Below are 72089 nucleotides of genomic sequence, written 5' to 3' on the forward strand. Positions count from 1 at the left end.
AGTAAGGTCAAAACTGATTTGCATATGGCTGGTTCTGAACTGGGGTGACAAAGTGAGCAGAAGAACGATGATGGATGTAACCCAGATCTAATAGTGACTGGGGGTGACTGTCTGAAAAGTTTCAGCACTCTTGCCATCATCTTAATTTGTTTTCTTTATTTACCTTAAGTTGGCAGGGTATGCCCAGACGTGGGTGCCTGGCTCACTTTGCCACTGGATTCAAGCTAGCCTGGCTGAGGAGGGGTGTAACCACGAAACCGGTCCTAGGATGCTGGTTTCCGGTCCAGGGAGGACCTGGCCTGGCAGTTCGGGTTGCACTGTTACCATGAGTAGCAGGGTCAAGACCCATTTGCATATGGCTGGGTTTGAACTGGGGTGGCGAAGTGAGCAGAACGATGATGGAGTTAACCCAGATCTAACAGTGACTGGTGGGGAGTGTTGGAAACGTTTCAGCACTCTGTCCATCTTATTGTGTTTGCTCGAGACAGCTTTAGCTATCACTTTGGTCTCCTGTTTACCAAAATCAATTCTTAATGAAATTGTTTTAAATACATACAAAGAGGGACTTTCAGTGAGCCTTCTTCATCCATTGGTTTGTTCCAGTGTCATACACATTTTGATTCCATTCACACTGAATGCAGGAATTCTCATGTTTTGCTTTGAGAAGCACCCTCAGGGAAGTCCTTACCCACCATGCAAAATTACAGTTCTCCAACTCTTTTGTTTTATTTTTCAAGAATATTTGGAGGATTTGTTACGTTTGCTAAATATTCCCAGGACTGGAGTTAAAAGAATAAATAAGTCTCAAACTATTTTGAGTACACTGTTGCCCTGAGGGTGCATGTGAGGAAATGGGGTGTATTATATGTTGAGGTTGTAGGACCTCACTGTGTGGTACACTTACATCCTCCTCCTTTAGGACCAGTAGGTTTCCTTTGTTAAACCCACTAGCTCAACCTTGGGTAGCTGTGGCTCTGAGCAGCACAGCTTATACAATGTAACAAGGTTAAACATTCAACCAGCAGCAAAACAATTGAAAAAATACCCATGACCGGGGCGGCTCCTCTGCAATGGCGGAGGAGCGTAGCTCCATTGGCAAAGAGCCAGCAGGTGAAAAATAAAACGATATACTATCATTGTTTTTTTTTCATTTGCCGGCTCGGATCCATCGTGTGCAGGGAAGGGCGGGGTCGGGCCACGGGAGGGGGAGGACTGGTTTGTGCACTTATAAGTGCACATGTGTGTTTGGTTGGCCGTCTCAGGCTGGTCAAACACACATGCCCACTTAGGTTTCTCCAACCGGGCTGTATTGTACAGCCAGTTTGAAGAAACTGCACAGACTCCCTGTCCTGAGCAGAGCGTCAAACCAGCCTCCTCAGGCCAATCCCTGAGCTGCGCTCATAGAATGAGAGCAGCGTGGGGATTGCACAGGGAGTCTCTTCTAATGTCCCAGTGTCTGCTTGAACCAGGAAGCTGTAGAACACAAGGAGCGAGGAGGGATGAGGCCGGCAGTTTCAGGTAAATGTTTTTTGTTTTTAACTATTAAACCCCCCCATGCGCTCCCTCTCTCCCGTGCTTCCTCTCCCACGGTCCCTGAACCCCCTCCACCTGCCCTAAAACCTCTTCAATGTGTCGGCCGCAACTGCACAAGACACTCAAGAAATCAAACACCAATAAAATAGGCTGTATTTTTAGACACCACAATGAAAAAGATCCACCGGAGGGTTCGGGGGATATAGATTTCACAAGGTACAGTAATTATGCACTTTTTACTTAACGGCGAAAAAGCAATAGCAAATTCAATGAATTTGACACTGAATTTTTGGAGCAGAAACTTTTGGATAGCTGTATTGTGGTCAGTTAGAATGATTTTGGGCAATCAACTCCAACAGGAAGCCAGTCACGGAGACCAGCAACGGCCTCAGAAACAAATACCTTACCAGGCGAAGCAGTCATCAGTTAGTTCCAGGCACTTTTTTCCTTTGCTGTGGTTCCCTTTGGAAATGGTGCTGATGCAAGGGATACAGGATGCTGAAGATGCGGAAGCGATGTAGTCAAGGGGGGTCCTCCGGTGGCTATTCCTCAGTCCACAAAGGTGGTGAGGTGCTCCTGGTCACAGGGTTGACCTCTCTCAAAGTCCTCCTGGTCCTGGTAGAAGTCCTGTCTCCACTGGGCTACCAGTCACCAGTATCACAGTCACAGCCAAATCCTTCCTTGGGCAATAACTCTCCTTCTGGGTGACCAAGGTACACTCCAACGAGACTCCCAGGCTCAGCAAACTTGTGTGCAACTTTGAGTGTTGGAGCTGGTCTCTAGTGCTGCACAACAGCTGTTGGTGGCAATGTGAAGAATCTAGGCTACCAATTGGCTCTAGAAGGCTTCTTAGCTGCTGTGGGCCTGTGGTGCGTGCGAACAGATCAGCCAACTGCCCCTTGGAGCTCTGGACACGACTTCTACATGAACAGAACACAGCAGACCCTTCTTCTTTCTTTGCCACCAGGTCCAGCAGCTGCAGTCCAAATCAGTGCAGCCTCTCTTTGCCGGTTCCTTGGTCCAGCAGGGAAGTCCTTCCTCCAGTCCAGGCGAAATATGAGTTCTGGGTGCCAGGGTGCCATTTTATGCTCAGAGAATGACCTCAGGGTGGGTTGCGGTTGGTTGCCAGTGGGCTACCAGGTTCCCACCCTCCGGATGACCACTTCCTGTGAAGTATGGCATCTGGCTATCCCACGATGCACCATTCTGCCCACTTCCAACATGGCAGACCCCCTCTCTCGGCATCCAGGGCTCCATTGACATCGCCATAGCCATCCCGGACGGATACAAGATCACCCGGAAGGACCGCGTCAACCAGACTGGAGGAGGCATCGCCAGCGTACACAAGAACACCATCCACATCACGACCAACCCCGACGACACCTTCACCACCGCCGAACACCTCCACTTCGAGATACACACCGATCCCAAGACCACCCTTAGAGGAACCCTCATCTACAGACCCCTGGGACCACGCACACAATTCAGCGAAGACATCGCAGACTTCATCAGCCCGTACGCACTCCCCTCCGCTAACTACATCCTCCTAGGGGACCTCAACTTCCACCTGGAGAACAACAAGGACAGCAACACCACCACCCTACTGGACAACCTCGCCAACCTCGGACTCAAGCAACTGGTGAACACCCTCACCCACTACGCCAGCCACACGCTTGACCCCATCTTCTCCTCCAGCGAGCACATCTCCTTCAGCCACTCCACCGGACTCCACTGGACTGACCACAGCTGCATCCACTTCAGCTTCAGAAGAACAACGACCCACCACCACCCGCAACAGATTCCTCGCAGAAGCTGGAGTAAGATCACCACCGAGCAGCTCACCACCTCCCTGCGCCAGAACCCTCCCGCCAGCACAACGGACCCCAACGAAGCAGCCAGCAACCTCACACAGTGGCTCACCAACTGCGCAAATGACCTCGCACCACTGAAGAACCCTCCCAGCAGACTCGGCAGCAGGAAAGCCTCCTGGTTCACCGACAAACTCAAGAACTCCAAGAAGAACTGCCGCACCCTCGAGAAAGCCTGGCGCCACAACCAGACCACAGACAACATGACTGCCCTCAAGCACGCCACCCGCAAACACCAGCAGCTGATCCGCACCACCAAGAAGACAGCATTCACAGAACGACTGGAAAACAACGCCCACAACAGCAAGGAACTGTTCAGCATCGTCTAAGAGTTCTCCAACCCCAGCGCCGGAAACAACGACATCACCTCATCGCAAGACCTCTGCGACTCACTCGCCTCGTTCTTCCACCGCAAGATCGCCGATATACACAACAGCTTTGGCGCACCTACCACGCACCCAACACCGAACCAACGCCCCCCACCAACACCCTCTGCGCCTGGACCCCGGTCCGCACCGAAGACATCACGCACAATGAACACCATCCACTCCGGATCACCAACCGACCCCTGCCCCCACCACGTCTTCAACAAGGCCGACTCCATCATCGCACCCCAACTCCGGGAAGTCATCAACACCTCCTTCTACACCGCCACCTTTCCGGAGACCTGGAAGCACGCCGAGCTCAGCGCCCTCCTGAAGAAACCAACTGCAGACCCCACTGACCTCGCTCCTCCCTTTTCATGCCAAAGTCATCGAGAAGACCGTCAACAGACAGCTCGCCGCCTTCCTCGAGATGAACGGAGCCCTCTACCCCTCGCAGTCAGGTTTGCGAGCCAACCACAGCACCGAGACCGCCCTCATCGCAGCCACTGACAACATCAGATCCCTGCTCGACAACGGGGAAACAGCGGCCCTCATCCTCCTGGACCTCTCTGCAGCGTTCAACACCGTCTGCCACCGCACCCTAGTGCAGCGCCTCAACAGCATCGGAGTCCAGGAGAAGGCACTGGAGTGGATCATCTCGTTCCTCGCCGGTAGAACCCAGAGAGTCCGCCTCCCCCCGTTCAGATCCGAGGCCATCGAAGTAATCTGCGACGTACCACAAGGATCATCACTCAGCCCAACCCTCTTCAACGTCTACATGAGCCCTCTCGCAGCCATCGCACGCAAACACAACCTCAACATCATCTCCTACACCGACGACACCCAGCTGATCCTCTCCCTCACCAACGACCCCGCCACCGCCAGAACCAGCCTGCACGAAGGGATGAAAGACGTCGCAGAGTGGATGAAGAACAGCCGCCTGAAACTGAACTCAGACAAGACGGAAGTCCTCATCCTGGGATCATCGCCCTCCACCTGGTACGACTCCTGGTGGCCCCCTGCCCTGGGCACCACTCCCAAACCAACGGACCACGCACGCAACCTGGGCTTCATCCTGGACTCCTCCCTCTCGATGACCAGACAAGTCAACGCCGTCTCATCATCATGCTTCAACACCCTGCGCATGCTCCGCAAGATCTTCTGATGGATCCCCACTGAAACCAGGAAGACGGTCACACAGGCACTCGTCACCAGCCGGCTGGACTACGGAAACACCCTCTACGCCGGAACCACAGCCAAACTTCAGAAAAGACTCCAGCGCATCCAGAATACCTCTGCACGACTCGTCCTGGACATCCCCCGACACAGCCACATCTCCGGCCACCTAAGAGACCTGCACTGGCTCCCCGTTAGCAAGAGGATCACATTCAGGCTCCTCACCCATGCACACAAGGCCCTCCACGACCTGGGCCCCAAGTACCTCAACACCGCTACACCTTCTACGCGCCCACTGATCCAGCGGGCTATAGAAAATATATCATAAACAACGCTACCCAATTTCATAACCTATAAACAAAATTCTATACTAAATATGGACCCATTTATAAACCTGATATATTTTAGGCCTACTGAATCAGGTGGTCAGAATAAATCTATATACACATTATCTACAAACTATATACAAATTTATACATTTGCAGAAAGAATATTGTCATTAGAATAAAACCCAACCATTTAAACGACCACCATAGGCGACGTGATCTAGCTAATAGTAACCTACACTTCTGAATAACCAAGACCAGCTTGTTTGTCAAAAGTAAGATTTTATTTTCTAAATTATGGTATGTAAATTGATAGTTTTATAAATGAATTTTATTTGCAATAAAGCAAGCATGATTATAAAGAAATATGAGAAAATTACTATTTAAGCAATTGAAACAATTTTAAAGAAAATATATAAAGTTTAACATTTCTAAAACCTAATTCCCTAACTAAGCTAAATAGATAGAAATTAAAGTAAAGTTCTTTGAGGATTCTTACGTGCTCCACGCAAAGTCCAGCAGCACTTCACCCTCATCAGAAAGTCAGAAAGCAGCAGCCAGCCCAACCCTAAGGGCATGACTTTTTATACCTTTCTACGCTAACTAAACTAGCAAAGGAAAGTTTTCAGAAATCCTCGACGTCCCATTGGCTGAGAGTGACAAGTGACATGTCACCCGTTTCTCAAAAAGTTCCACTAAATCATATTTGTTAGAGACCATTGTCTTTTCCACGTGAAGCCAGAAGCTTCCTCATATTGCAACAAATGTATTAAGTCATCCTCGCAACTTCCATAGACTTTCATTACACTTCCGCGGATGCCAAGTTAAGCGACCTTGGCCATGTCCGACAGAATGATGTTAGCTCATCAGTTTTTGCTTTGTGAATGCAGCTTCAATAAACGCTTTAATTCAGAATGGGCGTCTCGTGACTTCTGCAGAATTACAATTCAGCTCTTTTCTCTGCGACTCAATTGACTAGGCCCAAAAGCAGGCAACTTATGCTTTCTAGTATAAAACAAACACAAGAAAAGTATTAATGTAAGAAATAATGTAGATTCTGTATCCACCCCTTGTTTCACTAATTAATTAACCCACCCGATTAATCAAAATGTTACCTAGCCATTGCAAACAAATAAAGCAGCGTTTATATTTACCAGTCTCCGTTTTTCTATGAGACCCATATGCACCTAGAATAGTAGAAATGACATCATACAGACAAGGACGAAAACAATATTTTATTTTATTATTTTGCACGAACAAAAGATGCAACAAATATGCACGTTTATGAGCACACGTGTTAGTCCCCCCACGTGTAAAGTTTAATCTAAGTTGTATTAGCACAACATATCACAAATCATTAATATTATTATTCATGTTATAAAAATGTGACTTTGCGAGTTTAAACAAAATTTTGTTTTCTATCTCGCTCCATCAACTCCCTCATCTGGTGATTAACAAATCACCACACCAGCACTCAAAATTTTGGTAAATTAAATTTTTAAGAAATCGATTCAAATTCATTTGTGTTAGTAAACCTAAAAGTCTGTTTCTGCATAATCTTTGCAATTAACATGACGCTCTCTATGTAACTCTTGTAACTCGATCTCCCTTTCTTCTTCTTTTCTGAGTTTATAGATTCTCTTCTTTTCTCTCAACTGTTTCTTTCTCTTATGTAACAAACAACCTACTTTAGTCAAAATAAAAATGAATACTATTATAATCAAAGGTGCCAGAATCTTGCCAAGAATTGAACTTCCGATATTATGAAACCAGTTTTTAATTGCTTGAAACCTTTTTGAAAGTTTCCCTGTAAAATCTTCTTCTTCTAAAGGAATTATCTCTGAATGCATTTGTGTAATATTCTTAATATACATTTCAATATTCTTACTTTCATCAGGTATATATGTACAGCAATGTTGAACATGTAAGATGCCACAGACTCCTCCCTCTTTTGCTAGGAGTATGTCTAAAGCAAGACGGTCTTGTATTACCATAGATCTAATTGCAATAACTTCAACATTCACTAATTGAAATCCATCAGCAGTGTCAGTTGATAATCTATCAACTATAGTGGACAATTTTCTGATTCTCCCTGCATTTAGGGTTATACCAACAAAAGGTATTACAGCTTGAAAAATATCTCCCAGAACTTCAGTAAAAGTTTCTCTTTTAGCTCTATTTACATAATTATGAATTTTAAACAATCCTTCTGAATCTCTGTCAACATGAAACACTTTAGGAAAAACAATTCCCACATAACAAGTTCCATACCAATGGTCTGGAAGGTTGTGGTAGGCTTTGTTACCACAAACAAAATAAATCCCAGGAAAGATAGGATCTTTTCCACCTTTAAATCCCCAACCTCCCATAATCTGATAAGTATCTTCACAGTTACTTGCACCTACAAAATAATTATCAAAAAGTGTATTATCTCTTCTAATGCAAAGTTTTCCACTAACTGGTTTGTCTATGTGAATTGCAATATTTTCAAGCATTTTGCCATTTAATTTCTCGTCCTCTTTCTGCCAGAAGGCTGACTTAGTCTGTTTGACTAATTCATTCCTCTTATAAATTGCTCTTCTCTCTTCAACCATGTTCAAGAATTTCTTTCCTTCAGCACTTAATTTACATGTTAGATTATTCTTATAAGCATACTCATATGTGAGTTCATTAGTAACAAGGAAATATTCTCTCATTTGTTTTGCTTTCTTATGCTTATTTAAAGCATTATCAATCTTAACATTAGCAAAAATCTCATCATAATTTGAATAGTAATATTCCAAACGTCCAGTTTGATCAAATAAACTAGTTAATACACTACATGTTACAGCATAAGTGAGAGGAAGCATATTATATGTTACTCCCTCAGAAACAGAAGCAGGTAACTTAACACAGACATAGCAGTCTTTTGCATCCATTACCTTAACATATTCACTCAAAAGCTTTGTAAATGTATTGCTTGAAAAATCACCTATTGATTTATCTTGATGAATGTTAGGCTGATGATCAATAACTTTTGCAGATGCACTATGTTTAGTTTGGCTAACCAGAGCTTTGCTTGTTAAGTTAACTTTGTGTAATTCTCTATTCATTTCTAAAGGTATAATCACAGCTAGTACCAACCAGAGCAGAACTAAAATGAGCAGACATACCAGAGTCATCTTACAGCATCTTTTAAAAACAGAACATTTTGAAGTGTTCTCCTTAACATATGGCATTTTTGGTTAGTTTTAGCCTCAAAAATAAAAATAAATTTTAAAATTCTAAATTTATTTACACCCCCCTTTTAAAATATTTTTATTTTAAAACCCTAAACAAGATTTCTTCGACCTTATGTCATACATAAGTTTTCTTCAACTAAACAGTTTTTCTTCGACCTTGTGTCAACTAACAAGATTTCTTCTGCCTTATGCCAATTTAATAATTTTGTACTTCAATCATTGTCACTAATTTCTTGGATTTCGTTTTCTTCTTCACTACTATCATATATGTCAATAACAGGTGGAATTACTAAGTAAGTCCACTCAGGAGACTTGTATTTTTGATTTGGTCTTATTATTCTCTTTCCTTTTCTCGATATCACTTCTATTTTTCTTCCAACTCCAACTTCTTTTCCAGGACTCTTTTGACTACTAATTTCTTCAACTTGTTCTTTTGGCTTTTTGATCAATCTGACTCTCAATCTTCCACCTGGCCAGTAGTCTGCTTTTCTCACGTACTTCTTCTTTGGTTCAGAATTATTTGATTCTGACTTCCAAGTCCTTTTTTTTTCCGTTTTCACTTCCACCTTCCACGTCACTTTCTTCAGTTTCGTAGTCTGAAATTTCAATTGACTCAGGAACTTCTCTATTCGGCAATTTCACTCCTTCAGGAACTTCACTTAGTCTTCCATCACTGGTACTCGGTAATTCGTTTTCCTCTTCTTCCTCAATTACCTCTAACTTCCCAGATTTCGGATTTCTGTTCCTTACTTCAGAGCTTGTTCTCTGCCTTTCGATACTCTCCTGGTCTGAAACTTCTTTTGGTTCAGCTTCTTTGTCTTCAATAGAGACAACCGAATCCTCAGTTATCTTTCCTTTTAACAGATTCTCTTCACCTTCAGAATCTATTTCAATTATTTCTAAGTCTTTTCTTGTCAGATTTCCATTCACAGGCACAGTTTCCAGATGTCGACTTTCTTGTCGATCTTCAGAATCTGGAATTACTTCACCTTCTGTTCTGTCTTCTGCTTCAGAATCAGAATCATCTGTGGTATCACTTTCAACATCAGAACTTTCAGGAGTTGGTACTGGAATAGTATGACTAGGATGAATCCAACGTTTCAATCCTCTGCACTTTACAGCATTAGTAGTGATCAGGATTATCTGCCTAGGTTTCTGCCATCTAGGAGCTAGACAATTCCTCCTCCGATGTACCTTTGTTCTGACCCAATCGCCTGGTCTCAGATCATGTGTTAAAACTTTTTCATTTGATTGAGCTTCAGTTCCCACCTGATTAGACACAGAAGTTACCATATCAGATAACCTTTTACAGTAATCCAAAGTTGCACTGTCATTTATGCTCAACAGTTTACCTACAGGTACAAAAGCTTGCCTCATAACTCTTCCCATTAAAATTTCATGAGGACTCAAACCTGTCTTTTTATCTGGTGTACTTCTTATTGACATCAAAACAAGTGGAAGAGCATCAGTCCACTTAATACCTGTTTCAAGACACATTTTTCCAATTCTGTTTTTGATTGTCCCATTTATTTGTTCAACTACACCTGATGCCTCTGGTCTGTATGCACAGTGTATTTTCTGCTCAATGCTCAAAGCTTCACAAATTAATTTCATCAGTTTGTTATCAAAATGGCTTCCTCCATCACTCTCAATAGTGACTGGAAAACCGTACCTTGGGATGATTTCTCTGAGCATTAGTTTTGCCACAGTAATTGAATCACAATGTCGTGTAGGGAAAGCTTCTACCCATCTTGAGAACAAGCATACAATTACAAGTACATATTTCAAACAGTTGTGTAAGGGCATTTCAATGAAATCCATTTGTAACCTGGTAAAGGGACCACCCTCTCGACCAATTATTCCTGTCCCCACCACTGATTTTCTGTTTGGATTCATTTGTTGGCATGACAAACACCTTTGACAAAAAGATTCAGCAATGGTTCTGAATTTGGTATTGAACCATGTTTCTCTAAAAAGTCTGACCATAGAATCTCTTCCTAGATGTGCAGGACCATGATATAATCTGGCCATGTCAGCAATCAAGCAATTTGGTAAGACTACTCTGCCATCTTTGTAAACCCACACTCCATCTTCTTCACGTGGTCTACAATCTGATCTTAACCATAGGTCTTTTTCTTCATCATCTGCTTCGTTTTGTAAATCTCTAATCTCATGCCATGTTTCTACAACAGTTGTTAGCATTAATGAATTTGAATCAGTTTCTTTACTCCTCTCCCGATTGTATGAATAATTTTTCCTTGCGCAGTACTTTGCTGTTTCGTCTGCGAAGGCATTTCCTTTGGAAATATAATCAGTTCCTCTAGTGTGTGCTGCACATTTGACTATGGCGATTTCTTTTGGCAATTGTATTGCTTCAATTAATCTTCTAATGAAAACTGCATTTTTAATTGGTGATCCTGCTGATGTCATGTATCCTCTCTGTGACCAGAGTTGTCCATAATCATGTACAACTCCGTACCCATACTGACTATCAGTAATGATGGTAACTCTTATATCCTTTGATATTTCACATGCACGAATTAAAGCAATCAATTCAGCCACTTGTGCTGAACGAACTCCTTCAAGACATGATGCTTCTTCAACATCTACCACTGTACAAACTGAATATGCAGATTTTAAGACACCTCCTTCGGATCTTAAGCATGACCCATCTACAAAGTAGACAAAATCCGATTCAGACAAAGGTCTGTCTTTGATGTCTTTTCTTGGTTTTGTGCAGAATTCCATGACATCTAAACATTCATGTTCTGTTTCAATGTCATCAACAATTTCAGAATCAGGCAGTAATGTCGAAGGATTCAGATTCAAACATCTTGAAATCGAAACATTATCTGCTCCCAGTATGATTTTCTCATACTTTGTCAATCTGCTACTTGTTAAATGTTGAGTCTTACCTCTTGTCAGTAATATTTCAACTGAATGAGGCACAAAAACTTTCACTGGAAATCCCATTATAATCCCTTCACTTTGTTCAAGGCTGATACTTGTAGCTGCAACTGCTTTTAAACAACCTGGTAATGCTTTTGCAATTGGATCAAGAACTGCAGAGAAGTATGCAATAGGTTTCTTTAGATTTCCATGTCTCTGAATTAACACAGATAATGCACATCCTTCTCTCTCACTGCAATACAGTTCAAAATCTTTCTCATAATTTGGCATACCTAAAGCAGGAGCTTGGCATAAGCTCTTTTTCAGGTTTTCAAAAGATTCCATCTCAGCATCATTGAGAATAATTGGATCTTTTACATCTGATTTGGTCAGTCTTTGTAGTGGTTTTGCAATTACTGAAAATCCACTTATCCATTGTCGACAGTAACCTACCATTCCCAAGAACATTCTGACCTGTCTTTGTGTTCTCGGTGGTAACATTGCTTGAATCATTTTTATTCTCTCTATTGTTACTTGTCTTTTTCCTTTTGCAATTCTGTGACCAAGATATTTTACTTCTTGTTTGCAAAACTGTAGTTTTGCTGGGGACACTTTATGTCCTTCTTCAGCAAGGCGATTTAACAGAATTATTGTGTCTGTTACACAATTTTCTCTTGTCTTTGCAGCTATTAGCAAATCATCAATATACTGTACTAGCGTAGACTTACCTGGTAAGTCTAAGTCTTCTATTGATCTTTTTAACAGCTCATTAAAGATTGAAGGACTTTCTGTATAGCCTTGAGGGATTCTTGTCCATCCAAGGGTCTTACCTTGGAATCTGAAAGCAAATATTTCATAACTGTCTGGGTGTAAGGGAACAGTAAAGAATGCATTGCAAAGGTCAATGACTGTATACCATTCAGCATCATGTGGAATCTGAAATAGAATTACTGCTGGATTTGGAACCACAGGACAACATGGAACGACAATTTGATTAACCTTTCTCAAATCTTGTACGATCCTAAATGTCCCATTAGACTTTTTAACTCCCATAATTGGTGAATTACAAGAGCTACTCTTCATTTCCTTTAATACACCTTGCTTGATTAATTTTTCAATTATAGGTGTAATACCTTCAATTGTCTCTGTTTTCATTTTATACTGTGGAGTGTTTGGAAATTCTATTCCCTGTTTCATTGTAATTTTTACTGGATCTACGTTTTTCATCAGACCCATCTCATTCCCAGTAAAATCCCATATTTCAGATTTCACTGTTTCTTTTAACTCTTCAGGTAAATCCTTTTCTTCAAAAGCAGGAAACAATTTTGTTTCTTCTGCTTCCATCATCATCATTGTCATTCTGTACAAACCATCTTCCTCCATTGTTTGTAACTCAACTCCATCAGGAGAACAGTATATTCTACAATTCATTTTACATAGGATATCTCTACCTAATAGATTTACTGGACTACTATTACAAACCACAAATCTGTGTTTATCTCTGTAGTTTCCAATTTCAACTGGTACTGGATCAGTTAAGTCTGTTTTAATTTGCTGATTACTTACTCCAACAACTTGGATGGTATCCCCAGAGAGAGGTAGGTTTTCAATTTCCACTGATCTAACAGAAGAACGGGTAGCACCAGTGTCCACTAGAAAAGTGATGTCTACATCATTAACTTTCCCGTTTACATAAGGACCAGACTGGTCAACCTCAAGAGTGGCTCCAACAACACACTCTTCCTCCTCTCTCGGGCACCGTCAGCAATAATCATCAGAATCGCTGTCTTGACTTTCTGCTAATAAAAATTGTTGTGAAGCATTTTGCATTTGAACTCTTTGCTGTTTGTGCTGTTTATGTTGCTTTATTACCTGTTCACTTCCCTGAAATCCCACGTTTGGATTATATTTTTGAACTCCCCCACAATTCGGAAAAGGTGGTTGTGGCAATTGGTCTTGACGATTATTCACCTGTTGTTGTTGCTGTTGCTGTAACTGTCGTTGAATATTAAATTCGTTTAACCCCTGTTGCATCTGTAGCTGTCGCTGCAGGTCAACACCATTCTGCATCTGTGGATTCAATAAGGGATTCTTTGAGTTTTTAGGAGGATGAGGACACTCGTCTCTCCAATGTCCAATTTCGCCACAATTAAAACAAGGTAATCTTTGCTTCAGCTCCTCAATCTTTGGGCTAAATTTCTTTGGGAAATTATTACCTTTAAACTTTCCTTGTATCTGGTTTGTATTTCCAGTTTGAACAAAATTAGTGTTCTTATTTCCCATACTGGCAATCTGTTGCTCAGCCACCTTTACCTGAGCCCACATGGCTTTCTCCTTCAGCTTCTTCTGTTTTACTTCTATTTCATCGCTGCAATACTTTGCTTTTCTTAGAATATCATCTACAGATAGTGATTGCCATCCGACAATACTAGTTCTGATCATTTCTCCAATTTCAGGTTTTAGTCCATAAACAAATCTATAGATAAAATGACTCATGTCTTTTTCATCTAATTTTTCATAACCACTGTATTGTTTAAAAATTAACAGTAGTCTTTCATAAAAAGAATGAACTGATTCTTTTGTTTCCTGTTCTGTTCTCTCTATTTTAACCCAATCGACTTCTTTAGGTGGAATTTTGTTTTTCATCCAGACAATTACTTTTTCATAAAAATCCATTACAAGTGGATTTGGGGCACCTGTTTCTTTAATTCGCTCAGGTTCTGTTTTTGGCCAACTAATCGATATTTTGCATTCTGTCCAAAGATCAGATGGAACGACAATGTCAAAAAATCCATCCAAATCAATCCACAGAACTTTTGACACTTTGATAAATCTATCGACTTGCCTGTACCACTCAACTGGTTTTTCTCTCAATTTTGGAAAGTCATTTGTGAATAATAGAATGTCCTGTCTCGACCAAGGGACATGAACATATCCTCCTCCTGCAACTTCTCTCATTGGAAATTGTTTTGACAATTTTTCCAATCTTTCATCTTCCTTCTTTTTGGTCCATTTCACTCTCCATTTGTTCAGTTCTCCTAGCTTTTTGATATAGACAATCAAATCTTTAATATGAACTATTCTTCCCATTGAGTTCAAACTCTCAATGTCACTTTCTGAAAAGTCTAATCTGTAATGTTTTGCAAAATTTCTTTGCTTACTCACATCGATTCCAAGTTCTGCTGCTAGATCCTCTAGTTGATCATATTTATTTTTCGTTTTCCACTGGATGCTTTTGCAGATGAACAGTAGTTCATCATCTCGATAGTAATTTAAACTATCAGGACCAATCGTTCCAATTATTAATTCTTCGATATTCGCTTTTAATTTGGCCACATCAAGTTTTGGTGTGGTTACCCTGACTTCAGGACTCCCTACATCTGACATAGCACCCATTGGTGTTTTCGGAGATAAATCCTCATTAAAGGTTAAATCAGGCATTTTCGATCTAGAAGTGTTTAATTCAGTTAAGTCTGAATAAAAATTTTCAGTAGCCTTTTGAGTTTCTGTATTTAAAGGAATAGTTAATCCATTTTTGTTTGTATCTCTTTGGTCAAATACAGGCTGAACAGGACCTATTGTTACTGGAACTGTGACAGCTTCCATGCCTTTTGTCATTCTTTTAATTAATTCTTCTTTAGACCTTAAATATTCATTATAATCAACATCCTCAACATTTCTTGTCTCTCTTGCATAATCTTTTGGAGGTTCCCTTGCTCTTGGAGTCATTGTAAAATGTCTACCTTCATTTCGAGCATTCTCAAATTCTGGTCTTCTAGGGGTTTCAATAATTTCACAATTATTTGGATAAAGTTTAGGAGCTTCGCTAATTGGAGGTGCAATCGGTGAAGTTTCAGTAGAAACCATCGGAGTAGACCATGACCTAGGAGGTCTCAAAGGCTGATTAGGCTGATTCTTTCTAGTAGTTGTATATATTTCTTCCATAACTGCATCCTCAGATTCACTTTCCATAGATTTCCCTGTAGGAGAACCCATTACCATTTCATGAATTAAATATAATCCTTCACTCATGTTTCCCTGTCTCCACATTCTCAATCTATCTTCATGAGTTTCTCTTTTCCAAGATGGATTTTTAGAAGGTCTTTTAATTCCACTAGCTTCTCTTTGTAACTGATACATCTCGTCTTCCCACTCAACTAAAGCTTCAAATTGAGTTGGTCTCGGTTTTGGAACAAGAGCATTCATTTTCTCTCGTAAATTTCTTAAAACTCTTACATTAAATGAACCATCATCAGGCCAAGCTAAAACACCGTCGTTTTTAGTATAGCGTTTCCAACTGTCGAACCATAAGACAGTATGATATCCGTATTCACCTTCCATGTACGCTGCAGGTGTTTTATACTTATGAAGTAGTTTACCACCTCGCGTTTTGATTTTCTTGTCAGGTGAAAATAAATTCTTAAATTTCTGAAATAATGTTGTCTTTTTCTCAACATGTTTAAAATGATAACTCATTTTTAAAAGTTAAATTTAATTCACAAATTCGTTCGTAAAATATTTCCGGGATGTTCCGCAAAACAACCAATCCGTGCGCGAAACACACCAACAAGCCAATGGCAGTTGAGCTACGTCACTTTTCTGCTCAACCAATAAATTTGGAGTTTTTCTGAACGACCAATCAGCTCACAGGTCGTCAGAGACTCAAGAGCCAATCAGAATACAGCTTGTGACGTAGGTCACCCAATCCCAGCGCGGCTCTGTGACGTACACAGCAGCTGCGGTTTCTCGCTTCTCACTCCTGGCGTTTACCCCTCCTTCACTAAATCTTTTCACAGCGCCATTTTAAGAACACTTTTCAGTGTAAATTAATTCTTAACAATGACTATAAAGACAACATCTGTTCGTTTCACTAATTAGGATAGTTTACACTCATTCAAGTATCCACACTTCGGAATAGACGGCGCTATTCACACTAAGGATAATATTCAATTGTCAGTAGAGTAACCTTACCCCACCCTTCTAACACGTATAATTATGAACTCGCTTAGCTCTGAACCCACCGCGAAGTGAAAGTTCTAAGAGTTCCACTTGAACATAAAATACAATTCAAACTCGCACTTTTACACGGAAAATTCCCTAATTTCAAACACACATGAAATCCGTACAGGACTCTCACCTGTTTATAGAAATCATGCACCGTTAGCAAAATAACGACGTTATCCGTACAGGGCTCTCACCTGTTTATAGATATGAAACATGTACCCGTACAGGACTCTAACCTGTTTATAGATAATCATGCACCGACGTTAATTTTACCCTTCACTCAAGCTCGGATATAACTAATACTCTCATCACAGTGAGTTTTATGGAAGGCGCTTTGTCCCTATTCTCATGCTGCTTTAATTTCTTAGAAAACCCTCACTATACAAGATTCAGACCTAGCCCTAAAACTGTGCTGCTCGGCGACAACACTATGGTACACGGCGATACCTCTTGTGATACTCGGCGATATCACTACAAACAGAACAGATGGCTTGCGTGACTAATTTCTCGCCACACAATCTATACCGGTATAGCTTACAGATAGCACGAAAAACGAACTTAACATGTGTTAAAACATCGATCCTATTTCCATACCATGACGTAACCCTTAGCAACCAACATTTTACCTTGGTTACCTCTTAGCAACCATCAATTTCTGCTACCAGAGAATTGATCCAGCGGGCTATAGAAAATATATCATAAACAACGCTACCCAATTTCATAACCTATAAACAAAATTCTATACTAAATATGGACCCATTTATAAACCTGATATATTTTAGGCCTACTGAATCAGGTGGTCAGAATAAATCTATATACACATTATCTACAAACTATATACAAATTTATACATTTGCAGAAAGAATATTGTCATTAGAATAAAACCCAACCATTTAAACGACCACCATAGGCGACGTGATCTAGCTAATAGTAACCTACACTTCTGAATAACCAAGACCAGCTTGTTTGTCAAAAGTAAGATTTTATTTTCTAAATTATGGTATGTAAATTGATAGTTTTATAAATGAATTTTATTTGCAATAAAGCAAGCATGATTATAAAGAAATATGAGAAAATTACTATTTAAGCAATTGAAACAATTTTAAAGAAAATATATAAAGTTTAACATTTCTAAAACCTAATTCCCTAACTAAGCTAAATAGATAGAAATTAAAGTAAAGTTCTTTGAGGATTCTTACGTGCTCCACGCAAAGTCCAGCAGCACTTCACCCTCATCAGAAAGTCAGAAAGCAGCAGCCAGCCCAACCCTAAGGGCATGACTTTTTATACCTTTCTACGCTAACTAAACTAGCAAAGGAAAGTTTTCAGAAATCCTCGACGTCCCATTGGCTGAGAGTGACAAGTGACATGTCACCCGTTTCTCAAAAAGTTCCACTAAATCATATTTGTTAGAGACCATTGTCTTTTCCACGTGAAGCCAGAAGCTTCCTCATATTGCAACAAATGTATTAAGTCATCCTCGCAACTTCCATAGACTTTCATTACACTTCCGCGGATGCCAAGTTAAGCGACCTTGGCCATGTCCGACAGAATGATGTTAGCTCATCAGTTTTTGCTTTGTGAATGCAGCTTCAATAAACGCTTTAATTCAGAATGGGCGTCTCGTGACTTCTGCAGAATTACAATTCAGCTCTTTTCTCTGCGACTCAATTGACTAGGCCCAAAAGCAGGCAACTTATGCTTTCTAGTATAAAACAAACACAAGAAAAGTATTAATGTAAGAAATAATGTAGATTCTGTATCCACCCCTTGTTTCACTAATTAATTAACCCACCCGATTAATCAAAATGTTACCTAGCCATTGCAAACAAATAAAGCAGCGTTTATATTTACCAGTCTCCGTTTTTCTATGAGACCCATATGCACCTAGAATAGTAGAAATGACATCACACAGACAAGGAAAAGCAAAACAAGCACATGCTTCCTTTAAGTTTGCAGCAGTTAGTAATGACAAAAACGAAAACAATATTTTATTTTATTATTTTGCACGAACAAAAGATGCAACAAATATGCACGTTTATGAGCACACATGTTAGTCCCCCCACGTGTAAAGTTTAATCTAAGTTGTATTAGCACAACATATCACAAATCATTAATATTATTATTCATGTTATAAAAATGTGACTTTGCGAGTTTAAACAAAATTTTGTTTTCTATCTCGCTCCATCACCACCCACCAGCTACGATCGACCAGCCACGCCCTCGTCGCCGTACCACGCATCCGCAAGGCCACCGCCGGGGGAAGATCCTTCTCCTACATGGCAGCCAAGACATGGAACTCCCTCCCCATCCACCTTCGACTGACCCAGGATCACCTCTCCTTCAGGAAGCTCCTCAAGACCTGGCTCTTCGAGCAGTAGCGGAACCCTCCCCCCAGCGCCTTGAGACCCTACCGGGTGAGTAGCGCGCTATACAAATTACCATGATTGATTGATTGATATGGTCCAACCCAGAGGTGTGGCTATCAAGGGAGCTACACGCCCCAGATAAACCGGTTCGGCATCTGGTTTTCCCTTTCCTGGGCCTAGTGCCAGCATGTCTACCTACACAATGGAGCAGCCCATCTCCTAAGTTTTCCTCATTTACCCTACAAGGGAGGTTTCTCCTTTGAAGCTCACCTTTTTGGCCAACACCTGTGTGGGTTCCTGTAGGAGGGAGGTAAAACCTCTCTCCAATGCAGGCTTCTATGGTCTTTCTTCCTCTGAGCCGTTAGCATGTCTCTCCAGAAGGGCAAGGCTATATCGGGGACAAGCTCATTGTGCAACTGTTAAGGCAGAGCAGTTAAAAACCAAAGAAGCAGCAATTTTCTAAAAGTTGCTCACCACAACAGATTAGGTTAATTTCGACTTGAGGATCAAGGCTGGCTTAATGTAATGAGTTGTTTGATATCTTGCAGTACCAACTTTGGTCACGGTTCAGGAGTTGGCACAACTGAGGGATCATAATATAACCCTGTACTCACCAATAGGCCAAGTCCTTCCACAGTAAATCAACAGTTTTATGTTTTCACTGCCAGACCATGTAAAATGCATGTTTGGTCTGTGAAGTAGGCTGCACTCTCCCTTAGGGGTGACTTACATATATTGCAGAAGAAAGTTTGTCTTTGTCATTGCTTTAAATGTCATAGTCCGGTTAGCAGTTTAAGACTGCTCTTCTAGTCTGCAATGGCGGACTTGTTTTACCGGCGACACAACCAGTGGTGCAGTTTCTGGATTGACTCCCAAACTTACATGCCCTGGGTACCACATAATAGAAACTTACAGGTAAGTTAGCCTATGAAAATTGTGCATAGCCAATGTAACTTACACGTTTTGGCAATGAGGTCTGGTTAGCAGGCCTCAGTGCACGCTCAGTCAAAAAGCCAGCAGCATCAGTCCAAAAACTTGGAGGCGAGCATACAAAAAGAGGCATTTCCTTACAGTGCAGCTGAAAAAAAACACACAACATGGAGCAATAACTCAGCCCTCTTCATCAATTGGCTGCCTTGCTCAGTGAATTATGACATTTTGAATGATCACATGTGCACAGCATCCTGGAAAGGAGTGCAATTCCTGAATTACTACCAAATTGTCATAGTGATTGCTTGCAAAAAATAAATAAAACATTGCACGTAGCCGGGCCCATTGGCTTTAAACACTCTCTGCCATGGCCCTAAATGACACAGTTTGTGTGAAACTTTTCCCGATCCCAAAGCCCTACCCTCAGGCAGGAAGAAATGCCACTCGCCCAGATTCTATTTCTTATGTGATTAGAGCTCAAGTTGTGCGCAAAGATCTGTTATGGTAAGTAATTTTTTTCCCCTTGTAGATTGTTTTCATACGTTAGAGGTCTTGTGAATGTCAAAATTATCTATTCTTAAAACAGTGTTTAAAAATAACTCCAACACTGTATAATCTAGTTGTCTATTGTGGACCTCTCCGAACATTCATATTTTCATATAAAATGCTAATGTATAAGCATAAAAAAATGTAAAGGGCTACTTCACAAATACAAGCATTGTGAAAACCAATGGGACTGGTGCTTGCGGCTAGGCTTTTGGTGTTGGCAATGCTTATTTTGAGATGGGTTTTGGAAAATGTTGTTGTTGGGGACTTGCTGGGCCCTAACTAATTTACAGAAAAATGGTCTTAAAAAGTCCACATTGCCACAGCAGTCCCTGACACTGAAGGGAACGACTTTGTGTACGGTCCTTGTGAAAGAGCAGAATGGCATCAATCACAGTGAACTTAGTAAAAGCTTGAAGTGGGTTGACCCTCGCTGTAGTGGGTGGAAGAAAAGAGCATTGGCAAAGCCAATAGATCTCCCCTTTGCAAGAACTATTAGGTTTGCCAATGTTTTTTAGGCATGTTGTACTACAACGTGGCTGTTGTTCAGCGTGGCCAAAAGTTAGTGGTGTGGACTAGAGTGGCATAGAGGAGAGTAGAGTGGAGTTGAATGGAGTGGAGTAGAGTAGACTTGACTGGATTAGAGTGGAGTGGCGTAAAGTATAGTGGCATAACAGAGTAAAGCGGCCTAGCAAACAGTGGCGTAGAATGAAGTAGAGTGGCAGAGTGGAGTGGTGTGGAGAGGAGTAAAATGGCATGGTATGGAGTGGCATAGAGTAGACGGAGTAGACTGGTGTAGAGTAGCGTGGCAGAATGGCACAGCGTAGAGTAGGTGGTGTGGTGTAGAGTGGAGTGGTGTAAAGGGACACGGTGATGAGTGGGGTAGAGTGGCGCAGCGCGACTTACAGTGGGTGGAGTGGCTTGACATAGGCTGGCCTAGCGTAGAGTAGCATAGAATGGAGTGGCATAGAGTAAAGAGGCGTACACTAGAGTAGTGTACAGTATAGTAGCATGGAGGGGAGTGGTGTAGAGTTGAGTGGACTGATGTGGAGTGCATAGAGTGGCACAAAGTGGAGAGGCGTAGAGTATAGTGGTGTATCATGGCATGGCAGAGTGGTGTGGCAGAGAAGCACACCGTAAAGTATCGGCCCCAGGGATGGGGTTCCCTGGGCCTATTAGGGCTTGGGGAAGGGCGCTCAGTATCCCATCTCACCTTAAAATATATATATTAGCCAAGAGGGAACGGGGTCCCCAGAGCTACTACTGGCTTATGGAGGGGGGCCTTACATATATGGTTGGTCCCTGGAGACGGGATCCATAGGGTAACTATTGGCTTGGTGAAGGGTCAGGGTGCCCCCCTCCCCCTAAACACCTGGTGGATGAGGTCCCAGGCCCCTTCAGGCTTGGGGAGGTTTGCCCATGTGCCCCGTCCATTTTACAAACATTCCTTGGTTTTGGGGAATGGGGTACAGTGGCCAAACCCAACCCAGCGAAGGGTTAGTTGCATAGGGGGTGGTGGTGGATCGACCCAGGGCCTGGCTAAAGGCACAGTCCATGCGCAGCATGGGGTTGGCTGCCTTGGTGGGGGTTGGACGCTGTGGCCATGTCCCTGTGGCCAACCCTCCTGCCTCGCATGGCTAACCAGCAGGTGGTGGGGGAGACTTTAAATATGGTAACAAAATATTACTTTGTTAAAAACAAATGTAATGCGGAAAAAAACACAACTTTAAAGTAATGGTATAGTTCGATGAGAATTTCAGTGACAATGTAACATTTTTAATGTACAAGACCATTGAAATTCACCAGTTATAGTTAGCTCTACACATTTCTCTCATCAATAATTTAATTACTGATGTTGCAGAGATATTATTAATGATGTGTTAGAAGAGTTCATGAGCGATGTAATATGTGAGATAATTAGCAGTGCATGGCGAGGGTGTGCAAGATATATTTACCTTAAGGCATGAGTGATGATTACCAGAGCTAACTATAACTGGAAAATGTCAGTGTTCTGTCCAAAAATGTTTTGGGGAAAGTTTTGTGAAGATTTGTCAAATTCGCCAAACATAAAATCAAACCAAAAAAATGCATTTCCTATGGAAGATGATCCTAACTACCCAGTAGCGACTGCCACTGGGTAATATATAGCTAAATCTCCAAAGAAAGTGTGACATGAGGTGTTTGGTTTTCAGCAAGACAATCACAATTATTTAAACATTTTTGGATAGCACAATTCAATATCTCAACCCATCTTGAAGATCTGACATCTCAAAACTTATTAGGGTTAGACCAGGCTTCTCAAACAAGTAGCTTGTGAGCTACTTGTAGCTCTGCAGCTAACTGGACGTGGCTCTCCTGTGTGCAGCCATGCCTACTACATTAGAAGCTTTTGCTTTGTTCAATTAATGTATGTATAGCACAATTGAGAGCATGTATTCAAGATGAATGTGGGTATTTTCGTAGTTTGCAAGTTGATGTTTGGAGATTGGAGAAAATGTTTTCCTTCATATCAATTGTGAGCCCTGATAAAGTTCCTCGAGAGGGAATGAAACGCATTGGTTAAGCCTTGACACACTTGGTACAACTTGCATAAACTGAAAATAAAGAACTTTATTGACATTACATATCGATTTCTGGACTTCATTTTCCTGGTGCACCCCCAACTCATTAAAAACAGGGTCAAGACTGATTTGCATATGGCTGGGGTTAAACTGGGGTGGCAAGGTGAGCAAAAGAACAATGGATTTAATCCAGATCTATTGACTGGGGGTGAATGTTTGATTTGCTCTGCATTCATCCATCATCTGTGTGTCTTTTGCTGATACACTACAGTGATCACTGCTAGTAATCTTGCATGTAGTGGCCACCACACATACGAATGTGGTCTATATTACAATATTAATAATAGAAGCTTGGCATGATTTTCATTGAACATAAGTAGCTCTTATCACAAAAAAGAAGGTTGAAGACCCCTGGGTTAGACTATGCAATGCAAACCAGATGTAAAATCGATAGGTTATCTAAAATTTTGGACTTTTTGTCCAACAATGTATGGAAAACGTGGGATGCGACTGTGGGTTTAATCAACGGTCTTATAATGGGATTTATCTGTTCCTAAGAAGATGCTTCCTTCATCCATATATGAGCAGGATGAATTGGTGTATATACATACATATATATATACACACAGACACACACACATATATATGTATATATATATATATACACACACACACACTTTATTTTTTTTTAGAAAAAACTACCTTTTTTAAGAGCAGGGAACTGGAAGCAATTGTTGATAAGAGTAAAACCATCTAATTGTTTTTTTTAATTCTAATAGATGGTTGAAAGACGACAATATACATATTTCAATCTCCGTTGGAAAAAAAGTTAATGAGCTTAATTTCACCACGGTCAGAGGAGCGAATTTTCATGAAATGCAATTCTATTTTACATGGTTAATATACTACAATCAGTCGCCTAAATAAAATATTCCCATTTAATTCAGCTTCTGGCATTATATATTTAATAGCTTATCAATTGCTAATTGGTCCCATATTAAATGGCGATGTGACAGATTAACCAGCTTTTGGAATGCAATTTATGGATATCTTGAGTTCTTGACAACTTATTTACAAAAAAAATCCCTCATAATGCTACCATTCCATTGCTCGAAATTTTTCAAAGGAAAAGTGCTGCCCTAAGAATTCAAAAACGGATGCTGGTAGCTCGCTCACTTATATTACAGGGCTGGAGAACTACATTGATTCCTGTATTTACAGAATGTCTTCACAGCAGGATCAGAGTGCGACAGCAGGAAGAACTCTATGTGGAAATAGCTGGTTCAACGTTAAAATTCTCGAAAATGTGGGGATCAATGTTTATTTGAAAGGGAATTTACTGCACTTCGTATTTTGGCACTTTATGTATTATATGCACGCACTTTATGTAGCAAAGCACTTTGATTGGCATTAGCAATTGCATGAACTAGGATTCCTTTTTAGGTCGAGCTCTCTCGACCTATTGTCACCAAGATGCCGGTCAAGGGAGACAGATCGGTGCACGAGCCACTCAGACGGACCGGTGCACGAGCTGCTCAGGGTCTGTGCACGAGCTGCTCAGGGTCTGTGCACGTGCCTATGCAGGCCGGCCGAAGGCACGCACACACACACAGAGAAAGACGGGCAAACAGACACACACACACACACACAAACATATACACACACGTCGCCACCCCCCACGCACACATACAGACAGCAGTGTAGCTTTGAAGTGTCCCTTCTTGTCGTCCTTCCACTGTATCCTGCAGTCCAAACCAGGGATATAAGGGGACAGGAAGTTCTGGTAGGACGCAACAGTTGGAGCCGAGCAGCTCCGGCGCAGCTCCGGCGGGGAGGGCTACGAGCTCAGTCACGCTGCAACTTCCCACTCTCAGCCTCTCTCCACCCAGCACCGGCGTGATTTTAAGGAGGGCCGAGGGATGGTCGCAGAGGTCTTCTGCGAGGTGGGCACCCTCCCTATTCAGGGATTAATAGGCAGACTGTCGCCGCATGACCTATATAGGAGCGGAAACCCCGAGCCATGAGCTAGCATGACGAGAACCCGGATCCCAGCCCCGCAATCGGTCAGATGGGCTACTGTGAAAGTCTGCAAAACCTCGCCCGGCCAGCCACGTACAAGCACCCGTTTCAGCGGGACTGTGCGCACTCAACGAGGCTCTCTTACCCATCTGCTCCCGCAGCCCCTTCAGGATTGTGCTTGTGTCCGCCATCTTCCGTCAGCCTGGGCCAGGCGTTCACCCGCCTCTGCAGCCGCCAGCGCTTCAGTGGCGGGTCACACTGCGCAGGCACAAGCGGGCACGCGGGCGCGCAGGCAGCGGATGCTGCTGGCTGTTGCCAGGTGCTGCCCAACCCCGCCTTCCCCAGCCTAGCAGAACCGTTATTTTGGAGCTGGGCCAGCCAGAGTCGTACTGTCCCTGGAAATAACGTGTTTGTCGTGATTTTACCGCCGCTCTTTCCCATAGGAGCGGAGGGGTGGTCACCTTAGAAACGTATGAAAGAAAATAACCGCCTAGACCACGGAATACAGATAGTCGTTCTGCATGGGAACGGAACTTGAGAATCTTCCACAGGTGGCCTCGCAGAGAACCTCGGTCTGAGCCCCAGCGGCAAACACTTGAAAGGAGTGACGAGGAATCTGTAGGAGCATGGAGGAGTCAGTCACTCAAGATTTATATGAGATAACTATGCATACGATAGTATGTAGGGCATATTCAGAAAAATATACACGTGAATGTCTATCTATTACAATCTTCTGTAGGTAGGTGTAGGTAGGGGTGTCACCTGGCATTGTCACCTGTCTGTTTTTTCCGGGTTAAGTGTTATGTAATGCACCAACCGGCATAAAAATTTAGAAAATCACCTACAGTAGGTATTTTTCCCACTTTAATTTTTTTTATGGAGCAGAAATAAATAAATACAGAGAGCTTCTTTGAATAGAAGAGGGAATTACATCAACAAATGTCCTTATACAGGTTGTTGTACATATATTTCACTTATTTATAAACCCTATGGTTGTTACAAGGAGGCCACTCTGTAATATATTTGCTCTCTGGTTTATACCTCTGTGTCGTGTTTACATTCTTCGAGTTTCTAGTCTGTGATATTCTTCGTGAGGTATTAGTGGAGTTTATGTATGTAATTGCTAGAATGTTAATTAGGTCACGAAAAGAACATATTCTTTTGTATGTAGACAGTTACAACTTATGCTGGAAGCCGGATGCATGCTGTATCTGCTCTCCGATTAAAATAAAGGAAAGTTAACCTTATTGTTCAAGAATCCTTTATTACACTGGCGACGGATTCGGAGAGAAGAGAAACCTACGCAAGCTGCCTCATTCAGAAGAAATACTCTTGTGAATTCTGGATTACAGTGCATACGTCTAATTATTGTCGGAAGTACCAAGGATCCACTCGACGATTCCGAAATTGACGTTGCTGTGAGTAATTAATATCACGAATGCTTAGTGAGTAAACGGTGAATTTGTCTATTTTTTTGGGGAGTACCGAGGTTACGCTCGACGATTCCGAAAATTGGCGTTGCTGTTAATAAGTTAGACTGCGAATCGACGCTCTGTTAATAAATCAAACTGTAAGTGCCTTTCTAGTACCTTACGAGAGACTAAGATGCTTTATCAGTGACTTTGATGCCTTATTTTTATTTTTTTTAAAGGAGTTGCACTTTACCTTCTTTGCATCGCGCTCCTTCTTCTGCTCGAGCATCTAACTGCCACTCTCGAGACTTCTCCATGGTTACGGTAACCAAGATCTATTGATTGGCGTGTTCTGAGCTACGTGTTCGTATGTGTACGCGTTTCGTCAAATACGTCATCACGCAGCAGCCCTTTATTAGGTCTCGCTCTCGAGACCTATTGTCACCGAGATGCCTCTCAAGGGAGACAGACCGGTGCACGAGCCGCTCAGGGTCTGTGCACGCTTACGCAGGCCGGCCGAAGGCACACACACACACAGAGACAGACGCGCAAAGAGGCACACACATACACACACAAACACACACACATATACACACATGTCGCCCCCCCCACGCACACACACAGACACACATACACACCCCCCCCTTACCCACCGCCGTCTGTGCATGGAATGACCCACATCTTTCTCTCCTGCCTCGATATCTTGCTCTACCTTCTTCGCCGGCGGCAGTCCCAGGGCCGGTCCTCGGCATGGGCGGTATGGGCAGCTGCTCAGGGGCCCCGCCGCAGGCCCCGCAGAGTAGACCGCAGATCAGTGGGCCCGGCCCGACATGAAATCCGGAAAGCCCTGCAAGTTAGTGGGACTAGTGGAACTAGTGCACCGTAACAGTGCACACGCCTAACTTAGTGGTGGTGCCGTGCGCGGGCGGCAGGCGTTTAATGATGTGGATTCCAGGGCCGTCAATCTGGTAGTGCTACCAATGACGGACCTGGACATCATTTTGTCCAGCCCCTACTCAGCAGTGACGCAGCACGCCCGCCGCACACGCTACCTGACCTACAGTCTCTACTCTCTTCGGCCAGGAGCAGGGTGGAGTCGGTTCGGGCGCGTTGGTGTAACGTCTTAGATGAAGGTAAGACTACTGTTAGTTTTACTGTCTTGTTCAGCGTAGGGTTCCACACTGACAGTAATCACATCAAGTATTCCAAAGTGTGCATCACAAAGACTTAGAAGTGTACGCACGGATTATTTCACTTGAATAGGGCAAACCCTTTCTAATGAATTCCTCATTCTTTGGAAGGGTTCAGAGTGTTTGATGTATGCAACGCTGCGCTCCTTCAAATATCCTCCCTCCCCCACAACTTTGTGTTTGACAACCTAATTGTTCCAAAACCTGCGCAGAGTTAGATTTTCTGATATTCGGAAAATGCACGTTTATATCTTTATAGAAAATTTTCTTCTGAAATCGCACAGTTTACATATGTTATCCTCATAACAAAGTTTAGCTTTGATTGTTGGGGTGTCTTTCCCAGGTGGGTTACATAGTGGCCGCTATAGTACTGCGAGACAAGCTTATGTGTTCGAACTCCTGGTTCAGGATTCCAAAGACCTGGTGTACTAGGCCCAGCATCATTGTGTGATCCTGGAAAAGTACTAAAATCTCACTGACCTTCAATTCCCGTGTGCCTAGAAACATACCAAAAACTATTAGTAAACGCTATGTGAAGTACTTAAAATTGACGTTTGCGCACCACTCCGACTCGGTTTATATTCAGTGCTTCCTATTTTTTTCTCGTTTGCTGCCTTTTTAGGTCTCGACCTCTGCCAATGCCTCTGGCATTGCAGATGTCGAGACATATAGAGGTGAAACTCGAAAGCTAAACCAGGCGGATTACGCCGAGTGCATGTGCGCCCGTGCACGAGCTTGCTGCCATTTGCTCCCCGAGCCGCCTGCATCATCGCATCGGACCCGCCACAGAAATGCCGAGAGCTTCACACTTCATAGGAATGCTCTCCCCCGCCCTCCTCTGCACAATGCCTCGCTCCCATTTGCTCCCCGTCTCTCCGTGCTAATTGCATTAGCCTTTGTTCTTAGTTCATAGAGTCTAGGCTACAAATCTGTTAAAAACGAGCTTGTGGAGGGGCGTGGCTAGCAGCCGATGATGGCGGCCGCTGCTTAGGGAGGCTCCCGGGAAGAAGCGGCTTCCCGCATCGATTCGCATCACATATCCTTCCCTCACCAGCTGGGTGGGGCGGACCAGACCCAGAGACCGTGCGGCTACCATTGCCGGAATTTTGGGAGCGGCAGAGGCTTCGCCGGGAGCGGAATCGCCGTTTGCAAGTAGAGGAGGAGCTGGGCCTGCCTACAGCACTACAGCCGCGGAGCCACAGAACGCCAGCAACCGACCGGAAGTGGCCTGGAGCCGGAGGAGGGGAGGCCGGAAGTGCCGGTGCGCCGGGTGAGTCGATCCGAGCGCCCACGGAGCCCCTTCCAGTGCCGTCGGGCCCTAGGGACGCTCGACTGCAGCCTTTGTCCTTTCCGGGCCCGCGCGATTCACCCGGAGGTGCAGACAGCGCCTCGGAGACATCACTTTCCCGCTGCCCCAACTAGATGCGACAGGGCCGGGTACCGGCCGGTTAATCATCGCGGTGCCAGCAGAGAGGGGACCAAGTGTAACGGGTGCAGGCACTTCATCGAGGGCGCCGGAGGACGCCTGCTAACAGATCCATTGACAGGGCGGGGGATCGGACGCCATTGCACAGCAGAGGCACTGAGGCGGGGCGATCCACGAGGCACACCATGAGGCCATAATCCGGAGTTCCCCGTCGGGCTCGCAGCTGGGGTGCAGATTCGGAGCAAAACCGGCAAATAGCCGAGGAGTGGCGTCGGCAGGGGCGACAACCCCCCCCCCCTGGTGTGTACTTGCGAGGGGACGTCCTCGACTTCATTGTGTGTCCACCTGCGCGGACCGGCGCGACCGAAGGCACCCCCCCTCCCCCCCTTTTTTGGCGGGAACAGCCTACGCCATGACACACAGGGGCCCTAAAAACGCCTCCGCCCAAGCCAAACTGGACAAGTTTGCGTACAACAGACAGTCACCGCCCCAGGAGCAACGAATATCGGCTGGTAAAGTGGCGGAGACGGATGGGGCAAAGAAAGCCACGCTTGATGACGTCCTGGCGGCGCTGGCCCAGGTGCAGGCGACGGTGGGTGCCACGGCGACTGAAGTCACCCTGATACGGGCGGATCTCCAAAAGATGAACGAAAGGGTCAAACAGGTTGAAGTGGTCACCAAGTCGCTGGTCGAGGATGTGTCCGAATTACAGACGGCGATGGAACGACTGCAGGCGGATAACAAGCTGCTTAAAGACAAGTTGGATGACCAGGAAGGCCGTTCCAGACGTAACAATGTCCGTATTTTAGGTGTGCCGGAATCGGAAGACACGGGGGCACTAGACCTCTATGTGGAGGACTTAGTCAAGACTCGGCTACAACCTAAGGGGCTCTCGAACTTCTTTTCGGTTGAAAGGGCCCATCGAGTTCCGGGAGGAAAGCCCAAGACGGGAGGCACGCCGCGTCCGATACTGGCCAGGTTGTTCAATTTCCGCGACCGGGACGCCATTCTGCAGGCCGCAAGGGTGGCGCCGGCCATACAAATCCAAAACTCAAAGATTGCTTTCTTTCCGGACTACACGGCGGAAGTGGCCAAAAGGAGGAGAACGTTCCTAGAAGTGAAAAAGACCCTGAGAGAGAAGGAACTGCCGTACTCCATGTTATTCCCGGCTAAACTTCGAGTGGTCGCGGACAAAAAGGTGTGGTTTTTCGATAACCCTGAAACGGCCCGGGACTGGCTGGAGGGCTGGCACACTGTTGGGAGACAACGCAAGACGCATAGGCCGGATCATGATCGTAGGGGTGGCAGCAGAGCGGACTCCCAGACGTCTGGTCGAGGAGAAAGACTGGAGCGGTCTCCGTCCCATGGATTTGAAGGAGGAGGTGGGGCCGAATGACTCCTACCCGGAACTCTGCATCACTAAAGATTACTGACTCCCGATGTGAATTGCTGTTTGAACTGCTGCACGTAGACTCTGGCGTGGCCACCCCGACAGCCTACAGGGAGGCCGCCAGCCCGGGGAGACACTCTCCCCCCTACACGCAAGTACTCTGGTTATGGGAAGGGTAAAGCACTCTCCTTGGTTGGGGTGGCGGGCAGTTCGAAGTCCGTTTGGCAGGGGGGCAGGGAGGGGGGTTTGTTCTGAACTGTTTTTGTTACTGTTAGGAATGTGTGCAAGCGGTCGGGGTCACTGCTTTAACCCTTGTGTGCGTCAGTGCATGTTGCTGGGGAAAGACAGCGATACTATGCCCCCGTAATGTTCCCTACTTCTTTGCTGTGCAAGGGCACGGCCATGAATGCAATTCAGCCTTTCAACCGATACACCCCGAACACTCTAAACACTGATGGCTGATAACAATGGCCCGGTAGTAGACGTGGAATCCACTGACTCACATTGCCCTCCCTTATGTTTAATGTCCTGGAATGTGAGAGGCTTGGGTGACAAGGTTAAACGGGGGTTGGTACTGACTGCAATTAAGCGCCAGCGACCTGCCTTGGCCCTGCTGCAAGAGACCCATTTGGTAGGGGGGGCAGTGAAAGCCCTGGACAGACGCGGCTATAAAATGTGGGTCCACTCTGAGTTTACGTCAGGATCCAGGGAGTCTGGTATACTGGTACAAAAAAACTCCCGATTCCTTCCCTTGTCGACTAAGACTGATGATCAAGGATGCTTCGCAGCCTTGCATGGGCAATGGGAGGGGAGGCTCTTCAATGTGGTGTCTGTATATATTCCACCAGCTTTGCAGTCGGTCCACCTCCCGAACCTGGGAGAATTCCTTTTGACTCTCCCCGAGGGTGAGATCATTCTAGGGGGAGATTTTAATGCTGTCATGGACGCGCAATTGGACAAACACCCCGCGCCTGCTCCACAGGGGGGGGACTCCTGCTTCCGGCACTTCGCGGCATCCATGGGTTTGACTGACATCTGGAGACACTTACACCCCAGCGCGCAACAATACACTTTCCACTCTACGGTGCATGGCAGCCTGTCGCGCATTGACTACTTCCTATCGCTGGGGGAGGGCCTCCGCTATGTTGATGCAATGGTGATTCACCCGAGGGGGATTTTCGACCACTCACCACTCACATTGTCACTCTCCTCACAGACTAGTGCACGAAAACGCATCTACCCCATTAGTGCTACATACCTCAAGGTCCCACAGGTCCGTAAGGCTCTTAAAAACACAACGAAGCAGTACTTCCTTGAAAACATACATTCGGTGCGCTCCCCGGCGGTACTCTGGGAAGCCTACAAAACGGTTCTAAGAGGGCAAGCGATTAACTCCATCACGGGGCATAGAAGGCAGCTGTCGCGGGAGCTGGACGATCTGGAGGTGGCACTGCTGGAACAAACCGAAACTCATGAGAATAACCCCTCTCCCGCCGGCCTTCACGCCCTCACCCTCCAGCAACAATTATATGCTGATCACTTGCGTCAGCTGGTGAAGGGACACTTAGCCGACACTCGTAATAGAATTTATGAGGGGGGAGAAAAAGCTGGAAAAATGCTGGCGTGGCTTGATAGGCGGGAGGGCAGCTTTAGGGGGATCCAAAGTCTGAAAGATGAGAGAGGGGTGATACATACGGATCCGCGGCAAATCACAGAGTTGCTGGCGACCCATTTTGAGCGAGTATACACCCCGGAGTGTGTGGTCACTGCTGAAAGGGCCAGGGCCCTCTTAGCTCCGATAGAGGTCCAGACGTTGTCGCAAGAGGCCTCAGATGAGCTGGAGGCAGACATTACTGTCGATGAAATCCAGATGGCAATTAAGGCTCTACATCCGGGAAAAGCAATGGGCCCAAACGGCATACCCATTGAATGGTACCAAGCAATGCCTGAGACCCTCAGTGTACATCTGTTAGGGATGTATGCGGATTGTCTGGAGGGGGGTCTCCTCCCGCCAGACCAGCGGGCAGCGACCATCGTGACCATCCCCAAGCCCGGCAAACCGCCGGATGAGTGCTCCTCCTATCGGCCTATCTCCTTACTTAACGCCGAAGCGAAGATATTGGCTAAACTCCTGGCACAAAGGCTCCTGCCCCATCTGTCGTCAATTATACATCCGGACCAGTCCGGTTTTATGCCACATAGAAACACATCACTAAATCTACGGCGGTTACACGGGATATTGGCTAGGGCGGACACTATCGACACGCCAGCAGTGATTTTGGCCCTGGACGCCAAAATGGCTTTTGATCTGGTGGAGTGGGAATACCTGTTTGAGACATTGAGCCGTTTGGGATTCGGCCCTCGCTTCATTGCATGGGTCAAACTAATGTACACCGACCCGGTGGCGCAGGTGGTGGCTAACGGCCATATATCACGTACATTTCCGTTGGGGAGGGGCACACGACAGGGGTGCCCTCTATCGCCCCTGCTGTTTGCAATCTCTTTGGAACCTCTTGCGACCCTTCTGAGAACCTCACCGCTTCTCAAGGGCATAAGGTGGAGGGGGGGATGGGAAGACCGTCTGTCATTATACGCAGATGATATGCTGCTTTACCTGACAGACCCTGTGGATGGGGTGCCGGCGTTGCTAAATATCTGTGATACGTATGGCAGCGTTTCTGGCTATGCGTTGAATTGGACCAAATCTGAGCTGTACGTCTTGCGGGGCCCGGCCCCGATTCTGGCCGACACGTGCCCGCTGAAGCAGGCGGGTTCTTCCTTTAAATACCTAGGGATCCACGTCACCAGAGATCCGGTTGAATTTGTAGATAAAAACTTGAAACCCCACCTGGACAGGCTGAAACGAGATGTCAAATTCTGGTCTGACCTGCCGCTGACACTCTTGGGCAGGGCAGCACTCTACAAGATGATGGCACTGCCGCGTTTCTTGTATGTCCTCGAAAATACACCCTATCCCGTGACACCACGATTCTTCCAGAAAGTAGCTGCTCTAGTCTCGAACCTTCTATGGGGTAACCTCCCTGCGCGCGTGGCGCAATCGAAGCTGCATAGGGATTGGTACGATGGAGGTATTGCACTGCCAAATCTTAAGTTGTACTACTGGGCTGCACACCTGAAGCCAATAAACCAATGGATTCACGCCCCACATACCGAACCAGCCTTGCAGTTGGATAGGGCTCAGTTGGGCATGGATACCTTGCTGGGTCCGTTGTACGACCGCCGTAAGGTACGGGCCTTAGTGGGCCCCACTAAATTAACTGTTCAATTATGGCACACGGCGACAGCGGCACTGGGTTGGAAGGGGAGGCTCACCAGGTTGACTCCGCTATGGGACTCGCGGGCACTAGGTAATATGAGGAACACTAAGGGTTTTGAGCACTGGGACACGATAGGCATTTCCACGGTGGGTGACTTATGGGAGAGGGATGCTGTGATACCCTTCGACCGCTTAAAAGAATTGTATGGTTTGGGTGACAGGGAGCTTTATAGATACATTCAAATACGACATGCATTGCTCGCGGCCCTACCCCCCGACACATCTTTGCCCGAATCCTCGCCTCTGGAGGATCGCCTTCTCACTGACTACATGCTAGAAAGGGCGACGTCACTCACGTACCGTAAATTGCTTAATAACTCCCCGGATCCAACACTCCAACTCAAAGGGAAATGGGAAGAGGACGTAGGGGACATGGATGAACATGAATGGAATGCAGCTCTTGGATCCCCCAAAGAGGTGGGCATCTCAGCGCGTATGCGCCTAGTGCAGTTCAAGGTACTACACAGGGTTTATTACACAAGGTACATGCTACACCGCATACATAGGGCGCCACATCCATATTGCCTCCGTGGGTGTGGGGAGGAGGGCACCTTTTTCCACACTATATGGGAGTGTCCCAAGATACAGGAATATTGGAAACAAATACTATGTACGATCTCCCAAATACTGAATCGGTCCCTACTGCCCGACCCGCGGAGGTGCTTACTTAACATTTGGGAACCCACTGACCTGTCTAGGTATGAACAACTCTGGGTCACGGTGGGGTTAATGATGGCAAAGCGAGACATAGCACAGCGATGGGGGGTGGCAGACCTCCCGTCCAAATCCCAATGGTGTCTACACATGGATGCGGTGATGGTGACCGAGAGGGCGGTGTACTCCGGTCGAGCCTGCCCTAGGAAATGGAACAAAGTGTGGCTGCAATGGAATGGGTACAGGGGGGACATTTGTGATCCTTTAGAAGACGACGAACAAGAGGACTCTGACGAAGAGGGAGAGGAGGGGTGACCCGGGTTGAAGTGGATGGGCAGGAGAGCGATCGGGGCTATTGCATGCGTCCCCTCTTTCGACATGCTGAATGGGGAGGAGGGTGGATGGGAATGGGGGGTGGACTGGGGCACTAGCACACTGGAGCAAGGGGAGGGAATAAGCCTCTCCCGAGAGGAAATGCGTTGACCTATGTCTGATCGTACTATCATTCCTACTGTTTTAGGTTTAGAGTTTGTTGTTTTTCAAAAAAGACAAAATACCATCAAAACCACTTCTAACGTTGATAATGCTGTCTCGAATGCACTTTTACTGTGTAATATGCTCTACTGGACACTTGAAAACACTGTTGCTTTCTTTATTACATTGCAAACTTAAATCATGTCTAACTTACACGATATAGCGGCCGGCCCGTGGGGTTGTAGGCGATCCGCTGTGTAGTATGCTAAGTGCAATAAAGGTTTTGGAAAAAAAAAAAAAAAAAACCGAGCTTGTGGATGCACAATTGTGTTTTTGTCAGTTAATTCCCGCATTTGGATGTTTGCTAACTTGTCTGTTCATTGAGCGTGCTTGCTAGCATCATTTGGTCGGTTGCTCCCATCATTTGGTCTGTTGCTCCCAGGGTAATGTGCACTCTTGGGGATTGACAAGCAGTCTCGATCTTTGCTGCAGACATAGGTATTAACAGGAGACTTAGCCTTTCTAAGAGAACTCAGGAAGATTTTATTAGCTTGTGGCATTAAGGGTATAAATATAATGGCCTCCCTTCATCTGTCATCAAAACATGTAGTACGTTGCCATTTCTCAAGAACACATAGAAAAAAGTCAACTTGCTATCTGAAATATTTCTAGGTGACCTAGCACTGGCGAGGCCCTAGAAAAACCAGAAACCAACAATGTTTAGCCCAGGCTAACACACAACAGCAGAGTGCAGTATAAAGCACTAAATAAAACCAACACAATTGCCAGCCAATCGCTCTTATTTCCTCCTCGTCTCTCCGTGCTTACTGCAATCTGTCCCCCCCTATAGCGCTGTTTTGGATGCTTCCGACTTTAAAGGCTAACGCTCCCCCACCCCCTCCCTCCCACGCCACAGCAATGCCGAGGGCTTGTTTCAGAAAGTCGGTGTGCTTGATGCGGTCTCCCTGACGGGGTTTTTCAAGCACTATGGCATCAAAACTATTTCTCTTGATGCATGCACTTACCTCCATTGCATACATTGCTTTCGCATGAGCATGAATCAACAAAAAGCACTTTTAAATTCTTTTGCTTTACGAGGTGAGGATTGGATGCTCGTACAATTATGTGCATTATGCATACTTGGTTGTCTTGCAGGCTTGCAACCTTTGTTTGTTGAGATGTTCGAGATGGTGCATGGGTACATGGAAAGTATGCATAGATGTGATAACAAGAGGAGCTGTAATGCTGTGAGTTTTGTGGTGTGAGACATGGTGGTTCTCTCATTAGAAAGTTACCAGGCCCAAATCGGCGCAGGCAGGTGATGCCCTTCTCTACACCCACCCACTTGTCTCAGGCATCTAGACGAGTCACCCAGATTGAATTGGTGAGTAAGTTGGACTGCTTTTTCCTTGGCTGTGATTGGCTTCATCGTGGCACCAGGTTACGTGGTCTACTGTGATCTGAGCCGCGGGCTAATTGGTGGCAAGGCTTCCTCGCGTGCCATGTATCTCTCATCTTCCTCCTCTAACTCTCTCGTCATGTATCTCACATTCACTGTCTCGTGCACTAACTTTAACAGTCTCTCATTCATTGTATCTCGCATTGAGTTTCTCCACAGCCTTCCTCTCCTTGTCTCTGTCTCTCTCTCTTCATGCATCTCACATTCTGAACGTTCCTCTCGTCCTGCAATCTCACTAGTTTCTTTCTCTCTCTCACCCTAGCTCTCATAACGTATCACAATCCTAGTCTCTCTTGCCTTCTTCGGTCTCGTTATCCTTGTATTTCACACTCAGTGACTCTCCCTCCTTACACTCTCTTTCTGTTCAGTGGCCTTCATTCATGGCCTCATGTTCAAATAGGTGGTCGTGCTACAGGTGCAATATTTGTGCAGCATCTGTAAATTATTTGTGTGCAGAGGTACATGTAAAAAATGCTCACAGCACAAAATGGCATTCAGTAGGATTCAATATTCATATTAAAGAGGCAGAAGTGTGCTTTGTGAATCCTGCCGAATGCCTGTGAATGCAAAGATAGAAGCCTATAAAGGGCAGCAGACTTAAGTCCCTCAATTCATATTCACAAAATTGTGCTTTTTTTAATTTTGTTTTTTTATTGCAGTCGCTGTCTATCAAAGGGACAAGGGCTGGAAAGAAAAAGAGTTCATATGATGCCAAGTGCTCTGTGGAGGCATTTTTCTTTCCAATGTCAGAGCTGCCTTCATCCTCACACACCCTCTCACACCCTCACATCCCCTCACCCTCACACCCCTCAGCCTCACACACCCTTTCACCCTCACACACCATCTCACCCTCACACACCATCTCACCCTCACACACCCTCACCCTCCCATCCCCTCCCCTTCCCATCCCCTCCCCCTCACACACCCTCACACTCACACCCCCTCACCCTCACTCACCCTCTCACCCTTACCCACCCTCTCACCCTCACACACCCTCTCACCCTCACACACCCCTCGCCCTCACACACCCCTCGCCCTCACACACCCCTCACACTCTCACACCCCCTCACCCTCACACACACTCACACACCCTCACCTCCCTCACCCTCACAACCCTCTCACCCTCACCCCTCACAACCCTCTCACCCCCTCACACCTCCACACACCCTCACAGCCCCACACACCCTCACCCTCACACACCCTCACACCCTCACACCCTCACTCACCCCCTCACAACCCTCTCACCCTCACTCACACCCCACACACCCTCATGTCCCCTCACCCTCACACCCCCTCACCCCCTCACCCTCAGACACCTCTTCTTCCTCACACCCCCTCACTCACACCATTTCACCCTCACCCCCCTCATCCTCACCCTCACACCCCCTCTCACCCCCTCCCCCTCACACCCCCTCACCCTCACACCCCCTCACCCTCACACCCTCACCCTCATATCCCCTCACCCTCACCCCCTCATCCTCACACACCCTCACTCACACTCACACACCCTCTCACCCTCACACACCCTCTCACCCCCTCTCACCCTCACACACCCCCACTCTCACACCCCTTCACCCTCACACCCCCTCATCCTCACCCTCACACCCCCTCATCCTCACACACCCTCTCACCCTCACTCCCCCTCAACCCCCACACCCCCTCACCCTCCCATCTCCCCACCCTTCCTCACACCCCCTCATCCTCACCCTCACCCACCTCATCCTCACCCTCACACCCCCTCATCCTCACCCTTACACTCCCTCATCCTCACCCTCACACCCCCATCCTCACCCTCACCCCCCCTCACACCCCCTCACCCTCACACCCCCTCACCCTCACCGTCACACCCCCTCACCCTCACACCCCCTCACCCCCACACACACCCTCACCCTCACTCACCCTCTCACCCACCCTCGCACACCCTCACTCTCACACACCCTCACCCTCACACACCCTCACCCTCTCACCCTCACACACCCTCACCCACACTCTCACCCTCACACCCCTCACCCTCACACCCCCTCACCCTCACACCCATCACCCACCCTCTCACTCACCCTCACACACCCACTCACCCTCACACACCCTCTCACCCTCACACACCCTCTCACCCTCACACACCATCCCACCCTCTCACCCACCCTCTCCCTCCCTCACACCCCCTCACTCTCACCCACTCACACCCCCTCACCCTCACCCACTCACACCCCCTCACCCTTACACACTCTCACTCACACACCCGCACCTCCACACACCCTCTCTCACACACACCCTACCCACCCTCACACACCGTCACCCTCTCACACCCTCACCCTCTCACACACCCTCACCACTCTACCACTCTACTGCCCTCACTCTACCGCCCTCACTCTACCGCCCTCACTCTACCGCCCTCACTCTACCGCCCTCACTCTACCGCCCTCACTCTACCACTCTACTGCCCTCACTCACTCTACCACCCTCACTCACTCTACCGCCCTCACTCACTCTACCGCCCTCACATACTCTACCGCCCTCACACACTCTATATCGATAGCCCTCCTATCTAGCTATCCCCCTCCCTCTATCTATCCCCCTCCCTCTATCTATCGCCCGCCCTCTATCTATCGCCCTCCCTCCCTCTATCTATCGCCCTCCCTCTCTTCCACCCACCTCCTTCTCTAACTCCCTGTTCTCTTTTTCTGTGCTGATCTGCTGCTCTCTTCCACGCCACCTCCTTTAACTCCCTGGTCTCTTCTCCTGTGCTGATCTGCTGCTCTCATCCACCCCACCTCCTTCTTTAACTCCCTGTCTCTTCTCTTCTCCTGTGCTGAACTGCTGTTCTCTTCCACCCGCCTCCTTCTTTAACTCCCTGTTATCTTCTCCTGTGCTGAACTGCTGCTCTCTTCCACCCCACCTCCTTCTTTATATCCATGTTCTCTTCACCTGTGCTGATCTGCTGCTCTCTTCCACCCTGCCTCCTTCTCTAACTCCCTGTTCTATTCTCTTCTCCTGTGCTGATCTGCTGCTCTCTTACAACCAGCCTCCTTCTTTAACTCCCTGTTTTCTTCTCCTGCGCTAATCTGCTGTTATCTTCCACTCGCCTCTTTCTCTAACTACCTGTTCTCTTCTCGTGTGCTGATCTGCTGCTTTCTTCCACCCGCCTCTTTCTTTAACTCCATGTTCTCTTCTGCTGTGCTATTATGCTGCTCTCTTCCACCCACCTCCTTCTCTAACTCCCTGTTCACTTCTCTTCTCCCGTGCTGTTCTGCTGCTCTCTTCAACCCCACTGCCTTCATTAACTCCCTGTTAACTTCTGCAGATCTGCTGCTCTATTCCACCTCACCTGCTTATCTAACTACCTGTTCTATTCTCTTCTCATGTGCTGATCTGCTGCTCTCTTCCACCCGCCTCCTTCTTTAACTCCATGTTATTTTCTTACGTGCTGATCTGCTGCTCTCTTCCACCCCACCACCTTCTTTAACTCCCTGTTCTCTTCTCTTCTTCTGTGCTGATCTGCTGCTCTCTTCCACCGCCTCCTTCTTTAACTCCCTGTTCTGTTCTCCCATGCTGATCTGCTGCTCTCTTCCACCCCGCCCTTTCTCCAACTCCCTGTTCTCTTCTCCCGTGCTCATCTGCTGTTCCCTTCCACCGCCTCCTTCTCTAACTACCTGTTCTCTTCTCCTGTGCTGATCTGCTGTTCCCTTCCACCGCCTCCTTCTCTAACTCCCTGTTCTCTTCTCCTGTGCTGATCTGCTGCTCTCTTTGACCCCTCCCTTTCTCCAACTCCCTGTTCTCTTCTCCCTTGCTGATCTGCTGTTCCCTTCCACCGCCTCCTTCTCTAACTCCCTGTTCTCTTCTCCTGTGCTGATCTGCTGCTCTCTTCCACCCCGCCCTTTCTCCAACTCCCTGTTCACTTCTCCCGTGCTCATCTGCTGTTCCCTTCCACCGCCTCCTTCTCTAACTCCCTGTTCTCTTCTCCTGTGCTGATCTGCTGCTCTCTTCCACCCGCCTCCTTCTTTAACTCCTTGTTCTCTTCTGCTGTGCTGATCTGCTGCTCTCTTCCACTTACATCCTTCTGTAACCGCACACACACATACATACTACCACGCACAGACATACATACTACCACGCACAGACACACATACAACCACACAGACACAACCACACAACCACACACAACCACACACACACAACCACACACACAACCCCACACACAAACATCACCCCACACAAACATCACCCCACACAAAAACACATCACCCCACACATCACCCCACACATCACCCCACACACACAACCACACACACAACCACACACACAGCCACACATACACCCAACCACACACACAACCACACCCAACCACACACACACAAAACCACACACACACACACACAGAATCACACATACACACACACACAACCACACCCAACCACACCCACAGCCACACACACAACCACACCCACAGCCACACACACAACCACACACACAACCACACCCAACCACACACACAACCACACACACAAACACACACACACACTACCACACACACACAACCACACACATCTATCTATCGCCCTCACTCTATCTAACTATCGCCCTCACTCTATCTATCGCCCTCACTCTATCTATCTATCGCCCTCACTCTATCTATCTATCGCCCTCACGCTATCTATCGCCCTCACGCTATCTATCTATCGCCCTCACGCTATCTATCTATCGCCCTCACGCTATCTATCTTTCTATTGCCCTTACGCTATCTAGCTATCGCCCTCACGCTATCTAGCTATCACCCTCAAGCTATCTATTGCCCTCACACTATCTATCTATCGCCCTCACGCTATCTATCTATCACCCTCACGCTATCTATCTTTCTATCGCCCTCACGCTATCTAGCTATCGCCCTCACGCTATCTAGCTATCGCCCTCACGCTATCTATCGCCCTCACGCTATCTATCTATCTATCGCCCTCACGCTATCTATCTATCGCCCTCATGCTATCTATCTATCGCCCTCACGCTATCTATCGCCCTCGCGCTAGCTATCGCACTCACGCTATCTATTGCCCTCACGCTATCTATTGCCCTCACTCTAACTATCGCCCGCCCTCACGCTATCTATCTATCGCCCTCACGCTATCTATCTATCGCCCTCACGCTATTTATCGCCCTCATGCTATCTATCTATCGCCCTCATGCTATCTATCTATCGCCCTCATGCTATCTATCGCCCTCGCGCTATCTATCGCCCTCACGCTATCTATCTATCGCCCTCACGCTATCTATTGCCCTCACTCTATCTATCGCCCGCCCTCACGCTATCTATCTATCGCCCTCACGCTATCTATCGCCCTCACGCTATCTATCTATCGTCCTCACGCTATCTATCTATCGCCCTCAAGCTATCTATCTATCGCCCTCACGCTATCTATCTATCGCCCTCACGCTATCTATCTATCGTCCTCATGCTATCTATCGCCCTCAAGCTATCTATTGCCCTCACGCTATCTAGCTATCGCCCTCACGCTATCTATCTATCGCCCTCACGCTATCTATCTTTCTATCGCCCTTACGCTATCTAGCTATCGCCCTCACGCTATCTAGCTATCACCCTCAAGCTATCTATTGCCCTCACACTATCTATCGCCCTCACGCTATCTATCTATCACCCTCACGCTATCTATCTTTCTATCGCCCTCACGCTATCTAGCTATCGCCCTCACACTATCTAGCTATCGCCCTCACGCTATCTAGCTATCGCCCTCACGCTATCTATCGCCCTCACGCTATCTATCTATCTATCGCCCTCACGCTATCTATCTATCTATCGTCCTCCCTCTATCTATCTATCGCACCACCACAGCATCACTCAGGGGCACCACAGCATCACTATGCGCTACCACAGCATCACTGAACGCCACAGCATCACTCAGCGCCACCACAGTATCAATCTGTGCAACCATTCAACAACAACTGGTTCAAATATTTTCTCTCAATGTTTCAAGCTTTATTACAAATGTCACAAAAAGATGTTAATATTTCATTTCTGTTCTTGGATTTTCGTCACAATAAAATACACTGAACATAATCTTCACAAAAGTTATTTACAAAAGTTTAAGCTATTGCCATTATAAATTACAATAACTTTTATTTAAGTATTAATTATTTAAAAAATTAAAAGCCATTGTTATTTGTAATATCCATACATCTAAGTCACGTAAATACAAAACATGTTGCATTACAAATGCTATAGGTGTCACATTTGCAAAAGATAAAAGTATTGGCATTGTAAATGACAAAGCTATTAATTTCGCTATTTCCAAAACCAACACTTGAATAAAAAATTTGTCATTTACAAGACCAATAGCTCAAACTTTCCTAATGCGAGACCTATTGCATTGCAAATGCTTGTTAAAAATAGAAATCTGGATGAATTATATTATGCATTCAAGGCTTGCCGGTTCGATGCTCAAACACTTTTTTATCTCTTGAAACAAAAAAAATGCAACGATATTAATGCAACATCGCATAGTCCGTCTCGCCAAACAAAAGGAAAGTGGTTTTTAAAATATGCTATACAAATGTTGACACATTAATGTACCCATCCGTTGTCTACTTGTGAATGGAATACAAAATAAAAATCTATTAACGTATCTCGAACTAGTGTCTCTCATCGTTATTTTTTTTCTTCAGGGGGTCAGAAATTATATAGATAGAGGAGCGCTGCATACAGCTGAAGAATATAAGGCTCGTGAGGTGCTTTAATAGACTTTAAAAAATGTGAGCGTAAGCACAGCCTATGAATTTGGGGAGTTAATCGGTGCCAACAATTCCATCTTACCGCATCAGCAGTTGTTTTCCCTGAAACTTGTAAAAGGGAATGGAGTGCCTCCATATTAGCAAATCGGTCCCTAGAGAGAAACGTCAGCTGTTCTATTTTGCGCTCACTTCCGGTAAGGCCTCCTGCAGAAGGCCGCTCAGGAGCAGTGCGTCTGTCATTGGTGGTGACGTAATGGCCAGCAGGCGAACTGTGAACAAACCGGATGCCAACGGAAAATAAATGTAACTTTGGTTTGATGAGCAAAGCTCTCTACCGATGACACCCGTACCACCAGTGCTTCATTTGTAAGCATATCAAGTGCCAGGGGTGAAAAGGTTTCGTTCAGAAGCCCCCAGGCAGTCGGGATGCCCAATACCAACACTACTGCGTTGGTCGAAATCCACAACATGCCACTTTAATCCACAGAAGTATACATGGGTTGGGCTGTTAACACTGGAGCAGGGTTTTGGCTAATTTGATTCGTAATTGACAATGCCTTTTATTTATGTTTTAAAAAACATGCATAACTAAAAGGCATTGTCATTTACAATGCCTGTAGCTTAAACGCTCACGAATGTGAGACCTATTGCATTTCAAATGCTTGTAAAAGTGTCCCATAACGTGCTTTCACTTTAATAGTGGTACAAAAGGGGGTGGTGATGGACGGAGCATCTGAATCAATCAAACACTCACACCCAGTCAAAAGATCTGGGTTTAATCCATCACCGTTCTTTAGCCCACTCTGCCACCCCAGTTCAGACATGGCTATATGCAAATCAGTCTGACCCCGTGCCTCAAGGGAACAGTCCAGCCCGAACTGCCAAGCCATGTCTTCCCTGGACCGGAAACAAGCTTCCGAGGACCGGTTTCTGGCATTCCAGCCGTCTTCAGCCCGGCTTGCTTGAATCCAGTGGCAAAGTGAGCAAGGGACTCACGTCTGAGCATACCCTGCCACACTTGTGGTGGCCAAAAGCGGTACAAAAGGGGGTGGTGATGGACGGAACATCTGAATCGGCTGGAATGCCAGAAACCGGTCCTCTGAAGTTTGTTTCCGGTCCAGGGAAGACATGGCTTGGCAGTTCGGGCTGGACTGTTCCCATGAGGCACAAGGTCAGACTGATTTGCATATAGCCATGTCTGAACTGGGGTGGCAGAGTGGGCTAAAGAACGGTGATGGATTAAACCCAGATCTCTTGACTGGGTGTGAGTGTTTGATTGATTCGGATGCTCCGTCCATCACCACCCCCTTTTGTACTGCTTTTGGCCGCCATAAGTGTGGCAGGGTATGCTCAGACATGAGTCCCTTGCTCACTTTGCCACTGGATTCAAGCAAGCCGGGCTGAAGACGGCTGGAATGCCAGAAACCGGTCCTCGGAAGCTTGTTTCCGGTCCAGGGAAGACATGGCTTGGCAGTTCGGGCTGAACTGTTCCCATGAGGCACAGGTTCAGACTGATTTGCATATAGCCATGTCTGAACTGGGGTGGCAGAGTGGGCTAAAGAACGGTGATGGATTAAACCCAGATCTTTTGACTGGGTTTGAGTGTTTGATTGATTCGATGCTCCGTCCATCACCACCCCCTTTTGATTCACTTTAATAGCGGTCACGCCTCTTTCTTTAGACGAGGCTCGCCTAAAGAAAGATGCGCAGCCACCATTAAAGTGAAAGTGCGGGAGGAGGAGCTACGCAAGCAACCAAGATGGCCGCATAGGCTCCCGGCTCCGTCGACCTCCGTCGCTGGCGGACTTATCCTGAACGTTATCCTGACCTCCCGCCAGACTCCCGTGTGTCTGAATCGTTGCTGAGCCCGGGGGGGCAATCCCAGAGTTTTTATCACTTTTATTGACGAAGTTACACCGTCTTTCATTTTCGGGCCTACTCCAGTGTTTGAGCCGGGGCCTCGAGTACTGACCCAGCCGGGTTTCAGTTGAACAACATCGGCCGCGGGTACCCGGCGGAGTCCGGTCTCATCGGAGTGGAACATATTCTCGATCCTGGTGGTGGTCTTTGGTCCCGGCGAATACTGGATGACGGCGGCGAGACGTGGTTGCCGCGGTGGGTGGGGGGCCAGGTCCCGGGACCCTGCTGCAGCCCTCGGGGTCCGCGGGTGGGGCCCCCGCTCTCGGCAGCAGTGTAAAGAGTGCCAAGCCTGTGAGTCGCCAGTCGCTTCCGTCCACTCCGCGCCTGCTGGTTTCCCCGGAGTAGCCGGCCTCCGGGGTTGAAGATCTGCTTTGTTATCGCTCACGCGGAGATGGATCGGACGACGTGTGGACCGACCCTGGGGACCGTAATGGCCGCCATCTGGGCTCTTCGCCTGCAAATGGAGACTGCTCTTCACAATTTGACTGCAAGCATCGAGATTGTTTGTTTGAGACCGGACTCCAGCCTTGTGTCAGACCTGCAACATACGGTGACCCCCGCGAAGCTTGATCTACCTCGAGAGGGGGACCCCGAACATAATCAGACACTGGTGCCAATTGTATCCATACAACTACAGCGGTACGTTACCGGAACCCCCGAACGACTAGCAAGATCGGCAAAGTTATCGCGCACACAGGACTCACTTCTTCCTTCTCTTTTGGATACCTCCACTGACACTTTTTGGACTGACTTTCGTGTATCTGATAGACTTCGAGACTTAACCTTTATGACCCTTTCAGGCTATATTGATCTCCTTTTTCATCAACGCTTTGACTCTTTTGCTACTATTTTGGTCCTATTGGATGGGGTGTGTACAATGGATCGTAAGGGCCAGGGCTGAATTTGACTGTCTGAATTCGGTACAGTGACTTTCTTTTGGCTCTGCTGGGTTGTATCTGTGGGAGTGAGGGCCAGATGGAATTCTGATTGTCTGGGTTTGGTGTGACGGTTATGTTCGAAAAGGGATTTGCTGCCTCTGTGGTGCCGGGGGCTGGGCGGGACGGTCCTTTCTCTGTCTGTGGCTCCCCTATCGGTTTGCTTATTAGTTTGCTATAATTCGCTTCATACCACGGTAGGGGATGTCTGCCTTTGGCGGGGAGTCCGGGAGCCCGTATCGTTTTGTAATATATCTCCTCCTCCATCTTTTCCCATCCTTGGGGTGTAGTTTAGGGGGCGACAGGCACGCTGCTAGTGGGGTTAGGTCGTAGCCATCTGCAGGGGTGCAGGGTGGGGGGTTGTGGTTTTTTTTTTTCCTTTATTTTGTTCTATGACCTGTCTATTTCCCTTTTCCCTTCTTCACAAGAGATGTGGCATATTCTCCTGAGCCTTTTGTTCTTCGTATCTGGGTGTCGAGTGTCCAATCTACATATCCTGTCTCCTTGGTGGGCGGGTTCTGATAATGTTTGCCCACGGATATCTGTATTGTATGGTTTTGCCCCAGTTCTAAGCCGGTATTGATATTTCTCAGATGCCTATAACTGTAGTGTGCTTCCTCAACTCCTTTGCCCGTCCACCACTGTAATATGTTCCGCCAAATGACACCCGATATGTACATTTTTATTCTTGTGTTATAATCAATAAAAATATATATAAAAAAAAGTGAAAGTGCGGTATGGGGGCGTTTACAAAAAAGAAAAGCATTTGTTTGCTAAATTGACAAGTGTATTTTTTTTTGTAAAAGCGCTGCATGCCGCGCTTTTACTTTAACGGCGGCCACGCCCCTTTCTTTAGACGCAGCTCGTCTAAAGAATGGTGTGCGGCCGGCATTAAAGTCAAAGCACGGTATGGGGTGCTTTTAGCAAAAAAACAACCGCATTTGTTTGTGAAGTTGGCCCAATAAAAATGCAAAAGCGGGTGCTGTGCTGGAACCGTAGCACTGCACCTGAAGGCAAAGTAGGCCCCCTTGCATAGAAGCACTTCGTGCCTGCAACAGGGGAAAATCATTAAAGAAAATAGTGCTCACAGACTGTAGATAAAACAGACTAACAACACAAGTAAAAACTCCAGTCTTATGGAAGGTTACAAATGCAGACAAGGCAGTACTAAGGAGGGACTACTAAGCTTATTCATGAATCAAAAGCAATCATTTAGAAACAACAGTAACAGGAACCAATTGAAAAGATGGGCGGAGCTACAAGTCCATGCCTCGCAGAGCAGTGCATGCACTGCCCATGCTCGACCCAAAAATTGATGGATGGAATGCTTAAATTAATCTCGGCCAATGCACTCTGAGCCGCAACCCAGTCCATTGTTATTTTGCCCCCATGCCACCTCAGTTTGGACCCAGCTATATGCAAATCAGTCATTACCCTGCTCCAATGGGAACAGTTCAGCCCAAACTACCAACTCAGGTCCTCCCTGAACCAGAACACAAGCAACCCAGGACCTGTTTAACTCTACTTGGGGCTCGTCAGCCAGCCAGGTTTAGCTTGGTTCCAATGAGTGTTCATGGCACACACGTCTGGGCAAAATCTTCAGTATGCCATGGTTTGTTGTGGTGGGCAACCAACACCAAACACCTGCCAAAAGGCTGTAGCACAGTGTAAAAACAACTCACCCAAAAATGAATACCATTAGCACATGCTTTTCATAATAAGTCAGACATCCTGGCTTTGTCATAATTTTCCTAATACATAAATCAAACCTATGAGACTGGATTAACGGTTTTCAATGAATCCTACAGCCTTTACCATTGGCCTGAAACAAAAACCAAAACAGGCCTGCTGAAATGCACATAAGCTGGCAACCAGTCGCTTAAATATACAATTACAAATATACACAAAATTACTGTAGTTGGGGCGTGCCAAGATGGAGCCCGAGCGGTAGTGGAACTGCGGAGCTCTGTCACCTGCCCTACTATTCTAGGCAAAATCTGTGTACCCCGCAGGATGAAAAGCCTATACAAAGCCTCAAAAGAACAACAGGATTGTGAGGGGTATAATTTTTAGGTCTCGGCCTGCGATGGCTGCGCAGACATGCGCAGTCAAGATGGCGAGATTTAATGAGATAGAGTATTTTTCACTAGCGAGATTAAGCCCCGCCCCTCTTTTCCATTGGCTGGCGTCACCGTTCATGCTAAACGGTGGCCAGCCATTGGAGAAGAGGTCCCAGTGACGTTCTTCTTTCTCTTTAAGCCCCGTCCTTTTCAGACTGGGTTCCTCGACTTACTGGTGGCGTAAAAGGTTTCTTATCTTCTTTATGGGGCGAAACAGATGGCCCCATAAAGAAGATAAGAAACCCTTTACGTCAGCAGGAAGTCAGTCTGAAAGGGACAGGGCTAAAAGACATAAGGCTGTGTCATGGCGAGCGCTTGTTGTTGCTGCTCATCACTTCGCTGAGCCAGCTGGTCTACTTCCAGGTGTCTATCATGCAATACGTCAACCTGCCCATCCCCCGCAGCCTCTGCTCACTGCTTCTGCTGCTTGTGAACTATAGCATTGCCATAGAGCTGGAGGCCCTCGTCTTCATGTGCCTGGACCACTATGCGGCCATTTGCCATCCGCTCACCTACGAGTCTTTTTTCTTGTTACAGAACATCTGGAAGGTGCTGGCCATAATGTTTCTACTTCCACTGGCCACGCGCGTTATGCTGGTCCTTCTGCAGGTTTTTGCAGCAGGAAGTGACATCATCTCTGCTCTGCACCAACGAGTGCCTGGACGCCGCTGCCTGGCTAACATACACCCGAGTGGGGCTGATTGCTGGACAGCTCCTGCCCAACAAGGCCGTCATCATGGGGTCCTATGTCTTGGTGGTGCGCGAGGGCCTGCGCTCAGGCGCCATCAGCCCAGCCAACCGGTGTGCACAGAGCACGCTGGCCTATTACCTGCTTCAGATGACTCTCTTCCTCCTGCCCATGGTCAACCACGCCTGCCTGAGCCCCCCTCAGAGCCGCGGCGCCATCCGCGAACACGTGCTGATGCTGGGACGCATGGTGGCCATCATCTGCTTCACAGCCGGACAGGTCATTAATCCCGACATTCACGGCTTGCAGTCGGAGGAGATCCGGAGTTTGCTGCTCATCTCCCTGGGCAAGCCCAGGCGTCTGGGTGCTGCCCAGGGCGGTCATTCAGTGGTAACTTAGGATGGGCCCCGGGTGGAGGTCGGAAGGGGTCAGATATGTGACCCCAGACCACTGCATGGAGACACACCGGCCAGTCACTTGCGCTGCTGTTGTGGTGTTCGCTGGCTTGTCATGCATGCGTACTCTTTCTCCAGAACCTCACGGATAAGCTCACTGTGGCATTCTAAATAAGGAATTACAGCAAAGAGAGCGAAGGGGATGGGTGGTGGGTTGAAGGGGTGATATTGAAGAAAGAGAGGAGGCTCGCACGGAGCCCCCCACCCTCCTGTGCTCCGAGGACCCCACACTCCTGCCCTTTTGAGCTGTCCTCATCAGCAGTGGAAGGTCTGCTCGTATCCGTGATCCAGTAACAAGCGCCCATCCGGATCCGAGAGGGCCGCGCGCCGCACCATGGGGGGCACAGGTATGGAAAACTTGACTTTTTAAGAAAGTGGGATGGGGAGCTGGTAGCGCTATTAGTGGCCGGGGGGTGGATTGCTACAGGGGGTGTCATTACATGAGCCTATATGTGGAATATCTGTTGTCTGGGAGTCGTGTAATATGACGGGGAAGGGGCGAGTATTTTCTGTGCTTCTGGGTTTTGGTGACAGAGCCATATATGACATGCCTGGTACACACGCCATAGTGATGTGTCGCTTATTGCACCCCCTTCCTCGTGTGCATTGTATCAACCAGGGGAAGATTATTATTTTAAACCTGACCCTTCCTTGCCCTGCACCCCTTTTCACCACTTATGGCCTAGTACCCTCCCTACCCCTGAGACTTGTAGCCTCCACACCACCCTATCTCCCCCCACATTCCCAGTAGGTAACCTCACCCCTGCCATCCGTGGAACTTGTGTCTTTCTCCAGCTCTTGCCAGCAGCACTTCTCGTACCCCTAATTCTGTTAGTCTACTTTTCAGTAACACTGCACTTTAAACAACGCAACCTGCCACGTTGATAGGATAATTCTTATTGCTCCACCACCCCTTGCACTTACATAAAGTTTGCCTGCACGTGCTGTTCATTTTCCTAAAGCTTGGCTACATGTCCTGTTCGGGAAGGATTCTACTCTGCAAGGCCACACAAGGGACATAGTGGAAACCAAAACTCTGGGCCAGGTAAATTGCAGTGGGTGGGTGGTCTAAGGGCAGGGGTGCAGAAGTAGGGGTGCGAGAGATAGTGTAGTGCTTACAAGCTGTGGAAGAAGCTGCACAGTGTCAAGTGTTTTGTAATATTTGACAAACTGAAAATACCTGCAAAATAAATTTGATAAATATTTCAAAATATTTCAGCAGTAAGAAAAGTTCAATTGAAGCGCATAGTTTTTTTTGTAATTCTGAAGTGTGATTGTTGCAAAGATTTTAATAGGATCAAAACAAAAATACACTTTACATGTGTGATGCGCACATGAGAGATATGCGCAGAAAATCGATTTCCACGTCTAATCATTTATGTGTCATGCAGGGTTAGCAGTAAAGCTGCATAATTGATACAAATGTAGTGCCCAATTGTGCTCTCTGTAAAAAGCAGTGCCCTAGCACACCATGCTTCAGTCATACACTTTGGACAATGGCCTCCCCACTCGCCCACCATTCTCCAGTCCGATCCTTTCTCTCTTCCCCTCGCCTCTCCCTCGCTCTCTCTACTACTCAATCACTCTCTAGTACTCACTCTACTACTCTACTACACACTCTTTACTCCTCTACTACGCACTCTGGGCCCAATTCACAGAACTAACTTAAGACAAAATCCTAAACTTACTACTTTTGGTATTCACAGAAGTTAGGATTTTGTCTTAAGTTTGTCTTAAGACAGACTTAAGACAGACTTAAGACAAAATCCTAACTTAAGTCTGTCTTAAGTCTGTTTTAAGACAAACTTAAGACAAAATCCTAACTTCTGTGAATACCAAAAGTAGTAAGTTTAGGATTTTGTCTTAAGTTAGTTCTGTGAATCGGGCCCTCTCTACTACGCACTCTCTACTACTCACTATTACTCACTCTACTACTAGGTCTCGCATTTGTGAGAGATTAAGCTATTGGCATTGTAAATGACAATGCCATTTATTTATCTATTTTCAAAACCAACACAAATAAAAATGTTGTCATTTACAATGCCAATAGCTCTAACTTTTGCAAAGGCGAGACCGTTGCATTGTAAATGCTTGTTGATCTAACGGCCCTCTCTGAACTATTTTTGTCGCTTTGCTGCACCGCTCCTCAGCCCACCAGTACCCAACATGGCAGCCGGGTGGAGTTAAATGTTAGTGGAGCCTGATTTCTGCTGTTCAGTGCCACACAGGATCCTCCTTTATTGACAGGGGCTCTCCCCAGGCAAAAACACGCACAATCAGTGGAAGCTCCAGAACTCCCACCCAACCCATCCCCCAAGTGCTCGTGGCCAACCGGTGAGCAGGTGAGCGGACGGCTCGACTGGTGATGACGGTGGTGATGATCCGGGCAGACAAGCCACGTCCATCTGGGGCTACATACTGATGCAGGTGTCTACACTTGTTGGAGAACTGGTCCCTCCAGTGTGAAACAGTCAGTGCAGGCCACCCACCAATGCTGAACCTATCCTAGTCATGGCTTACCGACGAGGGTAGTGCAACAACGCAGGCAAGGCCAACTTTCGTATCTACAGCAGCACCTCCACCTGATCGGTGGTGCTCTGCGGCGCTGCGCCAGGCGACAACACCGGGAACCAAAAGGTGAGCTGGAGACCCTCTGGCCTTCACCCTTTCCTTACCACACGGCACTGCTTGGTGGGAGGCTCCGCCCCTGGTAATTGTTCTTACCACCTCTGCTGCATACAGACATTGCACAGGCCTCACGGACTGGAGTGTTGTTGAGGCGTTCCCAAGGGGGAACAGTGTTTACAACGCAACTTTTACCACGCACTACCTTTACCACGCAACTTTTACAACGCAAGTCGTTACAACGACTTGCGCTGGGGGGCGCTGTAGGATAGGGAATCGTTTAATTTACTATCCAAAACCTTCCCTACTATCCGCGGGGACTGGAGTTGGAATAGTAAATTAAACTATTCACTATCCAGCGCCCCCCAACGCAAGTCGTTGTAACGACTTGCGTTGTAAAAATTGCGTGGTAAAGGCATGCGTTGTAAAAGCATGCGTAGTAACGACATACATTCTTCCCAAGTATAGACAATTCCCCTTGTGCAGTGTGTTCACACACGGGGTACTGTAGGGGGTGTGGTGTGAGTGTCTCTCTCCTCCACTGGTCCCCTGACCCAGATGTCCAGTGGGGCCTAAAGGTGCGGGACCTCTCCCGTGAGGCTGGACATCTGACCCCTAAGTGCCACCTGGAACAGTCCCTGAATCAGGAAAGAGAGGATAAGAGAACTGCGCTAGAGGTGCAAGTGACAGAATTAGAAGAGGCACAAACAAACAAGCTCATACAGAATTTGCTGTCAACTCGCATTTGCACATAAATAGCTTAAAGCTTTGGACATGGACAGGGCAGAATATGCCATCCTACGTAATAAGCCGAAGTACTTTGTAAGAGGCACTAAAGCAGGGCGCATTTTGGCACACCGCCTACGGACTCAAAGGGTTAGGAAACAGCTGAAGTCAAGAGGCCACCGGGTTCCAGTTTACTCCAAGATGAGCAAATAGCCTAGTTCTTTGAGTGCTTTTATGCCGCTCTTTATTCTGCAGACAACTTGGCAGAGGATGCAGTTTCATATTTAATGCAAGCCACTATGGAGCACTTACCCTCGAAGGAAGCCTCCCAATTAGACCAAGACATGAAACTGGCTGAGGTATTGGCAGCAATTTCTCATCTGCAATCTGGAAAAGCCACAAGGCAGGATGGTTATACTTCTGGTTCTATAAGCGGTTTGCCACCTCCCTGGCTCCCATACCTACCCGATTATATAACTCGTTGAGCTCCATGGGCTCGCTAACAGAAGCTATGAAGTTTGCTACCATAACGATACAGCCTAAACCGGATAGAGACCCTGTACTATGCTCATCATTCCGAACAATTTCTCTTTTAAGTGTTGACGCCAAGATTTTCACCACCATATTGACGAACAGACTGGCTTCATACATGCAAGGCCTAGTGGACCCAGATCAAGCGAGGTTTATCCCCAAACATAATTGCAGTGACAACACCAAATACTTGTATCACCTCTTAGACAAAACTCAATGCTCCAGAAGGTGGGTCTTGGTGGGCGGTTCAGACGCTAGGTTGGATGTAGCTACACAGGTCCCCGGGCAGCAGTTCAAGTAAATGGTTTGACTTCTTTTGACATCACCCAAGGCACCCAACAGGGTTGCCCCTTATCACGGTTACTTTTTGCTCTTTACAAGAAGCCCCTTGTAGAACATATTCGTAGCAATGCCGCCATAACAGGAATCACCATGGCGGGAGAGATCATAAGCTGGCTCTCTAGGCCAACGATATCATGATAGCCCTGAAACACCCACTTCAATCCTCCCCCTCTAATGAAACAACTGGAGGCCTTTGGAAAAGCCTCTGGATTCAAAGTACATTTTCAGAAATCGCAGATTCTCAACTTAACAGTCCCAAAGGCTGACCAGCCAATCCTCAAGCATCTCTTCTTCTCTTGGGCTAAGAAGGGATTAACATATCTAGGCCTTCACATTCCCACTACACCGACTCAAATCATAAAGAGCAGTTATGGCTTTCTTCTGTCAAAAGCGTGCTCTGATATACAGGCTTGGAGGGGTTATGCGCTTTCTTGGCTTGGTCTGGCAGCTGTTGAGATGACCCTGCTGCCTAAGATTTTATATGTTATACAGATGTTGCTTCTGCACCCCCTTCCACACGGCTTGAACAAACTACAACATCTTATAGAAGCCTTCAGCTGGACAGGCAAAAAAGCACATATAGCCCAAAAAAACAGGCATATCTATCCCCAGAGGAAAGCGGCTTAGGGATCCCACATCTCAGACATTACCACCAACCTGCTCAGCTACGATACATAGTGGAATCGACTAGACCCAGCTCAGCGAAGAACCGGTGGTCATCAACCAAGCGGTTTCTGGCATCCATATTTGGAAGGTGCCCTGGCTGCCTAAGAATTACAGACCACCAGGAGTTTACATTATGCCAGTCTTTAGAGCTACTATTGGGACCCGCAACAGGGTGAAGTTAACAAACAAATTATCTACCCGCATATATATGTTCATTGGCAATACAGACTTTCCACCAGCTTATCAGGATCCAGGCTACATACAATGGCCACAGGCCCATTGCAAACTAGTAGGCAACTTTTTCGACTACAGTGTCACTGGAGTTTCCTCAACTACAGCTGCTGCCCATTGGCAGTACCTAGCTATACACCACTGGGTTACCCAACCTGACATTCACCCACACACGAGCCGACCTTTAACAAATGGCTTCTCAATAGAAGAACAAACACCTTCTTTCTGAAATGTACGCCTTTCTCAATGCTCCTCAGGCCCGCTAAATCTGCGGCACAGCTGCACTGGGAACAAGAGTGTGAACGCCCCTTTACCCCCAAGGAATGGTTAGATATTCACAAGCATGCTCACTCCTCTGGACGTAGTGCGACAGGTAAAGAAACACTCCACAAAATTATTCACTACAGGTACTAGACCCCATGCAAAAACAGCTCAGGGAAAGGGGATGGGGTATGCGCTCTGCTGGAGAGGTTGCGGACATGGCAATGTCCAAAGCGTCAACATTACTGGATTGAAGTACTAGATACCATTGACAGCATATATGATATTCAACTCCCCAGATTCTCAAGATACATATTATTGGGCCTCCCAAATGCAGTGACATACCCCTTTAAATCAACGTGGGGCAAGACATCACTCTCACACTGTGCGCTGCCAAGGACGTTTTACTACCTCATTGGGATATTATCAAAATACGCATTCACCTAGACTGGCTTTACAAGATCTGGGATCTACTTGGCATGGAAAAGATAACAGCACCTATAGTGCAAAAAATGCCCCTATTTGATAAAACATGGGGACCCTGCTTACATTTCCTGTCACAGGAGTTCCTAGAGCCGACCTGCCCTGCCTATGGGCACATCCTTCACCTCACACCAACTTCGCAGACTGCTGATTGAATTTCCCAGGCATTAACACTACACTCCTTATTCTATGTGTATGCAGCACCATGTGCCCAAGCTTTGAAGGCAATCATTGCGACTAGATAATTATCTAATTTTCCCTCCTCTAATTCCTCTCTCTTACTTATCGATTTCAAACATTTTCTTTCCTCTAAATACAGGTCCTTATCGGCTGGTGGACGTAGGCGAGATTTTTTTTGTTGCATTAGTTACATCACTAGTAAAATCAGTAAAAAGAATTAAACCTAAAATTACCGTAGTGAAAACAAACTCCTCCTCTCAAAAGAGCCTAACAAAGATTAAGACTGTTAAAATCATTCCCCAGGGCTTGTCAAAGGGGAAGATGCAGTGCTTAATTTGAGTCGGTGGAAGGCACCAGCACTTACTTTTAGACTTTTCGTGACCAGCACTTTTTTTTCCTGAATCAGGGGAAAACACGGATTAGGAACACTGAGAATGAGAAAGATCGCTGAACAGTTACAAAAGGAGAAAACGGGGACCTGCAAGAGTGAGGGGGCAGGGATCATCTAGTGGTAGATTACAGAGGCATGAGGTGGATTAAAGGCATTCCGCTTTATTAATATGTGCACCAAAGACTTAATAGCACCGGCTGTGGGTTTCTGAGCAGCACTCTGGGCACTAGCACTTTTTATTACACAAATTAATCACTGGGGAGACTAATACTAAAACTCTTCCTAGTACGGTAATCTGTTATTTAATATATCAAAATAAGTGTCCATAGACTTTACCAGTGTGAAAACAATAAACCATTATTAGCCTGTGGTCTTTAACTAATGATTTTCACAGTAAACAAGCCAGGTCTACTGTCTTGGCCCTAACTTTTCATAATAAACAATAGCCCCATGGCATCAGACATAACTTTCCCCAAAGAATCAATAAAGCTTATAGCCTTGATCATTCCTTTATCTCCATAACCAATTGGCCCACTGCATTGAGCATAGGCCATTCCCACAAAGCAACCATCAGACATATAGTGATAAAATCACAAATGTATACAAAATCACAGTTGCAAGGCAAAATAGCATTTTCCTAAAAGCAACTAACAAGGATGATCACAGTGCAAATCTACCTCCGCTGTTTGTCAGAGGTGGTACCCAACACAAATATCCTTGCCTAGTATGGTAATCTGCAAACGTCCACATAACTACATACCTCTCGGCAGGCTTTAATACAGCGATATATAAATGTCTTTCAACTTAAACTTTTCGCAAATACTTCAGTCTATTACTTTTATCATAACTATTCAAAATAAACAGATCAGGCCTATATACTTGATGAACAAGTTACTTACCTTCGGTAACGATATTCTGTAAGAAACATTAGTAAGTGATAGATTCCTTACCTTAGAATTACTCCCAGGCGTCAGACTGGATCTGGAACGTTTTCGTCAGCAGTACCCCTGCGCGTCAGTAGGCGTCGTCGTGTGGCTCCGCGTACGTTGTTGGCGTCATAGTCGCCGAGATGACGTCGCTGGAGCTACTTAGACGCGTGGTCATCAGTTCTGTACACGACTTTCCGCGCCAGGAACGCAGAGCCATGCAAGATACTGACCACTGGTGCATTCAAACTAGGGCCCTGAAAGGGATGACCTTAACCCTAGAAATCAGTTCGCAGAACGGGGAGGATGGGTGGGGCGGTAAGGAATCTATCACCAACTAATTTTTCTTACAGATATATCATTACCGAAGGTAAGTAACTTGTTCATCTGAAAGAAACACGTTAGTGATAGATTCCTTACCTTAGAATAGTTACCCCAGCAATAACAACCCCGGTGGTGGGTCTGCGAACAAAGGTCAAACCAGAAAGCCACGTAGAACGGAACGGCCAAAGAAGCTATCTCTCCGTACTCGACTGTCAAGGCAATAATACTTAGTATAAATGTGCAAAACCCACGTGGCGGCCTGACAGATGTCTTGCCTGGGGACACCATGCACCAATGCAGTAGTAGCTGCTGTCACCCTTGTAGAATGGGCATGCAACCCCATCAGAGGTTCCTTTTTAGCCAGAGAATAACAGGCCTGAATACACAAGACGACCCAGCGGGAGATAGTCCTCTTGTGTACAGCCTGGCCTTTCTTGGTGCCCACGTAGCCAACAAAGAGCTGGTCATTAAACCGGAACGGAAAGAAAGTGGGCATGGTGATAGTTTGCCAGATGTGGAATGCAGTGACCACCTTTGGCAAGAAGAAAGGACGAGTGCGAAGCACAACCTTGTCCGGATGGACTGACCGAAAAAGAGGCTTACAGGAAAGAGCCTGGAGTTCACTCACGTGCCTAGCGGAGGTGATGGCAACCAGGAAAGCAGTCTTCAAAGTCAATAATAGAAGAGGACAGTTGTGAAGAGGCTCAAAGGGAGCGCACATCAAATAGGTAAGAACCAGATTCAAGTCCCACTGCGGCATCACAAACGGAATAGGAGGCAAAAGGTGAGTAATGCCTTTGAGAAATGTATTTACAACAGGGGTATTGAAAAGAGGGCTGATCAGGAAGCCTGAGAAAGGCCAAAATTGCAGAAAGATAACCCTTAATAGTGCCCAGAGCAGAGCCCTGCTGTGCCAGAGAAAAACGGAACAATAGGACTTCTGAAGGAGGGGCAGAAAGGGGATCCACAGGCTTTATGCCACAAATTTGTTCCACCTGCAGGCGTATACCGATTTAGTGGAGGGACACCTGGCTGCCAGAATGATATCACAGACTTCAGGAGGCAAGTCAAAAGGAACCAACTGTCGCCGCTCAATCTCCACTCATGTAGGTGGAGGCTGGACAGGTTCGGGTGGAGGACCGTCCCATGCTGCTTCGACAGAAGATCCTCCCGAAGAGGCAGTCGGATCGCGGGATCCATGCTCATACTGAGTAGCTCGGAATACCAAACTCTTCGAGCCCAGTCTGGGGCCGCAAGAATGATTTGGGCCTGGTCGAGCCTGATCTTCAGCACTTTGGGTAGAAGTGGTATAGGCGGAAAGGTGTACAATAGACCACAGTTCCACTTGCGACAAAAAGCATCTCCGAGCGAGTGCCGCCTTGGAAATTCCAATGCGCAAAAGTGATGACAATGCGCATTCTCTTCGGTGGCAAATAGATCTAACCAAGGCTCTCCCCACTGTTGAAAGAGACCTTGCGGCACCTCCGAGTGAAGACGCCATTCGTGATCTATCATGCACCTGCGGCTGAGTTTGTTCTCCCTGGCGTTCAAAAACCTGCCAAATGTTGAACCGTCAAGGAAATGCCTTGATTTTCCAGCCATGTCCAGAAACGAAGAGCTTCCTGACATAGGGTCCACGACCCCAACCCCACCTTGCTTGTTGCATTACCACATGGCAGTGGTGTGGTCTGTGAACACCTGTACAACTCTCCCTTTGACAGAGGGAAGGAATGGTTTCAGTGAAAGTAGGATCGCCCGGAGCTCCAGAAGGTTGATAGGGAGCCTGGACTCCGCCGGAGACCAGAGGCCTCTGATCTCCGCCTCTCCCATGTGGCCGCCCCATCCCAGGAGGGACGAATCCGTCACCACTGCGTGCTCCGGTTGGGGAAGGGAGAGGGATCTGCTGCTGACCCAATGCTGGTTCGTGAGCCACCACTGCAGTTGTTGCCCAGTGCCCTCCAAGATCTGGACGTACTCTGATAGGTCCCTCTCATGCTGCGCTCACGGAACTTCAAGCCCCACTGCAGAGCCAGCATATGCCTCTGGCATGATTGGTCAGCAGGATGCAGGAGGCCCAGCAGCCTCAAGGTCATCCTGACCGAAACCCGGGCCAAGGGCCGAAAGATCGGAATCATAGCCCGAATGTCCTGGACTCGCTGTTCAGGAGGATAAACCCGAAACTGCGCCGTGTCCAGAACCGCTCCAATGAAAAGGAGTTTCTGAGAGGGAATCAGGTGAGACTTCGGCAAGTTGATGGAGAACCCCAGCAAATGCAGGAGATCGGTCGTAGTCTGGAGGTGAGAGACGACTGCATGGGCCGAGCCCGCCTTCAACAGCCAGTTGTCGAGATAGGGGAAGACTGAAAGCCCTGAGCTGCGCAGATGAGCTGCGACCACCGCCATCCCTTTCGTGAACACCCGAGGGGCGCTGGTAAGGCCAAAAGAGAGCACGGTGAACTGAAAGTGCTCGTGGCCTACCGTGAACCGCAGGTAACGCCGGTGGGCCGGCAGGACGGGGATATGAAAATAAGCTTCCTGCAAGTCCAACGCTACCAACCAGTCTTGCGAGTCTAGGGCAGACAAGACCTGAACAAGTGTGAGCATCTTGAACTTCTCCTTCCGGAGGAAGCGATTGACGTTCCAAAGGTGTAAGATAGGATGCAGACCCTTATCCTTCTTTGGAACCAGGAAGTAGTGGAAGTAACACCCATGACCTACTATTGGCGTCTGAACGCGCTCAAAGGCCCCTTGACCAAGAGGGCTGTAACTTCCTGCTGAAGTGCCAAGTGATCCCCTGACATACGGTGGGACTGAGGTGGAGGGGTAGTCTCGAAGGGGAGGGAGTAACCCCATCTGACTATCTGCAGAACCCACCTGTCCGAAGTGATGGTGCACCAGTGGGGTAGGTGATGGCGAATGCTGCCACCCACTGATGTTTGGTGGCCTGGAACACCGGACTAGGAAGGTTTGGAGGCAGTGGCGGTAGGGGAGGTGGTAGACTGACCCATCCGCTTGCCCCGTGACCCACCTCTGTGGGTCCCATGTCCGCAGCTGCGCTGAGACTGTTGCTGCGTATGCCTGTGGCTCTGAAACTAACGTGTCTGGGCGCCCCTTCCTTGGCCGCAAAAAGCAGACGCGGAAGGAGTGCGCGTGGCCGAAAGGCCTAAGGACTTGGCCGTAGCCTGTTAGTCCTTAAAACGCTCCAAAGCACTATCTGCCTTGTCACCGAAAAGGAGAGTGCCATCAAAGGGCATGTCCATCAGAATGTTCTGGACATCCCCGGAAAAGCCAGTTGTCCTCAGATAGGCGTTGCGGCGTGGCGGCGTAGCACCACTGTCATGGAAATTGCCCTGCCCAGCGATTCGGCTGCGCCAAGGCCACAACGAATTGTGAACTTGGCTGCATCTCTCCCTTCAGCAATAGCTTGGGAGATCAATGTCTGGGCCTCCTCCAGACACTGAGGCAGCACTTGCGCAACTGTGTCCCACACAGAATGGGAATAACGGCCCAAGAGTCATGCGGTGTGCACCTACCGCAGCCCTGAACTTGCGCAAGTAAACAGTTTCTTCCCAAACTGTTCCAGTTTCTTGGATTCCCTGTCCGGAGGTGCGGAAGGGAATGCGCTTGGGGACGCAGAGGCTTGGACAACCAAGCTCTCAGGGGTTGGGTGTTGGGAGAGGAAAATGGGGTCGACCGGGGCCGGGCGATGGTGTCCGGCCACGTTCTTATCCACAGAAGCCCCTGTGTTAGGCCTGGACCAGGTGCCCAAAAAAAGTCCGAAAGTGTTTCATTAGAGGGCAGCAGCGGCTCCGTAAAGGAAGACGCTGGCCGGAGCACTTCTGTCAGGAGCTTAGTCCTGACGGCCACTGTAGGGAGCTCAAGGTGGAGCACCTGGGCTGCTCTACGCAACACCACAGAATATGTGCCACCCTCCTCCGTAGCCACGGTAGAAGGAGATAGTGTGCCAGTTTCTGGAGTAAAATCCATGTCACCTGCACCCTCCAAATCCTCTTCCCAGTCCGGGTCTAACTCGCACTGGGCTGCAAGAGGGTCCTCTGACCCCTCCCAGTCCTCCACTTCCTTCCCAACCTGCCGGGAAGGCAGAAAAGAGAGAGGCGGATGGAGAAAGGGATAGAAATTCCCCATCTGCGTCAATCGACACAGGTCCAGCGCCGTCTCCACGTCAGGGTGGAAGCCGGGAACGGCGTCGGCCATGAAGCCAACTGGTGGCGGTGCCGTAGACGTCAATGTAGGTCGTACGAGGCCACCCGACATCGGCTGGGATCCATGCATGGATCCATGGGGTCTCGCAGCATCGAGACCGGAGTCGTCGACTATGGCAGGGCCGGCGACATAGAAGAGCGAGGACCCCCAGTCGGACCTGCTAGCCTGAAGGAGTTCTGGCAGGGCCCGATGGCCCAAAAAGGCGGACCATGGCTGACGGAAGTCTTGTCGCTGGGCCGGAGTCGCCGACGGACCTGGGAATGGCAGGTAGGCTGTCGGCAACTGCGCAGGCTCCACCGGAGCCACAGGTGTGGCACCACCCGCACCCTCAGCCATGTCACACGACAGGCTAAGGGAAGGCGATGAGCGACGACGCTTCTTGTGCTTCACCTTACCTGACTCGGAGTGGGAAGCCTGGGATGAACGATGGTGGTAATGGCAGCTCCGCAACCGGCCCCTCGACCTTCCATGGGACCCGGACCTCGAAGGGATCAGGAACTTGAATGGCGCGGAGCTGACTCTCGGGCCTCCAGCAACTTTAGGGACCAAACCTGCAAAGTTTTCAGTGTGATGGACAGGCGTTTGGGTCACGACTCAGAGTCGTGGTCGTGCCCCAGGCAGCAGAGACACTCACGGTGCGGGTCAGTCACCGACATCGTGCGGGGACAAGCCACGCAAGACTTAAAACCGGGCATCCCTATACACCAGGAGTCAAAGACTCTAAAAACAGAGACAAAAGTCCCAAAAATAACTCAGTCAAAAAGTGACTGGGGGTACCGCTATCTCCGGATTTGCGCTTGCTGGCGCAGAAAAAGAAAGAACTGACATCATCGCGCGTGGGCACGTCTAAGTAGCTCCAGCGACGTCATCTCAGCGACTACGACGCCAACGACGTATGCGGAGCCGTATGACGACTCCTACCGATGTACAAGGGTACTGCTGACGAAAACTTTCCGGATCCAGTCTTACGCCTGGGGGTAATTCTAAGGTAAGGAATCTATCACTAACGTTTTTTCGCAGATCACTGGCTTGCCACTATAACCATCTCAGTCCTTCTGTACTAAGCATAAGGATTTCTCCAGAGTTAAAAAGTGCAGTACAACCACTCTTCAGTACAAATGCAGAGGTCTGAGAACCAGGTCTGTGGAGCCCAGTATGGGGCTATAAGGATCAGGCTGACTTGCTCTTGTTTGGACCTTTATATCACTTTCGGTAACACTGGAATTGGTGAAAAGGCAGAGGCAAATCTCCATCAGCATTTTATTGACAGGGCATACCCCAGTGCTAAAACCTGGAAGCAAAACGTTGGCATTTTGCATTCTTGTGTGTTGCAAAAAGGTCTACTTACGGTGACTCCCAGATCAGGAAGATCTATATTGATACTTCCTGTTTTAGATCCTATTTGTGTGCGTGGTTTGCTTTTCTGCTTACCGTGTCCACTTCTGGGTTTTCTTTCCTGGTAGGTGGTATTGCCACCACTGATACTTTGTTAATTATCACCTATCACCATATCACCCGAGCCAAGGCTGATAGCGGGTAGAATTTTGTTCCACCTTGTTTGTTCAAGAAGTGTATTGTCTTTGTAGGCTGACTTAATTAAAACTGTCCCCCGTTACATTTCTGGAAGGCCTTTAGTGCTAGAAATATAGTCTTCAGCTCCCCCACATGTATGTGTTGCACTGCTCCCTTGGGGTTTCAGAGGACTCGGATGTCCAGCTTGCCCATGTGAGCTACCCATCCCACGTGGGATGGGATGCATCGTAGTGATGGTCACAGAGTTTGTGGGCTGAATGTTTTCCCCCACTATTAGGTTTTTGATGTTCCACCATTGAAACACTCTCTGAACATTGCTGTTGGGCCCATTTGTGCATTGGTCTCATATCAGCACCCTGGTCCACATGCAAGACCATCAAGACCATTATTTTCCCTACCTCTCTCATAGTCAGACATTGCCTCGTCCGATAATTGCAACGCAGGTCTGGGATTGCTTGCACCCTCTTGTCAACTGGTCTCACCTTGGGAATACAAGACTGCCCACAGGAATGTTTTATCCTAGTCTGGGTTCTGAGATGATTTCTCGTAATTGATGGAGAACCCTAGTGTGTAAGGTTTGCATCCCCTTGTTGATGTTCTTGCATTGGCTGCTTGTCTTTGTTTTCGGCAGCCAGTCAACTATGTATTGATCAACATGTATTCCCCGTCGTCTGAAGTGTGCTGCCACCATAGGCATTTTGTGAACACGTGCTGCTAATTTTAGTCCAAATGAGAATACTTTGAATTGGTAGTGTGTCTTGTTCACTACAAATCTGAGAAACAGTTGGTGGGGTTTGTTTACCAGTATGTGCAGGTAGGAATCTAGGTTGCCATGTAGTCTGCTTTCCCCATCAGGGGAATAACTTCTTGTAGCTCTGTCATCTTTAATTTTTACGTGTTTGTGAACTTGTTCAGTAGCCTTATGTCCAGTATTGGTCTTAAACTACTTTCTAGTACCAAACCAGACAAAATGTTGAGTAAACAAACACCTTTGCGTCTTTGATTCTGGGGAACTAATTCCATGGCTTATTTGCTTAACAACCTTACACTTCCTGTAGTAGTCGTCGGTTTTCTATTTTTATCCTCAAACTTTGGTGGTTTTGTTGGAGGGGGACTAACTATGCAATAGCCATAATTTATGATTTTTAGTATCCACTTGTCAGAGGTAATCATCTCACATTCTTATAGTAATCCTCCGATTCTTCCTTCTACTGGTGACTTGTGTAGTAGGATTCCTTGCATGCAGTCACTTGGAAGTGTGATTCCCCTCTTCCACATCAGGGATGGCTAGAGCGGTACTGTCATTGTGAGGCGGAGGTAGCACACTCCACTGGCTGCTGAAGCCGGTGTGGAGAATATGTGGTTGTATGGCTCCTTTGGCCGAGGTAGTTCCTTTTCTCTGGGCCGTGCATTCTCAGAATGTTCCCATGTATTGTAGGTTCCCCCTTTGCCTTGGTGGGCTTGTGATCTTTTCATGAGCTAAAGCGTTTTGCCTACTGCCTCTCCACATAGACTGTCCCCAGTGAAGGGCATATTGATTATAATGGACTGAGCCTTCTGCTTGAAACTCAAGATTCTCAGCTAAGCCTGCCTGTGCAAGGTTGTGGTCGTGCAGAGCAGTCTAATAACTGTGTCTGCTGCATCCAGTGTGGATTTTGTGTATGTGTTGGAAATGGTCTTGCCATCCTGAAACACTGCGCTTGCCCTCCTTAACTCTTCTGGGAAATACTCCATTAGCTCCTCCATTTCATCCCAGTGTGTATCTATTCAGCACTGCATTGGAGTTGGCTATCGGCTACTGCGTTGCTGATGACCATTCCATTTTCCTCCCCACCATGTCTACTCTCTTGCTCGCTTTATCAAGAGGCGGTCCTGTAGGCGTGCGAGTTGGCTCTTTTCCATACTGTTGCCATGATGAAGGAAGCCGCAGGCCATTCCTCCTCAGGTGAGATGGGTCCTCTGATGAGTAGCAAGACTTCTTCTCTAACATTGGGGTTATTGACTTCGGCGCAGCTAGTTCATTACATGCTTCCCTACCTTGATCCATCATGCTTGGAAGCATTGGGAGAAGTTGGTTTCTCTTTTGTTCAGGTAGTAGGGTCTCAAGGAGGAAACATGCCTCTGATTCTTCTTCCACCAGTTGCACCCAATAAGTGCTTCCAGCCCTCTACTACTGTGCTGTATGCAGCGATGTCTGGTGTTGATGGGCAAGACCCCACCCCTTCATCTGGTGAATCTGTAGAATTGTCTTGCCAGCCATCTGTTAATTCCAGTGCTTAATTTGAGCCTGTGGTTCCTGGTGGTCAGCACCAGCACTTAATTGTCAACACCAATACTTATGCCTGCCACGTGGTGGCGCTGTTAATTTAGACACTAGCACATCAACAGTTGCTTGTCAATTCAATATACCTTAAAAATTATTAACACCTGTCCACCTAGTCATTCTTATAACTCTGGGGGGCTGGAATAGTTTGAATTGCCACACTTGGAGTGTAATAGTCACTAGTTGTGTCGGTACCCTCATTGGCAGCATTGACAGGGCAAATAGGTGGTGTAAGCTGCAGTGGCCTCCTGACAAGGACCCAGCACTTATTTTTTTCACAAATTAACACTGGTTGCTTCCCCTATGTGTAGAAGGTCTTGTTCTTCTCTCCAGGTTTAAGAAATCTGTCAACACCTCCTGCAGCTCTGGGGTAGCGGGGTGTTCCAGCTCCTCTGTTTCTAACTGTTGTCTTAATAGAATTCTGGAACCCTGCAGGGAGTTGTCGACTTCCCCCTTATTCTCAATTAGTGCTTTGAGCTTGGCCTAGAGTCGCTTTCTTTTCCGTTCTACCTCGAGCGATTTTCTTTCTTCGTTGAGTTCGGACTCACTTCTTTGTTTCAACGACTATGCCGAAGAATTTGTGGACGCTGAAGTTGGGTGCCTCAGTGTTTTAGAATTTATGCAGGGTGGGGTTTCGGTGCCACTGTGAATCCAGTCTTCACGAGTGGCGTCAAGCTGGCTTTTGCAGTCTCCCTCCCATGCTTTCGATCTCTCTCTAGGTCAAAGCAAGTTTCAAGGGTTTGCCTCCATTGGAGTCCCATGGCTTGGACTCCCATATGACTCCTTGGGCTTCACTCTGCCCTCCGGCCATGAGGGTTTCGGAATCGTTGCCAGTTTCTTTGAATCAGAGCTCATCTGTCTTGGCTCTGAGGAATTACCTTTAGTCTATGATGCTATCTCGGCGCTTTCTTGCGACTCTTGCCAATCTGGCTCTTGCTGATCTCTTCGAGTTCTGGCTCTTCTCCTTGGGCCTCCTCAGTCTCCAGGGTGTCCTCATCACTTAATCAGAAAGTAAATGCAAACCGTGCAACAAACGTTTGAATATGATAATCGGTCTTTGAAATAAAATTAAAAAGGTTATTTTTTTTTAACAGAGTAGTGTTTTACCTTAGTGCATCACATTAAATCAAAGAATTAAGAGGCATATATTAAAAGTCAATGTTCTTAAACATGCACTGAGAAACATTCCTCTCACCACACTGATGCCAAATATATCAGTGAAATAAGCAAGTCCATGAACCGTATATATTTGGCTTTGGTTATTATATATGGAGCAACATTATAGGCTTTTAAAACAAACACAAATGCCCCCCCTAAACAGCACACATCCTGAACTCTTATTTGAAGGTGTTCTCATAGGTGACAGTGCGCCAAAAGGAAGGCTCGCAGAAATACAGTATTTGCTTAGGGGCGGCCCTTTTTGAGCCCAAGCCTAACATTTGCCCTCTTTGTATCTATCCCTTGATTACATAAAAGGTTAGGGCTTTGGACTTAATTCTTGGAGAATGATAATAGAGTGTGGGTAGGGTCGAACTGGGATAGAAAATAGGTTCGGGTGACAAAATAAAAAGTGCCCCCCTCTTCCCCCTGTAGAGAATCAGATAACTAAAAAAGTGTTAATTGTTTGAAAATGTGGGTAGTGTTGAACTTGTAAAGGCACACGGTTGAAAGTGTTTTGCTAGGAATGGAAGACTGAATAGATTTGAGCTAACTGCTGCCAAGCTTTGTTTTAATGTGATGGATATTAACAATAAAGCCCACCAGATGCGCCACCCCCTCCAAAAAAAAAAAAAAAAACAGACAGCCCATACAGCTCTTTGGGTCCAACCTGATTTCCCTATCGGCCTGTCCGATCCTGAGCTTCAGTGACCGGTACAAACCGTATTTTATTTTAGTCAGTTTTACATAGCACAAGTTTCCTGTGGCTCGATCACCTCTGGTGACACTAACATGTTTGTGGACGTTCTGCTCATGTTTGAAAACAAATTCAAAACATGCTTCCATTTGTTCGACCAGCCATTTAACCTCTGCAGTCTTTGCCATTCTTTTCCTCCACATCTGCTTCGCCGCCAGATGGCAAAAACAGGAGCTGTTACAGGAGTGGCAGTTGGGCCCATAGGCCACAGGGGCCCACTGAACCCCAATTATTACTGCATTTCATAACAGCAGTCAGGAGGCCCATTTACTTCCTTGCACTATGGCCCCTGACACTGCCTGCACCACTACGGTTTAAAAAATGCTAATTTATGTATGCTGCCTGGCAGTGCACATCTTGTAAAACTTTTTGCTATGGTACCCTTTGTTGAATGTGACTTTATGAATTCCTGGATGCTTGTTTCCAGTCCAGGGAAGACCTGGTTTGGTAGTTCGGGCTGGACTGGTCCCATGAGGAGCAGGGTCAAGACCGATTTGCATATGGCTGGGTCCAAACTGAGGTGGCATAACAATGGACTTAACCCAGATCTCTTGACTGGGTGTGAATATTTGATTCATTCAGTATTCCGTCCATTTGTTGCCACAGCACTTTTCGGTCTAAGTTTGCAGGGGATTCCCAGAGGTGGGTACTTTGCTCGCTGTGCCATTGGATTCAAGCTAGCCTGGCTGATAAGGGGTGTTAACCTGAAATCTGTCCAAGGATGCTTGTTTCCGGTCCAGGGAGGACCCGGCTAGGCAGTTCAGATTGGACTGTTCCCATGAGGAGCAGGATCAAGACGGATTGCATGCTTGATTCATTCAGTCCATCATTTGTTGCTGCAGTACTTATGAATTCCTTAAGCACACAATTCAAATTCTCATGCCGCCCAATTGTGTTGGCCACGCCCATTCAACAGGTTTCCCACACCCCTTATATAGATGACACCACCAGTATTTGTTTATCCCACTTAAAGTCCTGTGGCCAATCAAATGCTATACAAAAAGTAATGGTCACGCCCATTCAGCAGGTTTCCCACGCCCCTTATATAGATGACAGCACCCCCCCCCCATTTTTTTTTATCCCACTTAAAGTCTTGTGGCCAATCAAATGCTGTAAACACAAAGTGAAACATTTGGGAGGAACTTAAGTCACCCTCTGCTCACTTCTGAAAGCTATTTGTCCGGTGATTAACAAGGCCAGGCGCCAGCTAAGCTGTCAAAACAAACCTAAAAACAGAGTCAATGCAGTGTGGATTCTGGGCAGGTCTTGAGCACTGCATCCCATCAGGGCTGGCGGGGGTCAGGTGACATCGCTCGTTCATTCCCACCCGTCGTGCGCATTCCTTAACTGCTCATAGGGCGGTTTACTTTACCACTGCTATGGTTACCAGGACAAACACTGCAGCCTCGTCAACTCATGGGCAGCGTGTGATCCACGCTGGAGCTCGGCCAGGCCGGAGTCTGGACAAAGCCCAGGGTCGGTCTCCGTGCAAGGACAGCTGCACATCAAACGTTTCACTCCAGCACGCACGCGCTCCTGCACACCTCCCAATTATCACCATTAATCCAGACAGCATACACGAACCACTCCGAAGAGTAATAGCCTCAAGCCACACCCCTGCCAGGAAGGAAGAAAAAAAAAATAAGCGAGAAGAAAAAACGCCTACTGTACAGCGCAAGCTCATCTCGCGGAGTTCTTGGCGCTATACTAGACTATCACTTTAAAACAAGACGCGAGAGGGAGTACTGGCTACGAGCGGTGAGGCCAGCCTACAAAAACGAGGCGGCTTGTTTTACCCGGTGAACGTCACAATGGCAGCTTGGGAGCAGTGCTTGAAATGTAAAAACAGAAGGGCAGGTACTCTGTGCCAGAGTGCCTGCACGTTTCTGAGAAGTGTCGGTATTCTCTAATTAAATGTATTATGTCTCTTGAGAAGTGCCGGCACTCTCCCTCTCAAAATACTCCGTACCAGGCAGTACCGGCCCATTTAAAGCACTGCTTAGGGTAACTTACAGGAGGAGGGCGGGAAACGCACAACACTGCGCCACGCAGAGCAGCAGAAAAGGACAGGCAGAGAGTTGTATCACATGTAAGCTGGAGACCCTGTAAACGTGCGTCAAGAGCAGACCGGGAAGTGGGCAAACTGGAGGGACCAGGTCGAGAGGGAGTAGAGATGACTGGGCTGAAACTTCCCCTAGTTTTGCAACGCGCTGAACATTGTGAGGGACGTAGGAGGAGATGCCTGTGTGTCACGGAGACGTCCTGTGATGAGTTACTGCAAGAAGTAGGCGATTTGTACAGAACAGCACATTTCCTCGCCACATTCCTGTAATACTTCCAAGGACAGACGTAATCCGTTTTATTAGCACAGAAATATGGCAGCAAGTTTCCTGACCCTCTCCAAGCGCCCCGTGCAGTGCACGAGGGGGGACAGCTCCGAGCTCTTCCACAAACAAGCACTGGCCCGGACACCGTCGCAAGAGGCTCGAGAAGGAATCCTCAGCCGGCGCGGGCTGTACAGCCAAGACGGCGAGCTGGCAGCGAAGGAATAAACACAACGACGCGATGCTTCCGAGAAATGCAAGGCAGAAGCCGTCTGGATTTGCCGTGACGTTCAATAGACTGTCTGGGGAATGCGGCAGGCTGCAGCAGTCCTGTCGATACTGCGAACGCTTCCGACCAACCATCCCCTCCTGCCCCCACCCAGCGGACAGACTGGTTACTGTTTAGAACCTGAGGTATCTCAGCCAGGGTCTCGCATGCTAGCAGGCCTCGTTCCTAGGAATCCTGCTAAATGAGGGGCGGAATTAATATACATCAACAAAGCCTTAGGGAGATGTGTTAGGTGCGAGGCGAGTTTAGTGCCAGGAGTCCTTTCCCCACAGACAGCGCACGACCTAAAGAGAAATACCAATTATAAGGCCATAATTTTGCATCAACTAAAGGACACAAAGACTTGACTGACAGCTCAAACATAGGAAAGATAGACAATAGGTACTACAGGTAATTATATCTAACTTTTACACTCCGTGCTAAATACATTGATTCCCATTAGGGCAAATTCATTCTGCACCAAAATAAATGAACACCGTTGTACTGTTTATCCTCTCCGAAATAGGACTTACAGAGAAATTTCGTGAAAAAACAGGCCTGTCTGGCGCATCCCATAAACCTATGAGACTATAGGTTAGTAAAGCAAACAAAAGCAGCGTTTTAGATCTCGCACGTTTTTTTAAAGCTTTACAAAGCTACAGGAAGACATTACAAATTTCTCAAGTTGCCTTATGAGTAGATCATTGAGGGACTGGGACTTGAAGCCTTGCAACTACACAAGGTAAAAACAGAGCTGAAAGTGCCAAAAACAAATAAAAAAAACAAGACTTGATAAGAGTACAGATGTGCCTATGACATGACAAAGAGGGATGCACAAGGAGCCATAAATATAAGTTTGCCTTTGCTACAATACGGAACAAAAAATAAAATATACAGGGTCTCTTTTTGAACGTGAGCTAGCATTAAAGCTGTGCCCACATCCCACAATCCAAACGAAAATAGTGTAAACAGTGTTTTCATTAAATAACACCGCCTTCATCCCCAAATGTTGTAATGAACCCACGGGGACAGCTCACAAGCGTGGGTGTGTCAGCTGAGGGTCTTCTTAGGTTCTGATGTGCCCTTCTTTCCCCCTGCTGTGTGCTGCCTCAGTGGCACTGCAGTACAGTAGGAGAATCTGTAAAATAAAGTCAAACAATTCACATCAGATGTGCACACTACCCTCCCCTCTCCCAAAAACCGGGACATTTGTCAGTTTCAATTAAATAAAAATACCGCATGGATGTTCGGGACTAAATCAGCTTTGATCTATCCCCAATTTCTGGGACTCTAGCTTTTAACACTAACTTAGTTTTAGCTGCTACAGATGCAGGCTGAGAAAACGTTGTGGAAAACGATTTAGGAATGCTGTAGCAGAGAAAACAAGCATTGGCAAAGCTAATAGGTCTCGCTTCTGCTAAAACACAATGGCAAAGCCAATAGCTTTTGTAATATCGTACACCATTGGGGCTGCTGTTCAGCATGGCCGTTCAAGACAACTAGTTTTCAGTTGAAATGACCATTACACATTTGCACAGACAGAAAAGTAACACCTACCTCTCGGAAAATAGAGCCCGACATGGACCTCTGTTTTTGAATGCACAGCAAGTGTGACAAGATCAGAACAAAATGTACAGGCCTGTTTACAGAAAGTGAGCACTTGTGGAAGAATACAAGAAGCACAGGTGAACGAGCTATGCGCCACAGGAGGAACAAAGACTGGGCAGCCTAAAACCAATATAGCCAGCAAACAGAAAGCAAGCAAATGTGATTTACAAACCACAAAGCCAATGTTAAGCAATGGGCGGAATGCATTCCCAGGGAAGCTTTCAGAAAGTCCCCATGATGTCTGTGAAAACTCATTAAAAAGGGCTCTTTTTATAGCCCTCTTGAGGATTGTATTGCATATTGTTACATCGTGTTATTCCTCTTTCTCTCTTCATTGCCACTTGTTTTTGTAATGATGTTTTACTTGGTTTATTTTCTTTAATAAAGCTTTTTAAACTAAAAAGGGCTGGCTGCAGCCCAAGCGATTCCCAGGGTTTCAGATTTTTGCAATTAGTCTAACCCAGGTAGAGCAATAGCAATAACTTACGACTTAAAAGCACCTGCTGCAGAGTTAATTGTGCGTCCAGCTTTCAGGCAGCAACAAAAAGGTCAAGATAACTAGTGATTAATGTTTCTGCTACAGAGAAATCAGTTTTGTCTAGTGGCAGTATGGACTCGACATGAAGTAGCATAGAGAGCTAATATGCCTGCTGCAAAGAACAGATCTGCATTTTATGTGGATAGCGGAGTGTCTTAGTAAAGCCAGCCTCTACCAGCACAAAAAATGTATTGTATGTGAGAGGGGCTTCAGAAAGATGAGGGGGACTTTTGCTAGGTCGAAGTTGCACGTGTATTGTCCCCCAAGCCTTAATACTGAAAGGAATATTTGGCAAGAGACCTTGAACCATCTACTGACTGCCTAAGGTTAGTATGGAAAGCAATCGCTCATGCCCACTTGTTTCAGAAAAATGATCAAGGATAATTTAGACGTGGTCATGACCTGTTTAACCGAAAACATCGTTGAACACTCACTGGTTGTTAATGCTGGAGCAGAGCGGAGTAATCAACACAGAGTTACTGAGACCTTCACGTTCAACTGCCAACAGATATAGATGGTTTAAACATGAATGTTCAACTGCCAATCGTCAATTACGTAGGGCTCTTAAGGCTAACCCTAGGAATCCCCTTGAGATGGCATCCCTACGCAAGAAATATAAAGAGGCCACCACCATGAGGAAGAATAAAGTACTGGATCAACAATGGG

This window comes from Lissotriton helveticus, chromosome 5_1, assembly GCF_964261635.1.
Source record: "Lissotriton helveticus chromosome 5_1, aLisHel1.1, whole genome shotgun sequence".
NCBI classification, from domain to species: domain Eukaryota; kingdom Metazoa; phylum Chordata; class Amphibia; order Caudata; family Salamandridae; genus Lissotriton; species Lissotriton helveticus.